Here is a 72,089-nt window from a genome sequence, read left to right as displayed (position 1 = left end):
GTCTCTCTGCCTATTCCCACTTTACCCCAACCCCCCCCTCCTACTACTATCTCTCTGCCTATTCCCACTTTACCCCCACCCCCCCCTCCTCCTCCTTCCTCTGATCCTGATATACCTATGTCCACTCCCCATCGTTCTCCACCAAAACCCCCCCCTTGTGTATCCACTGCCCCTCTCTCCCCACCCTCTCTGACCTCGACCCCCCCCATGTTCCCCACCATACTTATCTCCAAGACAATACCACCAACCATAGTACAGGTCCCCCCTAGAACGGATCTATCGGAAGTAGATTTCCCCTCCCTGACCCTACCACTACAGAAGAGCCCACCACAGAGGCAAACACGAAGTAGTAGAGCCAATCCAAATGGTACGCCAAAACCCCAGAGGACTGACCACAACAGGACGGAACCAACAAAGAAGAAGACTACACAGGACCGGACCCAGGACACAGAAGCAGCCCCAAGGAGGACCAGCACAGACCCAGGAGAGAACCGAGAAAAGGAAACAGATGAACCAGAGATAGACGAGCCAAGGACCCCAGGGGAAGTCTACAAACACATCAACACCGGGAAGAAGAACCTACGTTGGAGACTATACCCAAAGAAAAGCATCCTCATCATAGGAGACTCAAACATGAGCAAACTTCCATCTCTGACACGACCAGATCTGCAAGTGGATTGCTACCCAGGAATGGGCTTCCAACATACGAAGGCCCTACTAGAGAGGACACCGAGAAACACCACTGTAGCCTATTGCATCCTGTCGGTTGGGATAAACGAGAGAGGCCACGCTCCAAAACAAACGCAGAGGGCATTGAGAGAGGCCATCGCAGCAGCACGGAACGCATTCCCAACTGCAAGTATCCATGTCCCTTTAGTCAACTTCTCAACTAGTTTCTCAATAAAGGATAAGGATAACATGAGAGAGTTAAATCGCAATATTGTTACCTATAGTTACCTCCCTAAATTGGATGAAAGGGAGTTTAAAGTGGTTCCTGATAACGTACATTGGACAACAGAGACAGGCAAAGCAATGCTTGTAAATTGGCTTACTAGTTTAAACTTATAGACCCCATAAACCCAGAAAGGAGGGGGGGCAAGTCAAACATAATTAATCTGTCCCATTACTTCCAGCCAGATCAACACCAGACCGAACTGCTGGAAAAGGGACTTTCATTTGTCCCGACACTGGATATCTATAAACAACAAACCAACAGGTTAAAGAAAGACCTTTCGCAGTACCACCGCAGATTGAAACTAGCTACACACTTTGGAATGGACCAGGGAACGGAGATACTGCCTTTTCGACCAAAATCGAGCTGGGAACCGTCTGAGAATTTAATCCCAAGCAGCCTTAAACGACTGATGCAGAAGGACATGAATACGGTAACACGCATACCGGGACACATTAAGGAAAAAGATAATCTCACAATAGAACAAACCAGGGCACTTATGGAACTAATCAACAACAAACAAATCGTTATCAAACCAGCAGACAAAGGCTCCTGCATAGTAATTATGGATAGACACCAATACCTTTTAGAAGGTGAGAGACAGCTCAACAATCAGGACCATTATAGGCAATTAGACCAACCCATTTACATGCAGACAGCTACGAAGGCCATAGCCATCATAAACAGACTTAAGGACAAAAGGCACATAAACGCCAAACAACATCAATACTTAATAGGACAGGATAGCCCACGGGCTAGGATATTTTATCTTTTACCAAAAATACACAAAAGCCCGGATTCATGGACAATACCATATGAAATTCCACCCGGGAGACCAATTGTGTCGGACTGTGGCAGCGAGACGTATCAGACAGCAGAGTTTATTGAATATTTCCTGAACCCACTGTCGATAAAACACCCCAGTTTTATAAAAGACACTTACGATTTTGTGGACAAAATTAAAGCTATTAAAGTAGGAAAGGAGGCCCTTCTATTTTCAATAGATATAGACAGCCTCTACACAAACATTGAAACAGAATCAGGACTACAAGCAGTCAGGGAAGTCTTTAGTAAATACCCAGACACAAGTCGACCAGAGGAGGAATTACTCCAATTACTAGACTTAAATCTAACCCAGAATGATTTTTCCTTTAACAACAAATTCTATTTACAAATCAAAGGCACGGCCATGGGAAAGAGATTTGCACCATCTTATGCAAACATTTACATGAGCATATGGGAACAGACCGCACTAGAAAAATGCAGACTTAAACCGACACATTACTATAGATTTCTAGATGATATATTTGGAATATGGGAACATAGCCAAGAAGAATTCCAGGAATTTATTGATGTTTTAAATAGCCATCATAGATCCATAACGATAAAATATGTGACACACACAGAAAGGATTGACTTTCTTGATGTAACAATCTTCAAGGGCCCAAACTTTAACACAAATGGGAAACTAGACTTAAAAGTATTCTTTAAAGAAACAGACACTCACGCCCTATTACACAAAACGTCATTCCACCCGACACACTCCTACACAGGAATAGTCAAATCACAACTACTAAGATTCCATAGGATTTGCACGCAAAGAAGTGATTTCAAAATAGCTTGTAAAACTCTATTTAATGCTCTCAGACTAAGAGGATACACTAGGACCTTCCTCCGGAAAGCCCAAAAAACCTTCTTAGAAATAAAAGTGCGAGATACAGGCCCCAAATTGGCCCTGATAACCAGCTATTCAACACAGAGCACACTAGCCAACAACAGAATAAAAAGGAATTTTGAGAACCGAACAGACGATCTTCTAAAAGATTATAAAATTATATCGGCCTACAGAAAAAATAAAAACCTTAAAGATTATCTAGTACACAGCAAGCTAAAAGAAATCAACACACCAGCACGCCAGGGACCAGAATACTTCAAACCCAAACAATTAGTAAAAAATAGAACCACAAAACGCGTCTTGGAGATTAAACAACAAATAACAGCCAGAACCAGCAACTGCATTTATTTAATCACATGTGAAAAATGTGGTTTACAATATGTCGGAGAGACAGGTAAAACAATAGGTACTAGGCTGGGACGACACAGATACAATATTAACAATGCCAAAAAGACAACCACAAGATTGGTGCAACATTTCATGGCGCACGGCATTGGAGCTCTAAAATGCGCTGGACTTCAACACAATCCTAACTGGACAGTAGGACAAAGACGTTTTAATGAAAAACAGTGGATTAAGAACCTCAACACGGATTTTCCTCGAGGCTTAAAGTGGCTGTAAAGCAAAATAAAAAGATGATACAATTTGTATTCCCAGTTTGTCACGCCACAGAGTAATGTGTTATTAACCAACACACCAAATTTGAATGATGAAAAAAATCGCTTCGTTTCAGGAATGATGTTTAAAAATGGATGAAATACAATGCAATATTTTCTGGCCTCTCTGGCAAGGACTGTAGGGGCGTGTCCATTGTACAGTTCGCGGGAAATATCTCTCCCCGTTTCGTCCAAACGTTATGTCGACAAGCTTTCCTCACGGACTGTACTCGTTTCAATGAAGTTGCTCGCTGGTCGCTAGTGTGCCACTGCCACGTGTGTGTGTTGACAGTGTGTGAGTGTGTGTGTGTGTGTGTGTGTGTGTGTGAGTGTGCGCGCGCGCGCGTGCGCGTGTCTAAGCCACGCCCATTCGCGGAAGACAACAATCTAAGTATTAGATCGTGTCGCCCGGTCTTTTGTAAAAGAGAAACATGTATGCACCAAATAGTTCCATCGGCAATGTACAGCCATACAGTTTGAGCCAGAGGAACCAGATGAAGAGGAACCAGCTCAAACTCAACCTCAAGGAGAATGGTGGGTTATTTTCCCCCATACTTCTACTCTATTATTCTACCACTGTCTGAACAACGAATTGAACAACAAGCACTGGTCCGGAGTGCATACCATTAGCATACCCTATGCTATTTATAAGTAGCATAGAACAAAAAACATTGTCATTTTACCAGTTCATTCTTTTTGTATAAATCAAACTGGCAGCCAGCCATCATGTTTTTAGTTCTGTTGCCTAGCCTAGCAGAAAATATTGCTACAAAAGATTATGCTCTGAACTGTACTTATTGTAAACTGTATGACTCAATTTAGTTCAATGGTTGACAAAATATATAATCCAATTGAAGGGCAATCCACACCAATGCATGCAACTGCCATTTGGAGATAATGGTAGCAAGTAGTTGCATCATGGAGTTGGACTGGCCTTTGGGTAGCATGATGTCAGCTAGATTTCATTTTTTTCATTGTTTGTAATAGTATACCGACATGATGCTATGGTTATTGATTTACCTGGGATAGTAGTTATTGACACTAGTTATTGAGGCACTAGTGTCTCTCTGCTGTCTATGTACGGTTTAGTGGAGATGATCGAGGGTCTGCTAAATGCATACATTGTAAATTGTACACATCACTGTGAATTGTAATCATACAGGTGCATCTGTGGGAAATGCAGACCAATGACCGATGTGAATCACAATATCTGCTGCAAGAGTATCAATGTGGTATGTAAAGAAACATCTTCAACAATGCAACAATGATCACCACAGAACCAGTAAAGTACTAAAATATATCATACTCCAACAGCTTCAGAATATGTTTAGCGAGCTTCCAGAGGACCTGGAGTGCATGACTCTCCATCCAGGACTAGAACCTGTCTGCCTGAACCCCTGGTCCCTGCAGAATGCCCTCAGACAATATGAGGCAGAGCATGGAAGACTGAGGACGAAGAAGAGAGCTGAGTATGTTAGACCATCAAATATTTATTTGGAATGTATATAGATTACTTTTATCAAATGGCACACAAAAACTGATGTAGGACAAGAAAAATATGTTATATAATCATTATACAAAATAAACTATGGTCACTTAGCTGTATGGTCATAGGCATTCAATGTTATTTCAAGAACCTCCATTTGTATATGCATTAGGCCACAGACCCATTTGATCTCTGGGACACCGATCAAGATGACAATTGTCAAGTGTTTTGTACACAAATGTGCACAGTACTTGTCTGACCAGTAGGTTCAAGGTTATACTTTGTTACATCTTGTGTACCAGGTACATAAGAGTAAAACTTATTTGTTTGGCTTCCTTACAGACTGCAGCAGCATATATATAGCATAACATTCAAACAACAAAACACAGCAAACAAAGGGATAGAATATTGAGTGCAAGAGCATTCAAAGAGCACAAATAAAATAAGTACATGTTTTCCCTGTAGTAGCAAAAGTTAGGTAAACTTTGTGAACAGCTTCACAGTAGGTTATGTAGGTTCCATTATATACTGTATGCAATTCAGAGACATTGCAGTATTTTCTTCCAAACCAATTTGGTGTTATTATAAGCCACTTTGGGGTGATCTGTTTAGCAGGCTGACTACACTGACTAAACTGATCAACGCAATCATTGAAGCAGATTGTGATCCTGTAGTATATATACAGTAGATGACAGAAGACTCATACTCATCAGAGACCAGTAAATGAAGTAAGGTTGGTGATCAAATGGCAGCACAGCAGTGTGCTTGACAACCAAGGAAGCTTTGAGAAGGAAGCCAAGTGGTTACGTGACTGGGCTGCGCCATGACACTTTCATGGACGCCTTCATGGGAGCCAAACTACCCGGAGGTTTGGCAGAATGCACTGGAGTCAATGAGAGCTCAGTGACCAGCTCATGAACAAACATTATTTATGAATGACTGAGACCTGTTGTAAAGTAATCACTTCTGGAAAATAACAAGACATGTAACACATTGTCTGCTGTGTTGCTTTTCGATGTGTATGTACACTGTGTAATTTTTATAGAGGTATGGTATCTAAAGAGCACAAAGTACCTTTCTGAACGTACCAAGTATCACAAGACTTCCCACCGTTTCCTGTCTGTCAGATATCTGCTACTGTTTAGATTCTCAGATAAAATTATATACTATGCACATCGAAAACAACCTGTGATATGTCTTGTTTTATATTCCTGAACCGATTATATGACAAAGGTCTCAATCGTTCATAAATAATGTTTGTTATGAGCTGGTCCAGCCGGCTCCATTCACTGCCATGTATTCCATGCACTGCTGGTGTGAGTTGGGCTCCCATGAAAGTAACATGGCGCAGCCCAGTCACGTGACCACTTCTCTTCCTTCTCAAAGCTTCCTTGTTGACAACCCGGAAGAAGAGAAATGGAACTGGCATTAGCAGGTGTCATTTTGAAGTTGGCGCCATGCAGTTAGTCTCCAGTGCATTCACCACCTGGCTGTAACTCAACTGAGAAACACAAAACAGAGCTAACAGCACCACCCTCAGGCAGGGAAAGAAAACAGCACACAAGTCATTTTATTAATTCTCTCATTACAGGCGTGCTCGCTACCTGGCCTACAGGTCTTTCGTGTCATGGTGCTGGGGATGCCTGGGTGCAGGGAACCGGAGAATTTTGCCATCCTGTATTGTGCACCGGATACACGATGAATACCCAGATGAGGATGGCGAATACACTGGATTTAGGCCTTCCATTTAATTTGCCTGAATACAAGACATTTTTTTCCAATGGAAATATCCTAAAATTATATTTTTGAGAACCACTGTTCTAAATCCTAAGAGGTTTTTGTTTAAAAAAAAAAGTATGTTGCTGTGTGTGTATATAGCTAAAATATAAAATTACAGATTGTTGGAGGCAAAATGCTTTGTTTATTTTGTATTTATTTGACGTCTTAATTTGGCTCTGGGTGGATGAAGCGGGACACATGTGCAGCAACTGCAGCAGTCTTCTCTGGATGCTCGTACTGTGAGCACAGGAATCCAGGGACAGGGACCTCTTCCAGCTCAGCCACAAAATGTGCAGGGTTGGGGAACACCTCGTCAAAGAGGAGGTCTGTAAGCTCTGTCACATATTCTAAAATACACAAGAGCACATAACAGCATGTACAGTAGTTTGAGTAATTCATATGGTCTCAATTGCAACTAGAGCATTTATAATGCAAAGTTTCACTGATGACCATGAGCATGTAACTGACCTGTAGTATAGTTGGTCTTAACCCTGTTGACAACGTGGTCCCCTTTCTTGGCCTTGGGAAACGTTATTTTGTGCTGCGGAACTCCTGACGCAGTTACCGCTTGGAGACGTCCAGCATTTTCGTTGAAATGCAATGCAGCGAGGTAAAGCCTGAAATGAGAAGAATGGGATGATATCATGAACCCAAGTTAGTTTTTAGATGGCTAGAAGATCACATTTTACATTGTTCAAGTGGCTGGCTTTCCCCCCCCCTTTTTTAAACACTGGCAACCAGCACATAGGCAGCAGATGCACAATATTTCCAAATGAAATGGCACTATAATAATAAATAATACATAACACTTGATTACAACATGATTATTATATAATTTACCTGCAAAGCATTCCCAAGTACGAAAAGGCGACATTTTTCGGAGCAAATCTCAAAATGACGCTATGGTAGCTTTCCAAGGCAGATGTCTGGTACAGAGGGCTCAGCTTCTTCACGTCTCCCAGAATGCGCTTATTCGTCAATGCCGTCTCCAGCTTGCGGATGGCCGTTGATCCTAAAGGGGGAAAGAGTATACTATTATAAAATACATTCAGTCAGTGGATTACATCTTGAGCAGTGTTGATTTTGTCGACTAAAGCTATGACAAAAAATGTTTGTCGGCAAACTATTTTCAATGATGAAAACTAAGCTATGATGAATAAAACGAAGATTCACAATTTCGTCGACAAAGACTGAAATGTTAGGATGGGACTAGTGGACAAGAGATCCAGTATTGCATGCTGATAATAGCAGCTCTACAAGCTCATGTGTTGCGCTGCATTGTGAGCTTGTAGATCGGCTATTTTCTTCAGCAAGTGAAAAATGAGGACAGCCCGCCAAAATACATTTTAGTCAACTAAAACAACTGTAGATTTTGTCGATTAAATTCTTATATTTAGTTGACTAAAGCTAAATGGAATTTTATTCGAAAGACTGACTAAAAAAATCAAAATTTTCTGCCAAAATCAACACTGATCTTGAGAGTTTTGTTACAACAGCATTCTAATGACAAAAGGTTGCTATTGAATAGTGGCATACCAGGCTTCAGCCACTTGTTCTTGTCAGTCGAGGGGGGATGGAGGCACTTGGGGAAGTGTGGATTGTCATGGACATGAACATTGGTGATGTGGTTGATCACAGATGACCACTTTGCCACCGTTTCCTCTCCACTGGAAGAACCAGATGCTGACCAGTAGATATGATTTTTGATGCTGTTCTTCCACAGCTTGACCTTAGCGCATTCTTTCAACTTTGCCATGGCAACCAGCTTCTTGGTGAAAGCTGTTTAAAAACATATAAAATATATTTTATTGGATGGTGCAGCGGTGCTACAAATGATCAATAAACACTATTTTCCATAATATCCTACCTTTGCATAAATGCCACACATCGTAATAGTGGGTAATAGTGGGTTTTTCCTCCCTCATATATTTTTGGACCTGGTTGTGTCGGTCTGTCACCAGGAAATCCACCTTCACGCCAGCTTTGGAAAGGTACTTTAGACTCCTGATCAGCCCTTCTTTCTCCATATGGACACTGCTCTTGACTTCATTGCTCTGTGTATCATAAACACACACATGAATACCAGATCTGCCTCATTGGTGAAGTTCTGCACTATTGCTATACTGAACACATTTTCTAGTTTTACAAACAATTTACCTGTACCAGCTGGATATCAACTATCTTGTTGGTGTCGAGGTCCATCATGGAGTAAGAGCCGTACTTTGCACAGTGGCCTGGGCTGTCCGCTCGCATGTCTCCACCAAGAGATACTTTTTGGTTCTGTTTAAGACCCTCCAGCAAACCCGCCTGGTGTAGCCGCCATTTATGCAGCACAGAAGCCTGGATGTACTGGTGAACGTGATTACGGTGTGACATCCTGCTGAACGTTCTGACATTCATTGCATTGAGCACCTGCAATGAAAAACATGAAAGTTCCTCTGTAACAGTGTTCATACCACATCCCTCTGTAGCAGAGTGGGATGCACTGAAAAATTAAAACACAAAGCTGCGGGAGAAGACTCCATTATTTCTTACCAACCTTGTTAGTCTGGATGAAAGAAGAGCCCGTGAAGTAGACAGCAGCCGATAGCTGTAGATTCCCTGCTGGTGTGCTGCGCAACAGTGGCTGACTGTTCCACTTCCGGCTGAATTCACAAAACTCATGGCTGCAGGTCTGTGTCACACTAAGGAAAGTTCCTTTTACAAATGTGCGCACCTTGCAGACACTAGCGCATGTGGGGCAAATACGGAAAAGGTCCAGCAGGCAATCTTCATACACCAAGTACTTCACTGTGTGCTGTGGCTGTGTTGGCTCTCTGTTGACAAATACAAATACTTATTACAAAGTGTATACTTTTCTAGAATAAGGAAGGCACTGGAGCAATAAAGCATTTAATATTTACAATGTGAAGGCAAATAACGTGACAACTTTTCTATGTCAATACATCTTCATCAGGTCAGGATGTATTGACATCGAAGTGTCACATTATTTGCAGAGTTTGTTCCAGTGCCTTCCTTCTACACATACCAGTCCCACTCCTGAGATGCACCGGACTAGCCAGAATTTGGCTTGAGGCGGGGTGGAACAACTTTGTTCTTGTATAATCTCTCATATTGCTATCGAAATGGCTTTCTCTTGTCAGCACAACTGCATGAAATTAAATAATGAGGAATATATTATCATACATATGTACTATGTTGTACATCAGAGAGAAAATAGAAGATCTACAGATCTTTTTCATTTTGGCTAAATGTTCAGCTATGGCATATCCAGAATATGGATGCTATGGATATAACAAGCAATTCTTGTTTTACCGTTCATTGATGTCGTCATCTAATTTAGACGTGCTGGGATGGTAGGTGGGGTCCTCTTCTGAACCGAGGGATGGGACCTCAGACTCCTGAGAAGACAGCAGCTCTAAGAGAGGTTGCTTTGCTGCCGGGCTCTCAGCTGGCACTAAAGCTTTCCTCTTCAGAGATGTGCCTAGAGGCAACTGAAACAGAGTGCCCACACCAACAGTCTTAGTGGCCACCGTAGCTTGAGAACCTGGAACATATAAGAATAAGAGTGTTAAATACAGTTTAGATGCCTCCAAATACACCCACCACAAAAGTAGCGTCTCTCTCTGTACCAAGGAGGAGGGACTGTGATGGCTCGCAAAATGTACAGAGCAATGAAGCAGCTAGCTCAGTTATTGCTGGACTGAGCTTTTTCAGTCACCTTCTGAGGAGGCAGAACACTGTGTAAACACCAGTGTTGTGTTTTAAACTGTGGGTCATACAGATTATGTTTGATAACTCCAACTTCACCCCCTCTCAGTCTCTCAAAAGACTCAACAGGGCAAAGTAACTCTGAAAAATGAATTTATTGTTGCAAAGCCAATGTTGGAATAGTTAGCCAAGGAATAGAATAGTTAGATCAATAGATATATATATATTTATACATGTCATGGCATGCCATGTATAAATATATTGTAACCCCACAATTAATAATTACTGTCTCTAAGCCAATAAGAAGTGGTAATCAACTAAGTCTGACATAATATTTAGTTTAGTGATTTTACCAAGCTTTAGTACATTGTGTCCAATGACCGAATAATAGATTATAGGATATTGTGACAGCAGTAATTAGATTAGATTACATTTATTGTCACTGTGCACATAGTATACAAATACTTTGACAATGAACATCAGTATGCAGCATAATGTACTGTCTGTGTCGAATGACTAATGAATAGGTTCTGTTATATTTTATTCAATAAGTGACAGGAGTGTTTTTAAAAATTATATTGTTCATCAATAGAATCTGTCAGACAATTACAAACTACCATAATAACTTGACCAACCTTCACTCTTGCTGCTAATGAGGGTTCTTCTGGCAAGTTGCGTTGCAACTGTTCTTCTCCCCACAGAGCGGTCAGTCTGAACCCCAATTTCTCGGGTAGTGACTTTGTCACGCTGACCCTGTGTCTCTCTTGTGGATGGAAGGGTCTGCTTTGTGAACAGATAAGATGACAGTATAAATTACTTATTCAGACATAGCCTACTTCTGCTCATGAAAACAATAGTGCAGGCTATGACTTGATCAATAACACCCTCGTAAATCTGTATGTAGAAAATAAAATAATGTGAATGTCCACTTGTAATGGCCTATATATATATATATAACTGTAGCATCAGTCTTGAGACCGCCCCTTATGCCCCTGTACACTTAGGGGGGTAAACCCTTACCTACAATACATGAAATGCACATGGTGTTTTGTGACAGTCAGTGAAGATGCATTGCATCTTTGTGTTCTGTTTATCATCACCAGAAAAATGTTTTGGAGACTTTGGCAAATTATTTCAGTGGACAACACAACACAGGCATAACTTTATCAAAGAGCAGAACGTGATATTTCCAAATTACTCATATCCAGGAAACACTGCAACCAGACTAGGCTACTACCATCACTTTCCGGTACAGTGCAATACTTTCTGTATTTGGTCGATGGTCAAATCATGGACTATGCACTATGTTACAGTGGATGATACGATACACACTACAAACGCTACGTAACATATTGACCATTTTGTCAGAAAATAGAGCCCAAACTACTACACATAAATAAAAAAGTATAATTATAATAACAAGTACTGCTGGAAACTTACATGAGAAGCAACAGGCCTGTTGACGACGGTAGATAGTGATACAGGTGGGGGGAGAGGAGCCCCAGCGGCGACATATATGTTCGGCTCGGCACCACTAACCAACATGAGTGGGTTGTCTGTAAAACCGAGCTGTCTCCGTTGCCAGTTTGAGAAACATTCGGCGGTGAAATGTTGGCTGCATAGGTAGGCAGTGGAGGTGGTGAATTGCACATCTCTCCCGCCGTGGCGCATCACAAACTCCATCCACCTCTGTCTCATTTCCTCTTTTTTGGGGAACGCAAATAAACAAATGGAACCCCCTTGGCGAGCATGGCAGGCAGGTAAAACGCATTTTCGCCAAGGAGCCATGATAACGGCCAAAAAGCTAAAACAACAAACTGGAAAAAGTGCTGTGGTGGTGGTAGAGGGAGCGTGGGGAGTCTGGACGACAACAACAGCAGCAGCACAGCAAGCTAAGCTAGTAGCTAGTAGGCTCTGGTAGTAGCTAGCTAGCCAGGTTGGGGGCGGAGTTTCGGCAGTGGGCTCATTACATATTTAAATATCACCGTGATACGTCACGCGGTGATATGACAATCTCGACCCCCCCCGCAGATATGATAAAAAAACGCGAAATGGTCTTATTCCACAGTGCTGTAAAATAAAGTTCAATTTTTTTTTCCAGGGTTTCATAGATGACCGTGTTACATGTGTAATATGTCTATAAGAAAATAGCATAATTTGCTTTACAGCCACTTTAAACATGCCTAAAATTAGATCTTGAACACTAAAAAACTTAAACTCAGGATTAAACTGGAGAAATCTAAAAGTGATTGGATCAGACTTCCTTCGGATACATGGCGAATGCATTTATTCCTTGCATTGTGCCTACACATGTTGCGACCTGCGGTCGCAACATGTGTAGGCACAGTGCACTGAAATCTTTTAATTCCCCCCCCCTATTAGTCCTCATTCATCTATGGCCTTCATCTATGAGTCATCATGTGTTTTTTTAAATCACTACTTTGTGTACAGCCTTTACCACAGACGTTGCAAGTAAAGGGCTTTTCCCCTGTATGAGTCCTCATGTGTGATTTTAGATTAACACTGTGAGCAAAGACTTTACCACATACATTACAAGTAAAGAGCTTTTCCCCTGTATGAGTCCTCATGTGTGATTTTAGATTAACACTGTGAGCAAAGCCTTTACCACATACATTACAAGTAAAGGGTTTTTCCCCTGTATGAGTCCTCATGTGTGTTTTAAGATCGCCACTCTGTTTACAGCCTTTACCACACACGTTACAAGTAAAGGGCTTTTCCCCTGTATTAGTCCTCATGTGTGTTTTAGTTCACCACTCTTAATAAAGCCTTTACCACACACGTTGCAAGTAAAGGGCTTTTCCCCTGTATGAGTCCTCATGTGTATTTTTTGTTTATCACTCTGAGCAAAGCCTTTACCACAGACGTTACAAGTAAAGGGCTTTTCCCCTGTATGAGTCCTCATGTGTGTTTTTAGTTCACCACTCTGAATAAAGCCTTTACCACAAACTGTACAAGTGAAGGGTTTTTCCCCTGTATGAATCCTCATGTGTGATTTCAGATGATCATTTGAAATAAAACCTTTACCACAGACGTTACAAGCAAAGGGCTTTTCCCCTGTATGAGTCCTCATGTGTGTTTTTAGTTCACCACTCCGAATAAAGCCTTTACCACAAACTGTACAAGTGAAGGATTTTTCCCCTGTATGAGTCCTCGTGTGTGATTTCAGATGATCATTTGAAATAAAACCTGTACCACAAACTGTACAAGTGAAGGGCTTTACCCCTGTATGAATCCTTGTGTGCATCGTCAGACTATACGTCTGATTAAAACTTTTGCCACAGTCTGTACAACTAAAGCGTTTCTTCCCCGTGTGGCTCCTCATGGAGTGAGTTTGTTTTGATGATTTCAGGTCCTTGGACAGCTTGCTGCTCAAAGACAATCTTTGTCCTTCCACATTTGTCTTGTGTGATTTCAGTGTGTTTAAAGTTGACTGATCTTCACTGGGCTCCTGCCACTCATCACTGTCTTCAGTGTCAGATTCTGAACAGTGTGAAGAGAGGAGCTGGTCATCACTAGTTGGTTGTGATGTTCCACAGTCCTCTGGATCAGCTTGTGTTTTCACGTGTTGAGTTGAGGTGCCGGCTACAGGCTCTGTCTCTCTGTTTTCATCATCATGAACATCTTCAGCCTCAGTTGGTCTTTGAAGTATCTCCTCTTGTTCCTCTTTAGTCTGTGGTGGTTGTGGTTCCTCCTGGACCAGACTGGAGCTCCTCTCCTGTTGTTCAGTAAAAACCTCCTCTTTACACACAGGGAGGTGTTCAGTAAAAACCTCCTCTTTACACACAGGGAGGTGTTCAGTAAAAACCTCCTCTTTACACACAGGGAGGTGCGAGACGGCTAGAAAAAAAAGACACAAAGAGAGAAAAACATTTAATGTTTGAACTTTGCATTTTTGGAGGAACATCTTCTCCATTTATTTTTTTTATTTTTTTAATTTTTATACCACGATTTTGTAACCCAGTTTTCTTTTCACCCTGTGCCAATAATCTAATGTAATCCTGGGCGCTACATTTCCTCTGCCAACCTGGGGGGGCAGCGGACTGACCTCATGCCTCCTTCTATGCATGAGGAGTCCAAGCTGCTTCTTTTCACCTGACAGATGGGAATTTCCCCGGCCGGACGTAACGCGTGGAAGGGACACGTTATTCCGACCAGTTCCTTTCCCCTCCATCAGGCGCCCCGGCTGGCCAGGGGGAGGTAGTTTTAGAGACCAGGATTACTGCATGTTTTTGTGAGGGTATCTACCCTAGGGGACACGGGGAGAACATGCAAACTCCACAAAGAAAGGCCCTTTCGCCAACCCCCACCTCGGGTATGGGCACTGATGACGCGGAGGAGGGAACACGCCGCCAGTGCCCACAGCGTCCCCAGTGGGAATCGAACCCAGGACCTTCTAGCTGTGACATTACATTTTTGAGACACAAGAACATTTACTTACTTGTCCAAGTAAAGCTTTTACTAGACATATTGTGTTTGTATTGATTATAATGTTGCCTTTGAATAATGTTCAACAGAAGGTTATGACAAAATGACACTACAAGAAAAACTGAGTGTTGCAATCCCCCCCCCCCCCCCCCCCCCTCTCTCTCATTAGCAGGCAACAGAGCAGCCACTACCACTCTCTGTTTCTGGCGCCCCCTACTGGTACTAATAAGTAATATATTCGTGCTCACACATGAGACATAGGTAGACACATAGGTAGACACGGACATTGCTGGTTGTAGGAGTGGTTGCACCACTCAAAAAAGAAAAGAAAAACTGTAAACAATTGACACAAACTCAAACTGGTTGTTGGAAGTTTCAACAAACATGTTCCAATAATACGATGATGTTTGAGTGTGTCATTGCGAACGCAGTGATTGCGAACGCAGTGATTGCGAATCAGTGAGCACTTACTTTGAGACCTAGCAGATCATGTCTGTCTGTCTGTCTGTCTGTCTGTCTGTGTGTCTGTCTGTCTGTCTGTCTGTCTGTCTGTCTGTCCCGCTTTTGTGCCCATATATGGAGCTGAGTGATTTGTGTCACCATGACTCAGCCATAACCATATAAGGAGTCCCCAAAGCAGCTATACGTCCAAAACCCAAATATGTATGAGCTGCGTTCGCTTCCCGCGTTTGCGCGTCTTACTGGTACATATAGTGTGTAGTGGTGACTCCAGGTCTTAATCTTTAGTTGATGCATGATTTGTATAAATGCAATAATATCAAACAATTACAATTTCTAAAAGAAAATACCATTTTTATTAGGACTCCCACCCGTGGGTCTTGGGACCCACTGCAGACCTAACAACATCACTGTTGTACATTCCATTTCCTAGACGGCCTCGAGTCTCTACCCATTCAGTGTCAGCCCCCCTCCCCCTGCTACACCTGTGTTGTCAAACGAGGACTGTAACAGCTTCCTTCAGTTTTTTATTTCCAAGGTTGCCAACAACCTGTCAGACATCACTCCCTCCCCTTCCCCCCCTCCCCCTCTCCAGCGCACCATCCAAGCTTCTCTGAGCAGTTTCTCACCGGTCTCTCTGGAGGATCTCACCACTTTAGTGAGCTCCATGAAGTCCTCCTCAAGCCCACTAGACATCTTGCCCACTTCCATGCTAAAATAAGTTTTTAGCTCCGTTGGCCCCAGCTTAGTGTCCATCATTAATACCTCATTGGCCTCTGGCTCTGTCCCAGCCTATTTTAAGGAGGCGGTCGTACAGCCCCTCCTCAAAAAACCAAACCTGGACCCCACCATCCAACAACTATAGGCCCATCTCTAAGCTGCCGTTCACCTCTAAATTACTGGAGAAGGTTGTTGCCGAACAGCTTACCTCCCACATGACACAACACAACATTTCTGACAAATCAAATCAATCTGGTTTCCGTAAACATCATTCCACGGAATCTGCACTGCTCAGAGTGTCTAATGACATTATGATGTCCAGTGACTCTGGTGAGTGCTCGGTGCTGGTCCTATTGGACCTGAGTGCGGCATTTGACACGGTCTGCCACAGCATTCTATTGGAGAGGCTCAGCGAGTGGGTGGGCATCTCCGGGAGCGCCCTTGATTGGTTCGCCTCGTATCTGAGAGATAGATGTTTCTCAGTTGCCGTGGGCCCTTTTAGATCTGACCCTGCACCCCTCTCGTGTGGCGTTCCACAGGGGTCTGTATTAGGGGCACTTCTCTTTGCCATTTACATGTTACCTCTAGGCCCCCTCATAAATACATTCTCTGGCATCAAATACCACTGTTACGCGGACGGTATTCAGCTCCACTGCTCTTTCAAACCGGACAAACTGGACATTTTAACCACCCTCCAGGAGTGTTTGCTCGCTATTGACAACTGGCTGGGGAGCAGCCTCCTGCAGCTGAACGCAACAAAAACGGAGGTGCTGATTGTTGCTTCGGACAAGACTGTCACTAAAGTGGCTTCCTTTATGGGGTCACTCAAGGGAAACATCCGCCCACACCTCAGAAACTTGGGTGTGGTTTTTGACCAGTCCATGCACCTAGACAACCACGTCAAATCACTCACTCGCACCTGTTTCTTTCACCTCAGAAATATTGCAAAACTCCGGTCCATCATCTCCCACTCTGAGCTAGAACTGTCCTGCATTTATATCTTCCAGGTTAGACTACTGTAATTCACTCTTCACCTGTCTCAACAAAACATCCATTGACAAACTACAACTGGTTCATAATGCAGCTGCCAGATTACTCACCAGGTCAAAAAAGTCACATCACACCCATTCTAGCCTCACTGCATTGGCTCCCAGTACAATACAGAATACATTTCAAAATCCTCACTTTCACCCACAAAGCACTCCACGGCCAAGCCCCTGCCTACATCACCGAACTGATTCAACCCTACACAAACACACGTTCACTCCGATCAGCCGATCAGCACCTCCTCGTGGTCCCCAGGACCAGATTAAAAACTAAGGGTGACCGTGCCTTTGTAGTGACAGCCCCTAGACTGTGGAACGCCCTCCCCCTGGACCTAAGAACTGTCCTTCCTGAGGCCTCTTTTAAAAAACAACTGAAAACATTCATGTTCAGACAGGCATTTGGTCACCTACAGTATAACACTGTTTTTATACTGTTTGTTTTTATCTGTGTGTTTTTATTGTCCTTTTTGTTGCTATGTTTTTTCACTGTTGACCCTGTGATAATGGCTGCCTGCTCTTGTTACAGTTTTATTGTTGTACTATTGTAAAGCACCCTGTGACCAGGTGGGGGACTGGGCTCTGTGGGTTGACTCCAGTCCAGGCCCAACCTACGTCTCACCAGGTCCACTCCTGCTCTCACCACGAGTACAGCCAGGACCTGTGCGTTGGACCAGACTCCCAGCACCAGACACTTCATTCAGGAGTAGTGGATTCTGAGAATAATACTAATACAAATATACATTCGTTTCACCTGAGAGAGTATCGCACCACATCTTCCTACATAGTAATGTTAAAGTTGACTCACCAGTCTCCTCTTCCTGTTCCTCGTTAATCTGTGGAGGTTGTGGTTCCTCCAGGACCAGACTGGATCTCCTCTCCTCATATTCAGATGAAACCTCTTTACACACAGACAGGAGGAGAGAGAAGGTAGCATCAGCAGAGCAACTCAAAGATGACCTTTATTCTCCTATTTGTTTTGTCAGGATAACCCTTGTTTCAAAAAATAAGTGTCTCTGTGAGAGCAAGGCGTTTCGAATAGAGCCTGACATCGCTCTCACCGATGTATCCATCATTTTAGGCGCCGATGCCCGATATCGGACATTATTTCACTGATGTGGCCGAAGTCTTTTTTTTAAATATATATATATTTTTTATCCCACGATTTTGTAACCCATCTTTCACCCCTGTGTCAATCATCTAATGTGATCCTGGGCTCTACACACCCTCCACCAACCTAGTCCCCATATATGGGGGACAAGGGGAGAGCAACGGACTTGAACTCATGCTTAAATATGCTCCGCGCTCCGTTTGTACTCAATAAATCTTTTCAATACATTTCAATATATGTTATTGAAATGTATTGAAAAGATTTCCTGCACAGGATGAAATCCTCTACGCCAGACTCATAAACAGACATAATATATATCAATTGATATAAATCAAACAGCTGATCCTTCCTTAATTTCGTTCCGACGTTAATATATGTGACGGCTGAAATCTATCTGGCTATGAAATCAAGCCTCGCCCTCATTTTTGCGACATGAACAACTGCAATCCGACCTGGAAACCATGGTTACTGCCTGCCTCAACCCTCTCTCATACACACACAGGCACGCACGCACACGCAACTTGCAAGCCCAACTTTGTACATTAAATAAATAAAGAACGAACACCTGCATGAATTAAATAAAGCTGTAGGCCTACCCTGTCTGTTTCCCTCTCACCTCGCTTGCCTTGCTGTCATGTCCACACACCTCAAGGCTACATGACACATCGCATCGCCATGAATGGAATACGTTTGTAGGCTAGGCCTATATTCATTTTACCCATTCGTGCGCAGTGCACGGCAAAGGCGATCAGTGAGACTGCGCACTGCTGTGATAAGTGTTGTGGGTGAGTGATGCCTGCATGAGAGATAGGCTACTACAATGTCGTCAAGGCAGTCATAATCAACGTTTATGGAGTGATTTGATCATTGATGAACGAATCATAAACATATGGATGAAGGCTTGCATGTGTGCTGGTATGTGCTGGCGACGCACGCCACGGTCCCGACCTCCCGACTCCCGCTTTTATCTGAACTGTCAAAGAAAGCACTTATTTAAATGGTGAATGATTAAGCCCTTAGTTTACACCTATAGCTTACAATTGCAAATAGGCAAGCTGTATGCTTGCCATTGTCACTTGGAAAGAAAAAGGCGTGCAGTCCATTTATGCCTAAATATTTTTTTTATAATATCAGTGATTATATAGGCATCTGATGTCACACTCATGTGCTCCCAAATCATCTCACCAGTGCGCTCGCATAACAAGGCCAGTAAAGCACTGTTTGATTAAGCACAAACTAATACATTGTAAACATGTTTAATTATTGATGTATCCGTCACTTTAGGTGCCAAGGCCCGATATCGGACATTATTCCACTGATGTAGCCGAAGTCTTTTTTTATCATCATTAATGTAACCTACACTTGTCTTTTAGAATGTAATACGCCCTTATGAAACACGCTCTTCTACATCCTGACGGTTTTCTGAAAAAGCTGGTTCTATGTCAGTCGTTCTTTGATTTTTCAAAAATAGCATATCTACAAGCTCGCCACTCGGTGGCGTGCTACGAGCTTGTAGATCTGCTATTTTTCAATAGCTAAAGCATAACATAATGCTAACACCAAAAAGGGTACGCGCCCAAAATGGGTTAAGCACAAACTAATACATTGTAAACATGTTATATTGTTTTTAATTATTGCGTGATTTTAATTGCTTGTAAAGTTGGAAATCTACCTTTTTCTTTTACATGCATATACATACAATTTTATTTTAACATTTTAGGAGTGAATACATATGCTTAGATGCCTGTGACAGCATGTCAGCAGTTCAGACAATGCTGCTCCGCTTGTGTACGACAGAAAAACAGGTGAGGACAAAGCGTACGACAGCTCCCGACCCAACATGATTTTTGTCCAGGCACACGTTCAAGTTAAAGGTTTTGCGGAAATGGTAAATGCCTGAGAGAGTATTGCACCACATCTTCCTACGTAGTAATGTCAAAGTTGACTCACCAGTCTCCTCTTCCTGTTCCTCTTTAATCTGTGGAGGGTGTGGTTCCTCCAGAACCAGACTGGATCTCCTCTCCTCATATTCAGATGAAACCTCTTTACACAGACAGGAGGACGGGAGAGAAGGTAGCATCAGCAGAGCAACTCAGAGTGCTTTTGTCAACTCAAAGATGACATTTATTCTCATATTCGTTTTGTCAGCATAACCATTGTTTAAAAGATGTCTCGAGTCTCTTCACACCGCCTGACAGAGCAAGGTGTTGAACTTGTGAGTAGAGCCCGACATTGGTCTCACAGATGGGCACAGATTCAGACATTATTTCACCGATGTGTTTTTCATTAATAATGTAACCTACACTTTTAGAATGTAATACGATCTTATGAAATGCGCTCTTTCGGTTTGATATTAATTAATGTATTACAGCTGCAGAGAATGGATTTAAAAAGGCACTCTGCGCACCGTGCCTGTGACTCTGGAGCCTAGGCTGCAGCAGAAAACCCTGCCCTGCGAGTGACTGTCATAAATGGAAGTCCAGCTGTCATTACGGACCACTCGCCCTGAGAACTTTTACATGGATGTGATCATGTGAAACTAGAGGACAATATCTCACTCCACGTCTTTGGAATTATTTATTGGGCGAGTACAAACGGAGCACGGAGCACATTTATGCCGCCCATGTCTCCTTGCTCACTGGGAGCGGAGGCATCCGATCTATGGCTGTGTATAGAGGCCTTGCACCGACGTCACAAAGTGGGCGGTACCGCGACCCGCGGCCATGTTGGAGATACTCTTTTTGTAAACAAACCGTGGAGTCAATAGCCGCTACTGCAGTCATTCAGTTTTTAATCACTGAAATGCATCAGCGATGTCAAAACAAAACAAAAAGTCTGCAAAGCGCGTCGGAAATGACAGGGAATACATGGAGGGACTTAATTGGTCCGCCCGAAATGGCACGGTATTTAGATAAATTAACCTTAATAGGCGGCCAAGATCCATACCAGCTGGATCCTTCCTCTTGGACCACCGATGACCCAAAGCTTCTGCCTTCTGTTAAGTACCCAGACATCGTGAACTATCAGATTTTTTCGCCAAGTCCATATACATCCGAAGACCTAAAAGCATACAAAGGCTTGGAAGCCTACAACCAGATGGTGTGTGGATGGGTGAGAGAGATGCAGTACCAGCTCTTCAATGACCGATGCATTGTGAAAGCTAAGGTAACATTATTAGATCGACCTATCTATTGCATTTATAAATTGTATAATCTATAATTACACATCTTTTGAATCAAAAGGCTTATATCCGTTTTAAAATATATAGGTCTTGTGGCATCCAGATAAATAAAAACACAAGCATATGATATCCACAAGATAATATATCAAATTAACTGAAAAGGAAATCTCTAAACTGTAGCCTACAATATAATTCCATTCATAGTCATACCCACGGTGTAGTGATTCTTTATTTTATTATATTTATTAGAATACTTTGATACACAAACCCTAATCTACCCCTACAGATTACAATCATTTTAACATGTAGTACACATGGAATCAAATAGATATGTATTCTGTAACGGTCCATTAGGTTTCATTTGTACACTCAGTTACAGGTCTGTAAAGGTCCATTTGGTTCCATTTGTACACTATCAGTTAATACAGGGCAGGCCTGTAACTCCTCAAAGACCCCATGGGAAGAGGAGGACAACCAGAATTATACGGAATGGAAAAGGAGTGACAGGATCGCAACCCGAGTACAGAGCCAGAGACACAGGCTGAGTAGAAACCCCGAACTACCAATATCTCGCTGCCAGTGGATACTACTGAGCGAAGGACACTGTGCATATATTGTATTGCCGTCTGCAGAAGGAAAGACCCTGTTCAATATATTATAACGCTATTTGAAACTCCCCTCTCTGCCGCAGAGTCCAGAGACAAGGTCCCGAGACTAACGGACCAACCACCCCACCTAGGGGTAGCGAGATGGAACTGTTCAATACAAGAGACTATACTATACAGGAGAAGAAACCTAACCACTGTCCCTCTTCCTTTTCTAAATAAACAGCCTTGATATAGGCCAATTGTTGTCCGGACTCCTGAGTTCTCTGTGACAGTCACCACAAATGGTGGAGAATGCGGGCATGACTGGTTCACGTTAAAAAAGAGAAGAAAAAAAAACCCACGCATTATGGATCTGAATACCGCTATTGCCGCCCTGATGCAGAACCAGGCTGACTTACAGGCAGCCGTACACCAGATGGCACAGAGCCTACGACGAGATAATGCCGCCGGCCGACCCCCGGGGGATGTGCTCTCGAAACTGACGACCCAAGATGATATCTCGGCCTACCTCGAGCCCTTTGAGCGAATAGCTGCCCGAGAGCGATGGCCGGTTGCAGACTGGGGGTCCATAGTATCCGGCTTCCTGACAGGAGAACCGCAACAAGTATGCAGTGACCTGACACTCGCAGAGGCCCGGGATTATCAGAGACTGAAAACCGCCGTGCTCGCCAGCCAGGGTAATAGCCTCCCCGCCCGAGCACAAAAGTTTCACAATTGGACATGTTCTATTCACCAACCACCTCGCGCCCAGGTCGCCGTGCTCACGCGCCTCACCGGCAAATGACTGATCGCAGACGGTGACATACCATGAATGGAGAGGGTGGTCGTCGACAAATGCATACGAGCACTGCCAACAGAGGCCCGACAGCATGTCGCACAAGTGAGCCCCGGCTCCACCGAGAGGTTGGTAGAAATATTAGAAAATTGGCAAGTCACTCGCGACATGATGAAACACACGCGCACCGAGGCAACCAAGCCCGCCACCGACGAGCGCTCTGGCCGAGACCGCCGCCAGTCCAGAGGGCCACAACCACCGAACCGTGGTGGCGGCTCCGACCGGTCCCCAAGAGCAGACAAGCCCCGGAAATGCTACGTATGTGGGAGGTTAGACCACATCGCTTGGGCCTGCCCCGAACGAGACCGCGATGTGTCCATGGCCGCCCCTCGCTACACACCCAGAGCAAGCAGGGCCAACAGTTCACTATCCCGGTGAAAAAACAATACGTGAGCCGGGTGCTATATTTAGCGCATTCTCACCAGCTGGTCGCTCATTTGGGAGTCCAGAAAACACGATGGTAGACATTTTTTTATCACACGATCGTGTGATAGACTAGTTAACCGCTCCACACCCCTCTCAGCGCAACCCCCTTATCCCCCTACCCATTATCGGGGAACAGAGCGGCATTCCGACGCATCGCCGTTCCGACTCCCCCCCATTTCGACACACCCCCATTCCGACGCACCCCCATTCCGACGCACCCCCATTCCGACCCAACACACAACCCCGCCTCCCCCAGCCCCCACCAAGCACCCCACCCTCCGAAACGGCGTCCGAAACGTAGGCTACACAATCACCCCCCCCCCCCCCCCCCCTCCGGAATTTAAACACCGCCAACGCACAGGGAAAGGCGCACGTGTGTGTGTGTGCGCGCGCGCGCGTGCCAATTCTCACCTTTGTCGAAGCATAGGCCTATTAATCCGACCATTTTATTACATTAAATAAAGATCTGTCTCTGTTCATCTGTCCATGAAAGCAAACGGCACGGTCAGGATGACATGTGACATGACAGCGCACGAGAGAGAAAATAATAATAATTGACTGCATACGTATAGGCTATAATGAGTCCAGGCATCCCTGCAGGACACCCGCACCCTCCGGGCGTTCACTCCATTTGCTCGTGCGTACATGTGTGCGTGTCGTGTGTGTGTCAAAGTCAAAAGTTTTTTTATTTAAATACAGGTCATATTTCTATCCTTTTATTAAATACAAATAAACTTATACATGATGTACATCTGTCTCGCCTGTTATTACTTATTCTTGCTTTGTCTGCCATCTGGAATAGAGAGATTCCGTTTTTTTCCGGAACCGGTGGGGAATGTAATTATGTAAAGGGAGGCTGCCTTGCGCACAGCGAGAGAGCGAGAAGCTGAATAATTCCGGGAAAGTGCCTTCTTCTATGATTGATACTTTGATAGGACAGCCCACTTAATTTCATATATTCCCACTGTAGGCTGCATGTCAATTTTTGAACAGTGTAGGCTCTATCGTTTAATGTTGTCTCATACACATATAAAAAATCTGAACTGGCTGTAATTCTTTGCTTCTTAGCAAAACTGAACTTGTATGCATAATTACATGCTGGACATATCTGTTGCGTGTGTGACTGTGTGTGTGTCTTCAATTATGTGCCCACATCACCACGTCATTGCAACATAGGTAGGCCTATAGTAAATTTGACTTGCGCACCAGAAGGGAAACAAAGAAAAAGATGACCAAAGACGGTGAAAAGTGGAAGCGCTCTGAAAAGCGCTCTGAAAATCTAAAAAAAAGAAAAAAAAATCTGGAAAATGAAATAAAAATAAATAAATCTGAATGAAGTTATCTTTAATTACATTATTATAAGTAATACTATTAGAGTTGTACTATTACTCGAACGAAAATAAAAGCTTCGGGGGGGGGAGGGGGAGATGCAATGCAAATGAAAGACATATACTGTGTATCCCTATTCCCTGACATAATTTTATAGCTAAACGGACAGAATTCTATTTTATTTGAATGATGAAACCCAGCTGCCATTAATAGTTGGAAATGGAAATGGAAATTGTGGAAATTGCGGAAATGGAAATTGCGGAAATTGTAATTGCGGAAATTGCGGAAATGGTGGAAATGGAAATTGTGGAAATTGCGGAAATTGCGGAAATGTGGAAATGCGGAAATGGAAATTGCGGAAATTGCGGAAATGGTAATTGCGGAAATGGTGTAAATGGAAATTGCGGAAATGGAAATTGAGGAAATTGCGGAAATGGAAATTGCGGAAATGGTAATTGCGGAAATTGCGGAAGTTGCTCTTCACTTATAGCCAGGTAGATTGTTTTATTTTACTCAGTCAGCCATATCACTACTCATTTTTTTTCATGAAAAAGTTCATAGCTGGGTAATCTATTTTCAGGCAAATTGTGTTTATTGTATTTTATTTTACTCAGCCATAATAATTTATTTTCTGTTAACCAACTTGCTGGCTGGCAGGCAGGCAGACAGCTACTCATAGACAGGCAGACAGACAGACAGCTACTCATGGAGAATTGGACAGGCAGGCAGTCAGACAGACAGCTACTCATAGACAGGCAGACAGACAGCTACTCATGGACAATTGGACAGGCAGGCAGACAGCTACTCATGGACAATTGGACAGGCAGGAAGGCAGACAGCTACTCATAGACAGACAGACAGCTACTCATGGACAATTGGACAGGCAGGAAGGCAGACAGCTACTCATAGACAGACAGACAGCTACTCATAGGCAATTGGGCAGGCAGGCAGACAGCTACTCATAGACAGACAGACAGCTACTCATGGACAATTGGACAGGCAGGAAGGCAGACAGCTACTCATAGACAGGCAGGCAGACAGCTACTCATAGACAGGCAGACAGTAAGACAGCTACTCATTGACAGACAGACAAATAACTACTCATGGACAGACAGACAGACAGACAGACAGACAGACAGACAGACAGACAGACAGACAGACAGACAGACAGGCAGGCAGGCAGGCAGGCAGCCAGGCAGCTACTCATGGACAATTAGGCAGGCAGGCAGACAGCTACTCATAGACAGGCAGACAGACAGCTACTCATGGACAATTAGGCAGGCAGGCAGACAGCTACTCAGACAGGCAGACAGACAGCTACTCATGGACAATTGGACAGGCAGGCAGGCAGACAGACAGCTACTCATAGACAGGCAGGCAGACAGCTACTCATAGACAGGCAGACAGTAAGACAGCTACTCATTGACAGACAGACAAATAACTACTCATGGACAGACAGACAGGCAGGCAGGCAAAGAGTTAATGTCGTAATTTTATCTACTGGCCCCTGGCCCCTTGCCATTTTTGTAATGTGGCCCACAGGTAAATCTATTTGAGTATCCCTGCCTTAGAGGCTATACGTTGCAACAGGCATAAGCCCGCGCGGCCCTCAACACAGGGCACGTTCGGAAATAGCGCACAGTGCGCACTGTGCAATGCAAACTAATAGGCGAGTGATTGGCTTTTGAGTCCAATCTGTAAATTAATTTGGTGTCTGACAAACTGTATTTCTTGAAGTGGTTCTGAAGGTATATCTAGGTTAAGGTTAATGGTGTCCGCTATCATCAATGTGTACTGCACTGTACAGTCCATATATTTGATCTTTATTAACCTATAGCCTACTGAATGTCAGTCTCCAGGTTTTCTTCAGATTGTGTACACTGATTTACTAATTATTATGACACATGTAGGCCTATACTGCACATTATGAAATCCACTTATGTTGAGATTCCTCTCTGAGCAGCTTTAAGCTGCATGGCTGTTGGTTTGTTCGATCCTACTAAGTAACGAATTTTGCTTATTCATACAGTACCCTCTACAAGCCAGCACATTTCAATGTTTTAAGTTAACATGCTGGAAAAAATAACAGATTTACAAGCTATCGACACATAGGCCTATATATGTACTGTACAGATTCGAATGTTAGCTTTTTTTTTTTAGTATGCGCCGCCGCGCAAAGTTATGCCGTATAATGCATTGCAGAATGCAGCTACATTCACGTCTTGTGGTCTGCACCATGGGTGGATATATAAGCGTTGTTCAAAAACGTTTGTATGGTTGTCGACAAGTCCTGCAAAGGAGCGATGCACTTCACTATTCTACCACAGTGGGCTATGCAATAAGTCTCTCTCTAGTCATGGGCTTTAAAGCGAGCTGGGCAGTGCGTGTCTGTGATCTGTTAGAGTGAGAGAGAGTTCAAATCGTGTCCTCCTTTTTTCCATTAGAATCAGTCCTAAAAGAGAGACCGGGTTCGCACTCTGTGTGTGTGTGTGTGTGTGTGTGTGTGTGTAGCATATATATATATATAGCAAATAGCATATTCTGTCAGTATCGATCAATTTGTTCACATATATTTGGTTCAAAGTCCTGTGTGAACTAAACGGACCAAAATGCAACATATTTAAACATTTTGGTCTCTGATCCGGACCTTCTAAGCGAACTTTTGGGTGTGGAAGATAGGCTTAAGGCTGCGCATTAGATACTACTCACAAGTAAGATAACATGAAAATATTGGATTAGTAGCCTATTCACAAGGAAGATTGAAAATAACAACAATAACAAGAATCATAGCCTAGGCCTATATAACAACAACAACAACTAATAATACAAATAATAATAAGATGATGACAACAATGATGATGATGATGATGACAATGTTTATAATACAATATATGTGACAAGCATTATATTATTGCGTTTTAATATTCCCACTGCAGGGCAACACGTAGGCCTACGTGACTGCTTTGAGGTTACGCAGCATGCAGGCTATATAATATCTTATCGATCATTGAAGAAGACTCGCTGTCCGGCAATCATACTCTGTCATCAGTATAATAATAATAATAATAATAATAATAATAATAATAATAATAATATAATAATAATAATAATAATAATAATAATAATAGAGATAGAGTCTGTCCGTCAGACAGACATCTCGACCGTACGGAAAAAAGGCCGCCTCCCCACGCACATGCACGGAGTGGGGTGGTGAGGGGGCTGGATTGATGTACGTATCGGAGGCGGGGGGGGGGGTCGGAGTGGCGGGGTCTTTCCCAAAGTGGAGAAACCCCGCCATTCCGATCAATAGGGTTCGGAATAGCGATGTGTTTAATCGTCGGAGTGGCGGGGTCTTAACCAAAGGGGAGAAACCCCGCCATTCCGATCAATAGAAGTCAATGATCGGAATGGCGATGCGTCGGAATGCCGGTGTGTAACCCCATTATCGAGATGCCATTCTCTCGCATTGCCATGGACATTGTTGGGCCGTTGCCCAAGACGAACCGGGGCCACCGATAATAATAATAATCTTTATTGACCCGAAGGATATTTGTCTTCACAATCTGTTCAACAGTTCAACACCCACATCAAAACAACACAGAGCACATAACACCAAGACAGTACAAAAAAAACAAAACATGAGGTCCCCACAAGCTGTGTACAGAACCATCCTATCGGCGGGGCAGTTTGTTTAATCCCGCGATGGCTGAGGGGACAAAACTCCTACTAAAACGGACCTTTTTCCATGACAAGGTTCTGTATCTTTGTCCAGATGGCATGAGGTTAAAGAAACGATACAGAGGATGGTCAGTGTCATTTGATATCGAGAGTGCTAGTCGTGTGATGGCGTTATTGTTCATATCAGAAAGTGTGGGTGTAGGAAGTCCGATGATTTTGGAAGCAATACGGGTGATACTGAAAAGTTTGTTCCTGGTAGGCATGGACAGTATGGTGTAGAAACATGCAGAACAGTACAACAGAACAGGTTGAATAATGCTTTTGTACAATAATAGCAGAAGATGAGGAGCAACAGATAATGATCTTAGTTTACGGATTACATGGAGTCTTTGCTAAAAGCGTGACTGGATAGATGTAATGTATTGATCAAACCTGAGTCTATTGTCCAGTGTGAGTCCAAGATATGTGAAGCTGTCTACCTGTTCTATTGTTTTACCATTAATGAGGAGTGGGTTAAGTCCAGTGTGGGTTGCTGTTTCAATGACCAGTTCTTTTGTTTTGACCACATTCAACTCTAGATAGTTGTCAGTGCACCACTGTGTGAACTGAGAAATGGTATTCTGATAGACCGTTATAGAGTTATTGTCATGGAGCAGTCCGAGAATGGCAGTGTCATCAGATTATTTAAAGTATGTGATGTTAGTGGGTGAGGGGCTAATACAGTCATTTGTGTACAGAGTGTAGAGGAAGGGGCTGAGGACACAGCCTTGAGGGGCCCCTGTGTTGGTGATGGCAGTTGATGAAAATGATGTACCAACTTTAACTGTTTGTGGTCTATTGCTCAGGAAGCTGTGAGTCCAGTGTATGAGAAGTGGCGGGGATGTTGAGCTGATGCAGTTTCTTGATCATATGATGGCGTTGAATTGTATTAAAGGCAGAACTAAAGTCAACAAAAAGAATAGTGGCAAAATTGTCCGAAGATGAATCCAGGTATTGGAGAAGGGAGTGAAGGAGGCATGCCACAGCGTCCTCTGTCCCCCTCTTGGCCCGATAGGCAAACTGGAAAGGGTCCAGCTGTGACCTGACAGCTGGCAGAATGATGTTCAGAATCAGTTTTTCCAGGCATTTCATCATTATTGAGGTTAGTGCAACGGGTCTATAATGGTTGGGTTCTGAGGGGCGGGGTTTCTTGGGTACTGGTATGATGGTGGATGTTTTCCAGAGGGTGGGTACGGCTGCTGTCCTGTAGGACTCCCAAAATATGGAGTGAAGGATGGGGGAGAGCTCCATGGCGCAGAGCTTAAGCACCTTTGCAGAGATGCCATCCGGCCCTGGCGCCTTGCCAGGCTTACACCTGGCCAGCAGCTGTCGGACATCCTCCTCGTTGAAGGGGGGATGTGGCGGCTCCTGAAAGGGGAGGGCTCCCAACAGTTCCTCACAGGCAGCAGAGTAGTCTTGACTGTCAAACCGTTTGTAGAAAGTGTTCAGGGTGTTTGCAAAGGTGGTAGGATCCGGAGTTGTACAGTTCTTTTGTTTTGTCTCACCACCAGTAAGGATTTTGACTTTATTGAAGGCTTGTTTTGTGTTCATGCTCCTAAACTCCTCCTCCATATTATTTTTGTATTTTAGCTTGGCTTTAAGAATTTCATTCTTAATTTGCCCATCGATAGTCTTGAGGGCGGCCCAATCTTGGCGTTGAAATGCCTTCTGCTTTTCACTGAGACTATGTTTAATATGGGGGGTGATCCATGGTTTGGAGTTTGGATATTTTTTTATTGTCTTTGTGGGTATAGTGGTGGTGATGCAAAACTTGATGTAGTCTGTGATCACGGAAACCCTTTCATCTAGGTCGCCTTCAAAGACGTCCCAGTCCGTGCATGCCAGTGAGCCCTGCAGCTGTGCAGTTGCGTCCTCCGTCCATTGAGGGGCGCAGTAGGTCTGTGGTTTGGACCGCTTCAGCTCTGGTTTGTAGTGCGGGAGAAGAAGCACTGTGTTATGATCCGAGCCTCCCAGTGGAGGATGCGCTCGGACGCTAAAAGCATTCTCGATAGTTCCATAACACAGATCCAGGATCCGTTCCTTCCTCGTGGGAACGTCCACATATTGATGGAGAGAGGGCAGGACCCCCTCGAGTCTACAGTTGTTGTCCAAGGAAAAACAAGGAAAAACAACGGGGCTTCGGGGTACCTAGCCATTAGAGAATTAGCTGCATCGGCTACTAGCTCTGCTGCTATTCTGTAGTTAGCTTTAGGCTGGATGTAAACACACCCGACAACCACAGTTGGGAATTCTCTTGGGAGATAGAAGGGGCGGAGTGACAGGGTTAGCATCTCTATGTTAGGTGTACAGACTGTGTTGTGTACCTTGATGTTATTACACCACCTGTTGTTGACATAGATGCAGACCCCTCCGCCACTGTCCTTGTCTGACTGACCTGTCCTGTCCGCCTGTATGATGGTGAATCCATCCAAACTGACATCGGAGTCCGGTATGGTCTCGTCGAGCCAAGTTTCAGTCAGAGCGATGATACAGGCTTCCTTGTAGGCTCTCTCCAGTCGGCACTTGGCGTGTAGTATGTCCATCTTGTACCTGAGAGAGCGAACGTTAGCCAGTATGATGGAGGGGAGATGGGGTCTGAAGCGACGTCTCCTCAGTCTGGTCCGTACACCCCCTCGTCTCCCCCTCTTTCTGGGACGCATCTCCGGAGGAAGGTAGTCCATCGGTCTAACGTTGCACAAAATAGAGGACCGTAGTTGAAGGAGATCATCCCGGCTGTAGGTGTGGATGAGTGTCCCGTAGTCACCGCTGGCATCCGGCGTTAACGCTGGGCTAACCACCGGAGCCACAGCGGAGCTGTCATTTATTATCCAAAGGATAATAAATACAATCCAGGTTGTTCTGTACATGTCTAGCATGATGGTCGTTTAGCCAGACGGGGGAAACTCATGGGCAGACAAAAATAAAAAGTAAACAAAAATGACGAAAATAGACGAGAAAGACGAAAACACCCAGCACCAAACAAATGAACAGACCGTGCCGTCGCAGCAGAGCATGCGCCGATCTTGCCTACCGATATATCCTGGTGATCCTAGATTATGCTACTCGATACCCAGAGGCGATACCATTATGCGCCGCAACGGCCAAGGCCGTGGCACATGAACTCCTCATGTTAATCAGCCGGGTGGGGATTCCGGATTCCGTCCTCTCGGATAAGGGTATGTGCTTCATGGCTCAAGTGATCACGCAGCTATATAAATGGCTCAAAATAAAACAAATTAAAACGTCTCTTTGGGCTCGTCGAGCGATTTAATCAGACGCTTAAAAAAATGCTGAGGAAACTACCTGATGTCGATGGCAAGGACTGGGACAGGCTACTTCCATATGTCATGTTTGCTATACGTGAAGTTCCCCAGGCCTCCACAGGATTATCCCCCTTCGAGCTGCTCTACGGACGACAACCGCGCGGACTGCTGGACCTGGCACGAGAAGCCTGGGAGAGCGAGCCGTCCCCGCACCGGAGCGTGATCGATCACGTAGAGCAAATGCAGGTGTGAGCCAAGAGGATTTGGCCGCTTGTTAGAGAGCACATGAAGCAGGCACAGCAGGCCCAGTGCCGAGTCTATAACCACGGGGCCACCCAGAGAGAATTCCAGGTGGGTGATAAAGTGCTGGTATTAATCCCCACGTCTCTCCTCAGAATGTCACAGATGTCCCCATCGGCGTGGACTTGTCCCCCAGTCAGACCCAGGACGAGAAAGAGCTCCTCGGCCGGTACCGAGACCGCTTCTCCGAGATCCCCGGCCGCACTAATGTCATACGCCATGACATCATCACAGAGCCAGGGAAAATAGTGAGACAACGACCGTATTGCATCCCGGAGGCGCGCCGGCTCGCGATACAAGACGAGGTCACAAAGATGCTGGAGCTAGGAGTAATTGAGGAGTCTTTTAGCCCCTGGTCCAGTCCAATTGTTATCGTGCCCAAGCCGGACGGCTCCCTCCGGTTCTGTAACGACTTCAGGAAGCTGAACGAGGTGTCACTCTTCGACGCCTACCCCATGCCGAGGTCCGACGAATTGGTGGACCGGCTGGGACCGGCCAGATTCGTCTCGACGTTGGACCTCACTAAAGGCTACTGGCAGGTGGCCCTCACTGACCGAGCCAAGGCAAAGACAGCATTCGCCACCCCCGACGGGCTGTTTCACTACACAGTACTCGGAGACCTGGAGCCAGCATCTGGAACATCTGGCGGCTGTCCTAGGCGACCTGCGCAAAGCCGAGCTAACCGCCAACGCCAAGAAATGGAAAAAGAGTGCCTGGCCACAAAGTGGGCCGTGCAGCACTTGCGTCTGGGGCCGGTCATTCACACTCATCACGGACCACGCCCCCCTCCAGTGGATGTCCACCAACAAGGACAAGAATGCTCGCGTCACGCACTGGTTCCTGGAGCTACAGGACTACAGGATCAAAGTGGAGCACAGGCCGGGACGAAGCATCCCCCACGCAGACGCTCTATCCAGGCGATACGAAGACGAGGAGGAAAGTCCACCTACGCCGGGCAAACGCTTAGGGGGAGGGATATGTGGTGTCTCGATGGTTATTCACCGCCCAGGTAAGCATACCCCCGGAGGCCAGCAGAGGCAGAGAGACAGGAGAACACATAAACCACTGGGAGTTAGGGCTGCACGATTAATCAAATTTTAATCTAAATCGCGATTTCTTAATTTGGACGATTAAAAAAAAAAGTTAATCGAAAATCGTGTTTCCCTTTTACTAGCGCATTTACGGTAAATGTCTCTCACACTCGCACGCAGGCTACCGTAGTTCCTCCTCCCTCTTCCTGCCGCCCAGAGAGAAAAAGTGAAAGAAATAAAAAGAAGTGAAACAACATGGATGCATCTGGGAGCGGTAACGAGGAGTTGGTTGCTAAAAAAGGAAAGACAAAGTCTGTCGTCTGGAAATGGTTCGGCTTTGCTGTTTCAGATGAGGAGCAAACTAGTCCCTGGTGTAAACTTTGTAAAAATATGGTGCCTGTGAGAGACGGTAACACTACTAAGTGCAAAGCATTGCAGGCGGCTGCTGCTGCATCACAGCCCACGGCTCCAAAGCCAAAGCAGGTATCATTAGGTGATTAATTTTCACGTGGCGTCCCATACACCACTTCAGAAGCCCGGTGGAGAAACATAACTGACGCGGTGGCGTTTCACATTGCAAAGGACCAGGTCCCGATCCTTACAGTTGAAAAGCCTGGTTTCAAAAGGATGCTGCAAGTGATAAACCCCCGCTACCAGCTACCAAGCCGACGCTATATAAGTAAACACATCTACAAGACCATGTACCCAGCCACACGTGGTAATGTGACAACGAAGCTATATGATGTGAAATACTTTTCCGCTACGACCGACCTGTGGTCCAGTCGAACGATGGAACCTTACATGAGTTTGACTGTGCACTTTATCTCGGACAAATGGAGACTGGAAAACCTCTGCCTACAAACCTCGTTCTTCCCAAATGACCACACAGGCATTGAGATTGCCCACGGGTTGAACGATTTAGCTGAAGTGTAGTGCTTTAAAATAAGTTACTCCTTGCTAGATTTTCAAGATGAATGAAGCAATAATAATAATAGCACCTTTCATGACATGAAATGCAGCTCAAAGTGCTAAAACATAAATATACGAGGCCATTAGGCCTAATGCAATACACTACAGTGACTGTGAGGACATGATCAACATAATTACTTAAAAGTGGTTTAGTATGGAAAAGGTGATTTTAATTATATGTCCTTAATTGCTCGAGTCAAAATATACAACACACTTTTTTAACTCTAACTACAAAGCACCTTGTCCTTTAAGAAAATGTGCCTGTGTGTGACACACACACACACACACACACACACACGTCCTTAACCCATTTTGACCTGCGATCAGATTCTAAAAATGTCTTCTACATCCTGAAATATCCTGAAAATAGCAGACCTACAAGCTCGTAGCGCGCCACACACAAACAACACTTGCACTACACAACCAGACACACTGGTGATTAGGAAGATGGGAAAAGAGCCCTCAAGATAGTCCTCCCCCACAGTACAACTGTCCGCTCTTCTCTGAGTACACCAGAAATAACAAGTCAATTAGTAACAATTAACAGCTAATTGGCAGTTGGGTTATCAAAAAGTAAAATACAATACAAAAAAATATCTAATAATTCAAAATAATCTAGAAGCACAGCAAGGAGCTAAGCCTCAACAGTCAAGGTCTGGTACATTGGTACTCAAGACTCATTGAAAGAGTAGGCCTACACACACTGAACATTACATGACAGTACACCAGCCTTCAGTTAAGTGCGGTTTTGGCCCTTTAAATGGCTTACAAACAAACTGGTGCTGAACACTGAGGCCTATGGGGAGGGCACCTTGTTCCCACAGAAGTCAGTGCATAGCAATAGATAGCCAAACAGGAATGACTGACTGGCACCTGGCTTAAGGGGAGGCAGTAATCAGTAAATGGTGAATTTTACATTGATTGTTTATTAAATTCACAATTTCACACACACATTCACTACATTCACTACGATGACAGGCAAGGAGCCAGGAGCCAATCCACGCTCAGAGGGCCAGCCTGGGAAGAGTACTTAGCAGCAGCTGTGACGTGCGATCGTTGGCAATAGGTGAATCCCAATTCAGGGGGTTCACCCTACAAGGTGCGGTACTAGGTAGGATAGGGTAGGTCACTGCACTGGCACTACCGGGGCACTACCCTGTGTAGGTGGCATAGGGCACACGCAGAGGGCATGTCTGTGGAATGGGACAGCGTTCACTGGGCTGAGCTGGGCGGAGCCGAGTGGAGCTGGGCGGAGCCAAGCGGAGCCAAGCGGAGCCCAGCATTCTCGAATGGCAGCCATTACTGTTTACACCCGACTGACCGCAGTGTTTTTAAAAGGTCTAGAAACTACTTTTTTAGCCCACGGAATTTACTTTCAAGTTATTTTTGGGGAGTATTTAGTTGTTTAAACTTCATATATGTGGTCAATTAATCATAAAAGGGCCTATTTAAAAATATCCCACAACGACGTCGGAGAATTCAGAGAACCGTAGGTCTCGCTTTGGGGGCTGCCAGCAGAGAGATGTACCCGTTTTTAACTCTCCTTTGTCGGCATAGGCCGAAGCAATTTCCCCTGTTTCTCCTACGGAACGAAATGATGCCCGTGTATGATATTAATCTATTGTGGATATTTACAGCCTCCATGCAATTTGTTTCCAATTGTTTTATTTCCCCAAATGTCAAGTGCAATATAAATAAAAGCTATTCTATAAAATTTCTATTATTGTTATTATTACTACGTCGAATCTGATTTAACTTGAGTCCCGACTCGTTGCAAAGAGTTGCTGAAAGGAAGGATATTCACTTCATAATGATAAATGTTTTTACATTTGGACAGAATACAGACCATCGTCGCATCTGCTGTTTGATTTGTATTTAAACTGATTTTGCTGCTCATAAACAATATAGCATGGATTATTAGCTAGTATATAAACGGGTGGCTCTTTAAAGAGCCGTTTTGGGAGTTTTTATAAAACCCGAGAGGGCACAATTGGTATTCACGGCTGTCATCCATACAACAGTTTTGACAGCGAGAGATTAATATGAAAACTAGATCATAGTTGCTCAATTTGTGTTTCATTTGGGGTGTTTTTGTAAATAAAACACCCCATCATTAGAAAGAAGAAAAGAAAGTCAGGAGACAACACTATTTGTTTTGTTTTTCGTCTTATAAATTATTTGATCGGCCCAAAATATTGTGTTCATTGTCATGATTCGTCACGATCCAAATTGGCTTTGTCCGCGGCGTAGCCGTCTTTAAATAAATTATATTAAAAGTGCCGATGGGAGAATGCATGGGGCTTCCACTTCCTGGGCCACTCGCTTTTCTGAAAGGGGGCGGGACTGCGGCGCTCTATTTGGAGGCTGGGGAGAAATAAATAAATAAAATCACATCTGCACCCCCCCCCCCTGGTGGATAAATAACGATCAGTCCCTTAGAGGCTTAGACAGCACAGCAGGCACCATCAATAACTGATCTACAAGCTCATAGCTATGAGCTTGTAGATCTTCTTGATTCTTCTTCTGTATATTATATATATACTGGCATAAATTCCCGCTTCTATATTCCCGCGTCAGTGACGTCAGTCTCCTATAGACCTAGTTGTCCCTCTTTTTGCTTGTGCTCGGATTTGCTTAATTTGCTTGCCAACATGGATTTAGAAATAGTTATATTATATTTTTTTCTTTATTTGATGTTGGAAGAGTTGGAGATTCAACAGTGCCCTCGTCGGCGCTTGTTTTATCTCAGGCTGGGAAGGAATGATGATCAAGTAAGTGACATGGATATGCCTATACCTTTACAGACAGCTAACAGCTAGTTGGTTTTCATATAGGCTAAGTGTAGTTCGTTTTCATATAGGCTAAGTGTATTGCTATAATGTCATTTAACTTTGACAATATAGGTCTACTTTTACATTTAAAACAAATAGGCCTATATAGCCTACTGTAAAGTGAGTATAAACTGTTAATTCAACTGAGAGAAATTAATTCATCAGAATGCTACTCTTAGTTAATCACATTTGCATTTACATGAATGAAAAGGTTAAACCAGGCCAACTGGATAGCCTACATTTATCACAATATTATTTTACTGTGTAATCTAACACAAATCTTACAAATGTTGTCAATTCTTCTCATTCTTTCCTTAACTCAGCCAAGAGGCCCCAGAGGCCCATACTGCAGGGTCAACCTGCATGTCCCTGTCCTGGTCAGGTTCTTCAATGGTGTGGACACACGGCCTGATCTTCGGCTGAGCAGATAGTCTCTGGCAGTGTTGTTGGATCTCCTTGACCTAGACCGGCGCCATGGATGTGGTGCCACATTTGAGACCCTGGTGTTTCTCTACTGGCTGGCAAGTGGAGCATCATACACGGTGACACTGTCCACTGCATTGGGTCACAGGGTCACAAGGGAGGTGGTGGCCAACCGCCACAGGGTCATCCACTTCCCAAGTACCCCTGAAGCCCTGGAGGAAGTGACCCGTGGGTTTGCAAGGCTGGCTAGACACGCTGCTTTCAGAAGAGCAGCTGGAGCGATCGACGGCTGCCATGTCCGAATCACTGCACCAAACGGCCCCGATCACCAGTGCTACCAGAATAGGAAGCTTTTTGCCTCCATTATTCTGCAGGCAGTCTGTGACCATCGGGGCCGTTTCCTTGACATGTACGTGGGCTGGCCTGGGTCGGTGCACGACGCCAGAGTGCTGGCCCACTGTACCGTCAGGGAAACTACCCTCCTCCAGACCACTTCATCCTCGCAGATGGAGGGTACCCGTGCCTCCAACTCCCACTCCCTCTGTGGTGGAAATTTAGAATGCCATAGTTGAGACATTTATACAATTAAATATACACATGATTGGTGACTGCCTTATCATCTCATCCAATCTATCCTTCACTATTGCCTCATTTTCAAGTGACTGACAGCTGTCAATCTGACAGCTGCCACCATGTTTTGTATAGATCACTGCAGCCATGTACCTATTCTGGAAATAGGAACAAGCACGTATCTAGTTATTTAGAATAGAGTCATTCCCTCTCTCTAGGGGGGAGTCTCCTTCAGCTCGCCCTCCAACCGGTGACGCCTCGCCCTGCATCGGCCGTGCGGTGTGTGTGTGTGTGTGTGTGTGTGTGTGTGGAAGAACAAAACAGCAAGTCCCGTTTTAAAGTACTGCCTAGCGTCACCTTTTAATCCGATACAATGGCCGTGCCTCCCTCGTATGGTGATCTGGGCAAGTCTGCAAAAGACATCTTCAACAAAGGCTATGTGTCTATGTTACTATTACGAATGTGTTTGGGAAGGAATAAAGGAAGAGGGATTCATTATTTGGGAGGAGGGATGATGCAAGGATGTTGTTGCTCTGCGGTTGCTCTGCTGTAAATTGACCGGAAAGATGCGAATAAAGAAAGATGCAATGAACTATTGGACGAGTCTTGTGTCCTGATATACTTCTTCTGCCTGAGATCTTGACCCCATTTTATTCACTCACACCTCTCATCACTCCCTACAGACGGCCAATACCTGGCGATGCCGCCCAGCGGTTCAACCACCACCATACCAGGGCACGCGGCATTATTGAGCGTGCCTTTGGTATGATGAAGACCAGGTGGCGTTCCATCTTCCTGCATGCACAGGAGGTGCACCACACCTTTGTACCCTATGTAAGTAATCACTGAACAGCCTATAGAGTTCCTACACCAGTCAACTAAATATAGGCTTAATGTGGTTAAGAAGACTTTTTCAGTAAGTGTAATTTACCCCCCGCCATATGATTTCAGGTCATAACAGCATGCTGCGTCCTTCACAACATCTGCCTGGATGCAGGGGATGTTGTGGCCCCAGAGGACGAGCAGGTGGAGGATGAGGGAGAGGATGAGGGGGAGAGAGAGTTGGAGGCAGTCAGCGGGGATCTGTGGCGCGCCCAGCTGACTGCGGAGGTGTCTGGTCTGGAGGAGGTCAATGATGAGCACGACTATTAATAGGCAAGTCGAACAGATGTACCGTATATCTACTGATTCCCATTTACTTAAAAAGGTTTTGAATATTTACCGTAGGAAACATTTGTAATGTTTTCTATTCTTGCCTCTTTCTAAAAAAAAAAATCCAGTGACATGGCAGCCAGCCTTGCAAACCCACCTGAACAATGCGGTGGACAGTGGAATACACACCCCAGATGCCCCACTTGCTAGCCAGAGGACAAACACCAGGGTCTCAAATGTGGCATCCCATGAAGCCGGTCTAGGTCAACATCACTGCCAGATAGACTCCCAGGCCGGCCGTGTGTCCACATCATTAGGAAAAACCTGTCCAGGACCCTCTATTTTAGTTTTAGTCTTCTCTTGTAACATTTTCATTTAGTTTTAGTCACATTTTAGTCTATTTTATTTGTTCTGATCTGAAAGACAAAAAAACTGATAAACTCGTGCGTTGTGTGTCATTTCTCAATGTTGGACAGTTCCAGAAGCCTACAGCTGTACTACTCAATACAGACGAGGGGAAACTTTTTTTCCTCTGTTTTCGTTTTCGAAGGGAAAAAAATATTTTAAAGAAAAATGTCGCCAGGATTATTTCCAATATGTAAATATGTCGAATATGTAAACTTGTATTTGTTCTGAAATATTGTTTTGTTTGTTTCTTTCCAGGCAGTTTTGTACACTTACTAATTCCAAGAAGATATTTTAATATGATTTCATTTATGAATCTGACCATTTATATATATATTTATTTCTTCAACGTGTTTAGAGCTTTTTTGTTTGGCTCTGTTATAATTGGTTCTGTTGCAGTTTTCAATATGTTTTTATTTTTTGTTCTACTACATTGGTTGTGTATGTTGATTGCTAAATGTAGACTGCAAAGTCACATTTATATTTATGTTATAGTAATATTTTATTACTTACATAAAACATATATACAAGAAAAAAAAGGTCTTCTTTTTGTCTTCATTAAAGTTCCAGACCCCCACCGTTCCTTTTAGTTTGCTGACCAGGCCAATAATAGACGAGACAAACATGAAAGATGATATACAGACACAATTCACTGAACTTATAACCCAGCCGTACTGCTGTGTCCCGCGTTGTTATATTATTATATAGCCGACCTACAACAAGCTCACTGCTGTATGTATGCCTTGTTGTGAAGCCATGTTCTGTTATACTCCATTAGTTGCGTGGCCGGTTTTGTTGCTCACTAAATAGCAGATCTACAAGCCTACGACTCGTCACGTCGTGAGCTTGTATGTCTGCTATTTATATGACAGACACATTTGACACATATTTGCACTTGCCATGGAGGTGCTTTTTTGTCTTGTTTTACACTTGCCATGGAGGTGCTTTTTTGTCTTGTTTTACAAACACAATATGAATAGAAACCCCTATAAAGAGTGGATTTGTTTCTGAATACTAATTTGTTCCACTGTTGTCAACAGCCAATACAAGTCAGCCACATACACTATGCTTATTCAATAATAATAATAAGCATCATTATCATCATCATCATCATCATCGTCATGAGTCTATATTGTCTCATGTGCCTTATCATCTTCTATCATAACCAGTGTTGTTCATAATGGTCACTCCTTGTGGCCATTCCAACCATTATTTTTCTAACATTTACTGTAAGCCCCTGGTGATGCTGGAACACATCTCCCATATTTCTGCATGTTATCTAGTGACAGCTGCTACCGCTCAGGCTTGTGCTTTCCAAAAAATTACATGACCTGATTTTGTGAATGACTGGCTCTGGTTCAAGATGTGAACATTTAACTAATCGTTATTTTATAGATTGGCCTGTGAAGTTCATAGTTCAGTAGACGAGCCTTGGCGAAAACATGCCTCGTTGTGTTCATTCAGGTATAACTCAAGAATATCTAATATATATATAATATATATATATTGTGGGAGGTCGGGTGGGAAATACAACTCAGAGTGCAGTTTCAGGGGTTAGACACACGATGGCGCCCCTTGCTTTATTTCTCCAACAGGTTCAAACAAAGTCAGTTTTCACAAACAGAACTCAGACAGTAATATTCTTTGCATGAGGTCCCGGTTCCGAGGCGGGAGTCGTCACTGCAGAGGATGAGAGGGGATGTTAGCATACGGTCAGAGCACAAGGTAAGTACAAAGTTGGGGCCTGAGACACCCGGTCTAGGCAGTCGACCAACTAGACCTTTGTATAACTCTTTCTCTTCTTCTTTTCCAGGTTCCAGAGGAGGCCAGGAGGCTCCCCCGGAGGTAGGTAAGGGGGTGCGTATCTTTCTCTATCCACAAGGCACAGAAGAGTACTTTAGAGTAGAAGTACTCGGATACGGGGTGGTGAGTAATTAGAGTAAACGTACTTGGTATGGTACCGGGCGGGGATGGTACGGAGGGCCCCTTAGGCTCGGCCAACAGGAAGATACACAAGCATTTATATTCTTATTTCTCTCTATCTACTGGGTGGCCGTGTCGGTACGACAACGGCAGTCAGGGGGTTAACACAAAGTAAGCGCTCTAGTTTCTAACGGTCTTCTTTCACCGGGCCTGGCGGCGCAAGCCAACTTAAAGTCTCTTCAAAGGGTGAAATAAACATAACACGGGCCTGTCTTCTTTCACAGGGTGGACGTGACACTTTATCTAGAGCCTGCTAGCTTCCATTCGTCTCTACGGGGTTATCTTCATTCAACAATCTTCAGTGTACAACACCACGGTGACACTCTTCATTCACAGTCTTCATTTAGCCTCGACAGGGTGACTTCCTTCATTCACAATCTTCGTTATTATCTTTAGCTGCTCATTTGCCACTATGAGTGCCTCTTCTTAATAACACGGGTGATAGATAGTGAACGGTTTGTCTTACTGCGACCTTATGGAGCTGTTGAGCTGCCGTTTCCATACGAGGGTCCCGTCTCCGCACTCGTCCCCGATACGAGCCAGGTGGGTCTCCAGCATGTATGCGGCTCTCCGTGTATATTTGTCTATGGGGGGCACACGCTCCTGCGTGTGCTTCCAGCCCCACTCCTACAAGCCTGGTGATGTGAGGATATAAGAGAGCAATTGAGTGGTGATACAAACGATCAAACAATAAACATAGTCCATACGTGAGAGTCCATAAGTGAGAGGAGTGTGGACTTACCATCCAACGCCGAGTGGACGGCATATGCTGCGCGAGCGTCTGTGTGTAGCAGGGATCTGATACTGCTAGGTGCGCAGGTTGTTTATAAAGGGCGCGGCTGACCGGCTGCGGCTGTCCTTAATTGCTAACCAGGGCGGCGGCCGGAATGAGGCGCAGCTGATTTAGAATTGCTCTGGGATAGTACACTGAGTCTATGACACGGCCGTGGGCGTGCCTGGTTGTCATGGTAACGCGCCCCTCCCCCTGAGGTGAGACCTGACACACTCCACAATATATATATAATAATATATAACTCTGTATTTGATTGGCAGGCTTGTAAAGTGGACCAATCATTTCTAACTTCCCCGTTTCACTGACTGTGAAACTGCAGTGGGTGTTTACATTCACTCATATGCACCATTTGTAAATGCACCATTTACCAAAGAAAATACTTTTCAGGGTATTCTGCCTTATTAACCCTTTGACTGGACACTCTTAATAACATCTTATTGTGCATTGGGCCAGATTTCGCAACTTTTTGAATGACAATAGAAATATGTGCGATATGACCACAATGTCACGAAATGTCTCATTTTCAAGCTGCATGTCTGTACTTTACAATGAATAATAATGATAATTATAATAATTATGATTCTAGCATGTTCCATCGTTTACTTATAAGCATTTTAGTACACCTTGGTTTCACTGTTCACTCATAGTCATAGGAACTTAAATAAATAAGTGTAAAAGTCTACACTTAATTCAGGAGAACACAAGTATGCAATCATGGTGCACCATGTCATGTTTTTTTCTGGCCAGCCTGGACATTGGGCCCTGGTGTCCCTGACCCTTCTCCAGCTGTACCAGACAGTGCAGACACAGTAGTGTCTGGTATGACCTCTGCAGCGTCCACAGCAGACAGCGGAGGCAAGCAGGACAGGGGGGTTGATGGAGTGCCTCTGCCCCAAAACCTCGTCTATCATGGCGAAATAAGCCCATGAGGCAGCTGTGGCTTTTCCATCCACCCCCTCACCAGTCTTAGGATACTTGCACTCCTAAGGCAGTGGAAAATGAAGATTTCAGAACCACTGGCTTAACAGGTTATTTGTATGGCAGTGCTTGGCAGTGCTTGTGGTTGGTTGTTGTTTGTGCTTGGGTAATATGTTCTGTGTAAATGTTTTTACAGCTCTAGCAGTGATTTACAAACAGTTTAATTTCAAGGGACCCCAAGTTTGACCTGAATTAGGCTATGAACCCCCATTTAATGGCATTTCTATCTCTGGGACCCCAATGTATATTGTAAAATCAAAGTTAATTTAACTCTGAGTGTACAAATGGAACCAGGTTCAACTAAGAGATTGTACCATTTGTACAATCTATCTCTGAGTTACAGACACATAAGGGTCCATCATTTAACTATCATTTAGCTGGGGACCCCCTGGAACTCCCTCAAGGCCTGGGGGACCCCACTTTGGCAACCACTGCTCTACAGTAATTTATAATCATCATGTCTAGTCATCTATAGCAGTAGTTCTCAAACATTTGACTGAGTGTATATCCCCCCCCCCCCCCCCCCCTACACACACACACACACACACACACACACACACACACACACACACACACACACACACACACACACACAACTTACATTTATAGTTGAACTGAACTGGGCAAAAGTGGTAAAAGTAAGATCAAAGACCTGGTGTTCACGAGACTGGTGGAGATGGGTGTCCTGGTCATTCCTGTTATCGCTGAGTTACTGTCCGCGGCAGGCAAAGTAACTGAGTTACTGAGTAGTTTGTCTCAGTTGCCTGCGGAGGAAGTAGTGGCAGACAGGCTTACAGCTGTATTTGTAGGGGGGACCGAGGGGGCCATGGGAGGTAGTGGGGTAAAGGTGGAAGACGAGGGCGCGGCACGCCCGGTGGTACAACCTCCGGTGGTGAGGAATCTACTGACCCCCCACGATCGCGCCTGGGTTCGGGATCCTCCTCGGGTTCAGTTGGGTCTGACAGTAAGTCTGTCCTACAGGTGTGTGCATAGCGCACATTAAAAAGAAAGAGCGAGAACGAGAGGGAACAGGAAAGAGAGTTCCAGTTGGAGATCACCAGAATGCAACTGCAGGCAAATACGGATAAGGAGATCCGCATACGGCAGATGGATTTGGACTGGGAGGAGAAAAAGGCAAGATTAACAGCGGTATCTACAGGGCAACAGGCACCCCAGCCACGGTCCGGTCCCAGTCTCGGTGACACACCAGGTACGTCATTTTTCGTGAGTCTGAGGTGGATTCGTACTTTAATGCATTTGAGCGTGTGGCTACTGCTCTCGCTTGGCCCAAGGACGTTTGGTCCATTTTGCTCCAGTGTAAGTTACTGGGTAACTTAAGTGTAAGTTACAGGAGGCGATGGCCGCACTCTCTGTTCAGGATAGTATGAATTATGAGATTGTAAAAGCAACCATTCTACGTGCATATTAAAAAGTCCCTGAAGCTTATCGTCAGAAGTTTAGGCAGCTTTCTAAAAATGCTAGCCAAACTTTTCTCGAGTTCGCTCGGGAGAAAGAGTTTGGATCAGTGTTCAGTGTTTTGTTTGTTTTGTCAGTCTAGTGAAGTTTAGTTAGTGTACTGTTTGTCTCTGTCTCCCGATCCCCCTTTCCCCGCGTCTTGTCGTCAGTCGCCATTTTGCGACATGCCCCGTAGGCTCCCCCCCCGCTCCCCTGCCCGGTCAAGCCTCGATCGCGTCCTGGCTTCTGGGGAACAAGGTCGAGGACGAGTCCGACTCTGAACCAGAGGCCTCTGGTTTTGAGGAGAACCCTGCCCAGGCTAGGCTCAGCCTGCAGCAGGCTTCCGTGTGTACTGGGACCAGTACAGATGTGGCGGCGGCACCTCCACCACCGCGGCGTTCTTCACGCGTTGCAGCGGCTGCTGTTGCGGCTCGTCCGCCGTCTCCCGTCACTCTCTCCCCAGGAGGAAGAGGAGCCCCTTGACTTCGAGGACGAGTGGAATCCAACCAGAGAGGACCTCGACGAGTATGACGATGAAGGCGGTAAGAACCTCCATTTTGCAATTTTACTGTGGACCTTATGCCACGTTAGTTTACTGTGCTACTACTAAGCTAAATACTGAATCGCGTTGTTACTGTGCTTTCTAATCTACTGTGAGTGAATCCCACTGGGAGAGGAGACCCTGTTGCATCTGAATCAATTTTATAAGACGAAAATATCTAATGTATTGTTAGCGTGCGTTATACTGTAGCAGTGTAGCTGCATCATGTCCCATAATGATGAAAGAACGTGTGTAGTCTAGAAGATGAATCAATTATATATATTATGAATACATTGTAATATTGATTATGTTTTCAGGCAGGTCAGATTACGAGTCAGACTCAGACAAGTGGGTTTCAGAGTCAGACGAGGACATGAATGAGTCTGCCCAGGCACCCCATGGAGGTATGAGAACAAAATGTTCTACATTTTCAAACACTATATGATACTATATGATATGCATGCGTGTTCCTGCTCATTCTGTCCTTATTGACTTAGTGTTATATATTGGCCTCAGCTGCCTGACTCAGTGACAACATTTCTGCATTTCTGCATTTTAATCTAAGAACAGTCGTTCTTAGATTTTAATCTAAGAACGACTGACCTAGAAACACAGCTTTTTCAGAAAACTGTCAGGATGTAGAAGACATTTTTAGAATACAATAGATTTCATGTACACATTTTGATAATATTACTGTGATTTAATTTCAGCCCTGTCTGATGATGACCACCACCAGCCTTCAACCAGTGCTGCTGCCGTTTCACACGGATGGGGTGAGTTTAGAATGTGATCCTAGTTTACTACACACTACATCCAGTACAATGTAAATTCAATTTCACAATGCAAGCACATGTACTATTGTACTGACATTATATTCAGGCTAACAATATCTGCATTTGATATCTGTGCTTATTGTGAGTCTCTTCAATATAATTGATATGATGTACATATTTTGATATTTTACTGTGATTTTTATTTCAGCCGTATCTGATTCTGATGACCCGTTATCACAGCCATTGTCCAGGGCTGCTGCTGCCGTTTCACACGGACAGGGTGAGTTTAGCATGTGATACCAGTTTACTACACACCACATTCAATTACAATGTCAATTCAATTTCACAATGCAAACACATGTACTCTTGTACTGACATTCTATGCAGGCTAACATGCTAACAATATCTGCATTTTATATCTGTGCTTATTGTAAGTCACTTAGATAAAATTGATTTGATGTACATATTTTGATATGGGATTTCATTTCAGCAGATGACATTGACCGGCCATCACCCATTGACGATGCTGCTGCTGGTTTGGGTGAGTTTTGCATGTGATCCTAGTTTACTATGCACCACATTTGATTATAAATGTAAATTTACTATGACAGTACTTTTACTTTATGACAGTACAGTAAATGAAGGCTAACTACATGTGCTTGGACCTAAATGCCTGAATTGATCTACATTTCAGACATGCTGCTTCTGGATGGTGAACGGCCCACAACCAGTTCTGCAGAGCCTGTTGCCAGCGAGCTGGGTGAGACTTATTTTGAGAATCAGATTTATTGTCACATCACAGGTTTACAGAGTAAAAAAAGTGTGAGCATAGCAGCAAATGTATACAGTACCACACAAATAAAAATGTATTTTATGGTAATTTTGTATATATGTATGTATTTATAATGTAGATGGTGACAGTCCAGCTGAGGCAGCCGCTGAATGGTCCGATGTTGGCTGGAAAACCCACCACATCCCCTTCACCGGCTCCCCGGGTGTCCATTACGAACCGCTGACGGCAGACAGTGACCCCGTTGAGTTCTTCCAGCTCTTCCTGACTGATGAGATGCTGGCGGACATCGTGGTGCAAACCAACCTGTATGCTGGGATGTGTATAGCTAAGGTAAAATTATGTAATTTAGATGGCATATTATGTAAACATGGCATTCTATAGTGTATACTTACAGTACTAGAAAACCGAGCACCCCTTTTTTTAGCAACACTTTTTTTTTGAGTGGTGCAGTGATTCAACCACTCCTATAGGCAGCTATGTGTGTCCCTGGGTTTGTCTGTGCCACACGGTAACTCTGTCATTTCTCAACCATTTCGGACACGGGGCGGCTCGCCGGAACCGGGCCGCCCCCCTGGCCGCATTCCGGCACCACTCACTTCACAAGGGTGTGATTTATTTATTTATTTTTCTTCTGATTTTTATCTATATACTATTTTTTTTCCCCTTCCTTATACAGTATCTATATACTAAATGTCAATTTTAAATTGTAGGTCCCTGCCGAGTTGGTCCACTCGAGAGTGTGGCGGTGGAGAGAGGTCACCATCGGGGAGAACCTCCTGCAATTAGAGACATCACCATCAGCCAGCTGGCACCTGGAGAGTTAGTCATGCGGCATAACAATAATGTCATGATTATTGCATGGAGGGACAAGAAAATTGTCAAGGTTGTGACAACGCTTCATGAAAACAAAATGGTCACAGTGCTGGAGAGGGAAAAGGGGAGGGCGGTCAGACGAGAGCTGATAAAGCCTGCATCCATTGCAGCGTACAACAAGTACATGAATGGGGTCGACCGTTTAGACCAGATGATTTCATATTATCCCTTTACCCGCATTGTGAAATGGTGTTCTGAGAGGTCAATGCCAGTTGCATATTGATTTTCAGGGGTGGGCAACTTTGACGATGGAGCGGGCCACTATATTATCAGCTATTTTGCTATATTTGAATTTAAATCCTGAATTATGTTTTTGCTATTTAATTGGAATCCTGAAAAGTAACTTATTTTATTTCAAATGCATTTAGTTATACTTAACTTTATGAACTTAAATGAAAATATATTGAACATATACTGTCAATTACCCCACCTGGTGTTTTTGTACTATAGGTGAGTCCAGAAGAAGTGGAGGGCCTCATGATGAGAGAGGAGGTCTCGGAGGGGCTGAAAAAGCAACCTGCCATTTATGAGGCTGTGCAGGGCAATGTCCAAGTGCAACAGGACAAGGTCAGGAAGAGGAAGCTCGCGCAGGGCTGGGATGACGTCATGGCAGTTGGGGATAGGGTCCTCAAAAAGAATATTCGGGAGGATCAGAGGAAGGGTGGGAATCTCTGGGGCCATACACCATCGCTGAGATAAAGGGGAAAGCGGTGTACTTGGTTGGGAACAAAGGAGAGAAGCAATTTGCTAATTTGGACCAGCTTTCACGCTACATGGAGCCAGAGGAGAGGATTCCAGCAAAGCTTCTAAAGCCAGCTGGAACCTTTCCTCTGGCTCGCCCCCCTCCACCACTTTGTCCTTTATCTCCTCCTCCTGGTCCTCACCCTCCCCAACTTTCACCCAGTCCCTCGAGCCCTCTTCCTGACCTGGGCCCTGCACAGCCTTCATTCAGCCCCTCTGGGCCTCCTCCTGCCCTCCACCACCCACCATCCGTAGGACCCTCCACTGAACCCCCACCTGCCCTCCACCACCCACCATCCGCAGGCCCCTCCACTGACCCCCCTCCTTCAACATTGGATGGTAAATCCCATTTAATAATGCAACATCAAGAATAATGATGCCCAATGTACAACTTTGAATGACTGAAATGTTCTATATTTCCAGTTCTCACAGCGATATGGACAGGGAGGACAAAGGGCCAGATCCTGACCTTGGATCTCCACAGCCTGGCACCAGGGGAGAGATTACAAAGTGAAGTAAGTCTTGTTTTGCACAGTGCTCTCTTTGATATGAAAGTAATATTAAAGTGATTGTTTGTTTTTTTTAGATTGTGAACGCCTATCTGGTGTGGGTGGCCAGAATGGCCAACAGGCCAATAAAGGAGGAATAAAGGAGGAAGAACCCCACATGTCCTCGTTACCACTGTGGTGGTAACGACCTGGCGAAGGTGAAGAGCATTGATCTCTTGAATGAGATGAAGAAGGACCTGCAGCACCTCCACACACACCACCTTCCCACAGATGAAGATCATCTTCTCGGAGCTCACCCAGAGATGCCAGTGGCGAGGTGCTGCAAGTCCTGGGAGGATAAACAAGGCTAGAAAATGGGTGAACAGTAAGATGGCTACTTTTGTTAGGGAATTAGGTCTTTCTTCTTATCGTGTCCACAATACAGTTAGTTACAATACACGCTAGATGTGGTTCAGCCACAGCTGAACACATTGCTGTCCCTTTTCGTTGAACTCTGCCAAGTCCGTTGCTGTGCAGGGATGTTCCAGCAGGGGGCATGTGAGGAGGTGTTGCATGGTCTGCGGCTCAGTGCCACAGTCACACACAATGTCCTCGTCATCAGAAAAACCCCATTTTACGAGAGTGGCTTTTGCTCGCCCAACACCAGATCTTAATCTATTAAGACATTTCCACACTGCGTATGTTGAGTCTGCTCCAGGGGGTAGTGCCTCGCTAGCCTTTAGCTCCATCGTTGTAGCTGGTGGGAGATTGCCAGTCCTTTCTTCCCACTGAGTGACTCTCTCACTACTTATGCTCGGTGTTCCGAGCAGAGGGATGCTATTCAGGACGTTTTTCCTGGATTTAAGACGGCTTTTGGCTGGCACATGGCCGAAGAGAGGGTGTCTTTCGTCAGTAGACTGTTGTAGCCGCTCTTTTCTGCTTGCTGCATTCCGTCGTATCTCTGGTGGGGCTATGCCTGCCAGGATGTACAAACGGTCTGTGGGTGTAGGTTTCAGGCGGCAGCCTAAGGGAATTAGGTGGGAGCATTGTTGCTCATCCTCACATAAGGTTTGACTGCCCTGGCCAATTTCTGCGTGATGGAGTTCATTTTACCACTTTGGGAAATAGATAGATATTTTTAGATAGTATAGTTCAATCACCTAAAGCTACAATCTAGAGTGAGTCAGACTACCTCTTGTACTTACTCTAGATCATAGCTTTACGGAGGTTTTATTTAAATAAATAATAAAAAGACCACAAACTGGCCAGGGCAAATTTATTTATGTGAAGATAAAAAAAAAAAAAATGTAGTCATCACACTGTTCACTCATTTTCTTCCCTTCCTTCCTATCGCCTACCTACCCCTTACCATTCATCTTCACCTCTTTCCTCTCCACTCTTCCCCATCCATACCAAAGACATGTCTTCTTTGTTGCCTGTCTTCCTCATGTCGGATGTAGCTGCTCCTCCAATGCCCAGTGTAGTACATTTAATTTAATTTAATTTTATCCTTATGTTCACTGTGCATTATATTGCATTGAATGCACTGGCACATGTTGGCCTCATATTGCCTGGAGTTTAATAAACAGAAGATGTTTTCATTTAGTCTGTAATTTATGAATTCATACACAGTAAATGTCTTATAGTGTTAATCTAATTCAAGTGAGTGTACAATGGAACCACATGGACCCATCATGTCATGTGTACAGTACACTGTAACATTGCCCAGATGGAACTGTTTTTATTATATTGATACATTTTAGGGGTAAAATAGACCACCTAGTTGCTAAGTCTTTACTAACATTTCGATATAAATCCCTAGATAATGTCAGAATTCTCAAGTTTCTGGTTCAGCGCCTGTGCGCTATGTAAACAGACAGAAATCTATGTATGTATTTTTTATTTTTTGTCTTTGCTCGACACGGAGCGCGTTCATGAATGGATTCAGGCGCGTTCACAGCGTTTGCACTTCCGCATTTGGGCACCAAAATGTGGTGCCCAAATGCTGAATCAGCGAAAAAATGCGGAAATAGACGGTACTTCCGGCAGTCTTCCGGGTGCTTCAAAACGCCACTGAGCAACTTCCACTGACATGAATCGCGGAGGGAGCGGAGCGGAGTGCCAGTTCAGTCTCTATCCTTAGACCAAGCCCTCTTTTACTCCACATGAGGATGAGCAGGACAGCAGGTGAGAGAGGGAGGGATGGAAGATTGGATTAGACAATTATGAAGATTTGCCAATGTGAACAATATATGAATAAATTAAAGTTTCAAATCACAACAGTTGACTCAAGACACTTTAGATTAGATGTAGAGCAGACACCCTGACAGTCCCACCCTGAAAGAGAGAGACAGAGTGACAGATGGGGAGACAAGCAAATACAAGTAGCAGCAACAACAATAACTCTTATAATATAACAAATTATTAGTATTAGTGTGTAATATTTGTTTTTATTGTTATTGGAATAACGTTTAGCACTCTGAGCTGGAGTGGAACCCCCATCTCCACCCGAGAACAACGCATTTGGTGAAACAGGTTAAATGAAGTGCACACTTCACCTTGAGGGAAGAAGGGACTTCACTGTGGCTTTTGGGATGTCTTCCTGGCGACAAACAAGAATGTATAAACACATAGCAAAATAGACTGGTTTGATCACAATGACACACAAGTCAATTCACTACAAGATATTCCAAATACTCCAGATATCATGTTCATCAATTAAATTAGAAAAAACTTAGAAATAGGCTGCCAATTGTATTTGTATAGTCTAGTATATATTTGTAAAAGTCTAGTAGTGTCAAGTAATAGTATGTCATCAAATCTTAGCTGGTTGGACCATATAATGTCACCTAATTCTGATCAGTGTGCTGGTCTATTGTATTGCGCCTCTTGTGCAGAGAGAGAGAGTGTGAGTGAGTTATCTGCATGCACTGTATATTGACTGTATAATTGCCACGTAGGCTACACAATTCTGAAATAAATACCATTAATTATAACACAGAGATTGTATCTTTATCTTTAACTATCCATGTCAACACGTATTGGCCCAATGATTCTCAATAAGGGAAAGTTGTTTAATCTAGTTGATTTGATCATGGCAAAATAAATAAAAAATATTCGTTTTTGGCTTTTCTACATAGATAGATAGATAGATATGTAGCCAGGCTGACTTGAGCCTCAGGGGCCACCATGCAATGCATGCACTGTCACTTCCTCATTGGCAATCAAAGTGAGTATTTAAAGGCCCTGTAGCCAGTCTACCAAACATAGGCTGTTGTTGTTTTTTTGGTCTGTCTTTCCCTGACAAGGTGAGCAACATTGATGCATGGTTGTTTTTGATAATTGTATTAAGTAGTATTTTAATCATTATTTTGTTACTCCCAGGTCAACCTGTCAAACATCAGGTCGGTCAACCATCAGGTGACTTCAGGACAGGTCAACCATTCAACCATTCAATGTATAATGCTGTTTATCCCCGGGAAGTCCCTAATGGGCTGAGGGACGCGTCAATAATAAGCTTAACATGAAGCGCATAATGCAAAACATATGTAGGTAGACTACTATACTATATTAACACATTCATGACGGGAAATCCTTTTGGTGATTAATGGATTAGGTTATACTTTTGCTATGTACAAGCTCATAGCACGGCTGAGGGACACGGAGGTGCAACGTCCAGATGACGTCCCAGCTGGCGAGACCCCCTCACCTGACTCGTCGGCACCACAAAGGTCTTCCCGGGAGACAGCAGGAACCCATTCCAACCCACACCACCTACCAGTGGCAGTGACTATGGTGCGTGGGACTGGGACCAGTGGGAATCGACAGGTGGCTGGTAGCACCTCCACCACTGCAGTGATCTTTAGGCCTTGGCTGTAATAATTTATTGTTTATTTATTCTTTGTTTTCTACTGCATGCTTTGTTTTAGTGAGTGTTTAGTGTTTTATTGTTTTTATATGGCATGCTTTGTTTCTTAAATGTAAGTCACTCTGGATCAAGAGCATTTGATGCATGCCTAAATTGTATTGTGAATATATTGTTATATTAGGAGGTTTTTACATTCAATTAACTTGTACATTGTGGCTTTTGTAATGTTATATTGCACAAGCTTTTAATTAGGAAATAGAATAAATATCCAATTCCTTCTCTGTATCGTTCCAATTTCTTCTCTGTATCGTTCCAATTTCACTCATGAGCACGTAGGAGTGGTTGCACCACCGCGTTCACGCATGGCACTACACACACCAATTTCTTCTCTGTGTCGTTCCAATTTCATGCATGTGCACACCACTCGTGCTCATGACTACACACAGGTACACGGACATTAACACACAGGAACACAGGTACACGGACATTGCTGGTTGTACCACTCAAAAAACAACTTTTTGGAACACGGCAAGTCTTCATCAACAGATTCTTGTTTTCTCTTTTTTTTTTTACACTGACGCAGTTTCTCCAATTTTGAGAAGGAAAATTGCAGGTTGCATGACTTTATTTTTCTTCAAAAGGTTGAACTGTACAACAACCTTTACAGGCATCCCAACCAATTCCCTAAATTATTCAACTTAAGGAAATTGTTGTACACCTCTGCACTGTTTTTTTTGCAGAGAATCTGCTTGACACCTCATGTCCCCACTTCCCTCTGAACAAATAACACACACACACACACACACTCTGTAATATTCTGGGACTCTAAATAACCACACTTGGAGAGCATTCAAACACAGGTCTTTACTTGGTGACTCTCAAAGTAGAACTGAACACACACAGCACACTCAGAGGCTACAACAGGCTGCAGGGGATCTGGCTAATCAGCACAGGTGGAGATAATGTTCTCAATCAGTGGCATGCTCTTTCACCTAGAAGACACCATTACACACTCCAGTCGATGTTTTCTTAGGCGCCTGTCACACCTATCAGACAAGCGTGTAATCAATGTTTTATGGTTTCATCTGTCTTGTCGTTTGTCGCATCAATTGACCACAATGCTTTGCGGAATCTGGGCGGTGCGTGGGCGGTGCGAGGACATGCGGAAACAGATCCACGTGTTGCCCCTGTTGTTGTCCTTACGCTGTTAGCTGCGGGACACAGTAGCTAGTAGCTTGTTGGTTGTGTCAACGTGTTGCGTCTCCACTTTATCAGTACCACTACCACAGTAGGTGCCAAGTCTGGCACTGATTCCGTGTGTATGTATATAGCCTCCAGGTACGCAGACTAAGCATGGCATCATTGTGGAAAATTAATATTTTCTGTTATCAACGACTCCATTATTTTTAATAAAGCGCATCCATTTTACCACAACACACGACTTGCTGCATTTCAGGCTGTTAGCCATGGGGCGCCTGGGCGCACGGCTCTCTCCTATCTGCAGTCAGACCGTTCAGCGTTACTTCAGGAGAGGAGACGACAGATTGCAGTGGACACCTCGATGTTAATGTTATTTAAAAAAAATGAGAGAAAAAAAAGGGGGGGAATCATAACATTTCATGCCCAAAATGATTGTTTGGGAGCAGTAGCATTTTCAGAAATATAAGTCATGGCTACGACTCTTTCATAATCTCCAGTCCAATGCGCACTGCCCATGCGAACTGAAAACATGTTCATTCATATTAACAGTTTTATTTTATTTTAACAACCAAATCATATGATTTTGAATCATATGAATCAAAATTTCTGCTGAGACAGTATTTGAAATTTTAATATAGTCGCGTAGTTTCAGCGATGAACGATGCACACCGAACGTTAAGCAGCTCAACCCTGAAACACAGCAGCAGCTCAATGACGAAGCTCCGTCTTTTTAAGCTCTTTTTAAGCCCTGTTTTTTAACCACTGCAGACAGCATATGGATTTTAAGGTTCGGATACACAGTTTTACTGATGTGCTTTTTAACTGGATTGCCGACATTCGGACTGTCAGCCCTGGCCTGTTGCTAGTTTGACAGCTAGCCTGTTGCTAGCTGTCACAGCCGTGGCACGTTAAACAAGCGACTTTTTCAGTTTATAAGTAGCTCCGGTCCATTCTGTCAATGCAGGGTGTGCGTGTGTACACGATAAATATCTAGTACATTTGTATATTCACGTACAGTCGTACAAGTAGGCTACACAGCATAGGCACTCAGATCATAACACAGGGCAGAATCATATAAGCATTAGGAGTGAAAATGCATGCACCTTGAATTATAACGTTTGTTTTAATTTTCTGTTCGGCCACGACGGGCAGGGATTATATTTTCCTGTTGAATTGCTTACTGGAACAGACCAAACTACTACTATTTACTTAACAATAAAATCATTTTCGTTAATACGAAAGTGCATAGGCTTTCCTCTTCCGTGTCTGCACTATGCAGAAAAAAAACAACAGACTCAGAGTGTGAAAAGACCGCCCAGTGCAGCGTAACAAACGGACCTTCTCTCCTATTGGTTGGCGGGTAAACCCAACCCTTTTTGTCTTGTCTGAGGTGCCGCCTTGTTCTTCAGGTTGTGGCCTACAAAATGTTTTGTGTCGTGTGTCTCGCCCCCCCCCCCCCCCCCCCCCATGAAACACGTTTGTCTGATGAGACCACGTGACTCCCATTAGAAATGCATTGGGAGCTGTCTTGTCTGATGCTTTTCATCAGACAACCATGAGACGCTTGTCTGATTGGTGTGACTGCGGCCTTACCCTATTAAACTGGAACTAAACTGACCCTAAATAAAAATGATAGAAAGGAAAGTAAAATCAAATTAAAATGTGTCTGATAATTGACAGAAATTAAATGTATTGTTTTGGAAGCCTTTAAAAAAGGCTGTTTTTGTTAACTAAATATAGTAGTCTACTGCTGCTCAAGTTAGGTCTTTACTCCAAGTAAGTGTAATGACAAATGAACAGAAAATGAGAAGCAGAGAAAATCTTTGTTTTTTATTTTCTTAATTTTTTTTTGAATAGAACCATCATTAAAAACGATTAATGATGCTGTTCCACAACGTTGGTCTTGACATCCATGAAAATGACCCAAAATGTGTGATTTTCCCAGACCTTTGGACACTCCCGTAACTTGTTTTTATATTTAAGAAGACATTCAATATGGTATTTTGCTTCCATTGCAATTAGACCCCCCCCCCCCCCCTGAAACAGATCTGTGGACTGCATTTTAGTGCCATGGTTCGTAAACTGTCATCAAACAATGACAAAGTTTACCTGTCTTTAGAGAGCAAAACAGGCACTCATCATTTGACATGGATTGACGCTTGGAACGCCGCTAGTCTTCATCAACAGATTCTAGTTCTCTTATTTTTTTACGCTGACGCAGTTTCTCCAATTTTGAGAAGGAAAATTGCAGGTGGCATGACTTGTGCCATTTGGTTTTATTTTCTTCAAAAGCTTGAACTGTACCACAACCTTTACAGGCATCCCATCCAATTCCTTTAATTATTCAACTAACTTAAGGAAATTGTTTGTGCAACTGTACAACAACTGTTTTTCTGCAGATAATCTGCTGGACACCTCATGTCCCCACTCCCCTCTGAACAAATAACACACACACACTGTAATATTCTGGGACTCTAAATAACCACAATTGGAGAGCATTCAAACACAGGTCTTTACTTGGCGACTCTCAAAGCAGAACTGAACACACACAGCACACTCAGAGGCTACAACAGGCTGCAGGGGATCTTGCTAATCAGCACAGGTGGAAATAATGTTCTCAATCAGTGGCATGCTCTTTCACCTAGAAGACACTATTACACACAAGTCCATGTTTTCTTACTCTATTAAACTGGAACTAAACTGACTAAGGCGTGGGCTACACAACTCTGGGTGTTTTTTCAAAAGCACAAAACGGAGGTTTTTGGCAACGGATAAATAAGTGGAGATTTTCGAAAAGATCCGGATGGTGGAGCTGTGTAGTCATTAGGCATGTGGAAAATAATTGATACGTATCGATACATCGATTATGACGTGCGCGATGCGAGTGAATCGGTTCATTCACTGTGTATCGGTAAAATTGACGGGTGAAATCTCGATGGATCGTTCGCGGAGTGCTTTCATCGGTAAAATCCGTGGTTGCACTGTTTTTTCATGGTAAATTTCACCCTATCCTGTGTTTCCGAGGCGCATTGAACGTACCATCAGAAAAGGAAGGAAAAAAAAGGTCTCTCGCAGCCAGCTCCGCACAGTGTGCGGCTGTGCGCTGCGAGCACGCAGTCAATGAACAGAGTTACAGAAGCTACCGTACGACGGTGCAGAGTAGACACGTTGAGTTGACTATAAAGAGCACCCGCGACGAACAGAAGTGAGCCCCACGCACAAAGGAAGCACAACCTTTAGCTTTATAAAATAGCTGTCCGTCGATCAGTTGACTTTTCACTGTAGCGCTGCGTGCTGCTAATGATCCACACTCCACAGCTGTTCTAGCTGATTCTCCGACGCGAATCTGCGTCGCGACTCGCGATCATCAATTTGTAATTAAAGAAAGCTTCTGCAGTCTGCACACACGTGTACAACAACAACAACGCCACAGCTGGGTGTACTGCTTGCGTTTAAAGTCGTTTACAACCGTTCCACAACTTTCCACTGTCCAGCTTTCCCCTGCTATTCTCTGAGATAGAAGCCTTATTTATATTCTGCAGCAAGACGGTGTCGCACGCCTAAAATTGCAGATCCACAAGCTCACAGCGGGGCGTGGATGAGACGCGTTGTGAGCTTGTACATCTGCTATGTATTTATAACGTTAATAATACATGCAGGCCAGGGTCTTCAATGTTTTTTAGGTCAAGCCAAGGACCACTTAGCTGAGAGTGAGAGATCAAGCAGGGACCCCCACTATACAAAGGCAATTATATTATAAAACTGTGTTGCAGATTAAACTACTTGTTTGACAGCACTACGAGTGTGACCTGTCATTTTTGTTTTGTTTATTTGTTTCTTTTCTATTTATTTGTTGGTAACATTAATTGAGCTATTACATTTTAATCTCTTGAACCCTCTATACTCAACCTCAAATTGACCTTTGATATATAATTATTATACTATAGCCTATGATTATTAGTAATCTAACAATTCCACAATAACCAGCAGAGAGCAGACCGTTTGTTTACTTACATAATTCTATAAGTTGGGTTGTTTGAGATGCAGAGCTATAATACTAACCTACAGTAAAACAATAAATTGCTTTGAATTTAAATGTAATGCATTTTTACATGTTTTGGGAAATTAATAGAGCTTTAATATAAATCCTTTCTATTGTGATGAATCGCCATCAAATCGCATCGTATCGGTAGAGGGGTGAATCGCATCGTATCGCATTGATTTGAACTAAATGGTTATCGCATCACATCGCATCGGGAAGAGGGAGAATCGTATCGCATCGTATCGCCAGGGGATTCCATGTATCTCTAATGTATCGTATCGCTGGCAGTGCATCGAGATGCGTATCGAATCGTGAGATGAGACGAGATTCACATGCCTAGTAGTCATGCGAAACGGAGTTTTTGAGGAAGGATGCCGTCACCTCCCTAGTCGTGCATGTTCGTTGTTGCTTTTAACACTGAGCATGCGCATCAGTTCATGGATTGAAAAACGAACAACTTCCGGGGTGAACTTGAGGTTACCATAGAAACGACAACAAACACGATGACAGCTAGCGCCACCGCGGTCGGATCCTCACCAATCTAATATAAACACAAACCCCATTCTGCCAGCTGCCTCGCTAGCCTAGTGGACTACTATGCAGACTTGAAATATATGCTTTGCTTTGCTTTGCTGATTCGCGCCCCACTGCCGCAGTTGTTTTAACAACCGCAGACTTTTCAATAGTTTTTGGATTAAGGTTGGTGAAGGATGCGTTGCTCCCCTGCAAGCAGGGGAGCAACACATCCTTCACCAATCTTAATCCAGTCTTTTTAATGCAACCTTAATCCAAAACTATTAAAAAGTCTGCGGTTGTAAAAACAGTGGCGGCAGTGGGCCGCGAACCAGCGAAGCAAAGCATATAATACAAGTGTGCGTAGTAGTCCACTAGGCTAGCGAGGCAGCGGGCAAAACGGGGTTTGTGTTTATATTAGAAGGTGAGTTCTAAAGTTGCTCACTAGACAGAGCCCTGTCTGCACGTACTACCGGGTTACGTGGGGGGATTTATTGGGAAACCAGCTCATCGCACATGCTCAGAACATTTTTCTATTGCGTTACATATTTCTTATCGCCACCTACTGGCATGGCATGCTTGTTGGAGTGAAAAATGATCGTTTTGGGTTGTATGTGTGGACACATATCTTTGTCGTATGGGCCCCTGCCCATACGACAAAGATATGTGTAACGGAGTACGAAAATATCAGTTTTATTAAAGATTGAGTATGTGTAGCCTGGGCCTAAATAAAATGATAGAAAAGAAAAGTAAATCAAATCAAATTAAAATATGTGTCTGATAATTGACAGAAATTAAATGCAATGTATTGTTTTGGAAGTCTTTAAAAAAGGCTGTTTTTGTTAACTAAAGATAGTAGGCTACTGTAACCTGACGCTGCCAGATCCAAGAAGCTTGCTACACATGTTTGTTACACAGCTTATTGGGATCTGGGATCGCGGAAGCAAATTCGATGACGTTCCTTTTTTTCAAGATACATGGTAGATGATTGGATGGGACCGTCTGTCTATCACCGTCTGGGTGTGCAAACACAACCAATCATATTGACGTGTCTGTATAGCTTCACATCCGGTTTCGCACATATCCCGCCCTTAGCTCACGCTGATTGGTTCGGTACGGAGCGGTTCGGCGTTAGCTCAACTCCCTGCGAGATTCCAGATGGATGTGGTTTTGGGGAACATGGTTACCCAATACCGCCCCCAGCTGGCAAAGTCAGGTTAAGGCTACTGCTGCTCAAGTTAGGTCTTTACTCCAAGTAAGTGTAATGACAAATTAACAGAAAATGAGAAGCAGAGAAAATCTTAGTATTATTAAATAGTTTCTTATTATTATTCTTTTTTTAAATCTTTTTAAGAAGAAGACACACACCCCCTTCCACTCAGTGTCCTCACCTCACCCCCTAAGGCGCCGGTCAGACCTTTGAAACAATGAGACAATCAGTGTCTTGTCATTTTAATTGTCTTGTCGTTTGCCACATCAATTTACCACAATGCTTTGCGGAATCTGGGCGGTGCGTGGGCGGTGCGAGGACATGCGGAAACAGATCCACGTGTTGCCTGTTGTCCTTACGCTGTTGTGTGTGGTGACAAAATGTTTTTTTGGAGGAGAAAGAGGGCTCTTGTCCTGGCGATGTTGGTGGCGAGGAGAAAGAGGGAAAGGGAGACAGGCCAGAGAGAGCTTGTGGCCAGGAGATTGAGGCAGGAGGAGGAGGAGGAGAGAATGCGAGCAAGAGAGATTCAAATGGCCCCTCTGGTCCGTAGAAGGAGGCGAGTGTGGGTCGATCCGATCTTCCAGGTTCGGAAAAAACTCGGGCCGATCACCAGCTTTATTGGGAGCTACGGAGGAATGAAACCCGTTTCCACCAGGAATTCCGGATGTCTATCCAACAGTTCTATTTCCTGCTGGCGAGGGTGACTCCAGAAATCCAGAAGCAGGACACTTTCTACAGGGAAGCTATTCCTCCCGCTGAACACGCTGATATGTGTTTCCAAGCACACAGACTTACGGTTCTCATGATTGGCTAACCCTAGGGTTAGTTTTCAACGTGCGATAGCTCGATAACGATAAGTCCGTCAGCCAAGTAATTGACATGGGCGCGTTCAGTTGCCCGAGATCTACGCTCCGATAGGTCCGCCTATCGTGCGACCCCCGTAGCAAGAGTTATCCAACTCTGACCTGTAATCCGGAAGCCTTATAGGCATAATGAACCTTACAGTGTATTGACTGGTGAAATGCTAACCCTACATTTGAGAACCATACATCCGTGCACGGGGAGACTTATCGATAGCTATGCGTGGATGCAAAGAACTTCCATTTTCGACCTTTGTGGGAGGAGCTATCGCGCGTCAAAGTGTAACCCTAAGCTTCTAAACCACAGGACCGTGTGTGGCGAACCACATATCAGATTGTTCATCCTGACAAGCTATATAACATACTAAAAGATGGGCCCGTAATATCTAAAGTTTTTTTACTTAGAAGCCTTAAAGAGGTTAGACAAATAGCGGAAAAAACATTCTCAACGGGACCAATTCCATTGCAATCAACGTGAAAAAACATTCTCAACGGGACCAATTCCATTGAAATCAACGTGAAAAAGTGAGTCAGAAAAAGTGGTGTTTGAAAAATAAATAATTTAATTGAGCTTTTGGGGCTGAAAAAACGTGTCTCTTTTGATTTGGTGGCAAGTTAGAAGTGCCGTAGAGCTACGAGACCGCTACCATTGGATTCGGCATGCTTCAAACATTTAGAAACAGTCTTGTCTTGCTAAAATAACCCTAACACATTGTATTTCAAAAAATCATATCTCTGCCGCGAAGGATATGAAGACCTATATAAGTTTGGACCCTCCTCTGTCACATCCAACCTATGGTTGGATGTGACAGAGGAGGGTCTGAACTTAATATCTGATCTGTCTTTGATTTTGTTCAAGACCTCTACGTATTTTTTTAATCGAAAATAAGATAGCCCAAAAAGGCCAAAAGAAATGTTGGAGGTTTTCTGGGGGTTAGTGCCCTAACCTTCCAGATAACCGGAGTTAGGGTTTTCCACACCCACTTAACCAGAACCTGTCCCTAATTAGGGTTAGGTACACCTTCAGTTAATTGGGCGTTTAACAATGGAGTTGATAGGAAAACTAACCCTAACTAACCCTAACTGCGGGGGCACTGTCTGGGGAGGAACTGGGGGCCAGTGGCACTTGGGGGATCACAGTGGTGACAACCTCAATATCTAATCCCAATGAACTTTTGTTTTAGGACAACGCAAAGCGCAGGGAACCTGCTTCAAAGGCGGAATGCCCGCTATGTTTTGGGGTGTTTTTCCTAAAATCCCACCTACAGAACAAACACCGCCTGCAGGACGAGGAGAGGCTCCTGGTGCAGGACTACGCCAACGGCAGGTAAAGTCGACTCCAGGAGCATCATTGTTAAATGAAAATATGATTATTGTTTAATGGTGTAATAAGCAGACACTTTCTACACTAACGTGGCCTACCTTGTCTTCGTTTGTTAGAAATCGCAAAGCCGACAAGCACCAGTGTCCGGTGTGCGATGCCAAGCAGGTGTCCAGGCTGGACAAACATCTATATGATGTCCATCAGCTGACGGTAAGTTAATGGTTTTTTGCTTAATACTTAACAACTAGAACCACCCAAACAAAGATTTATATTCAGATCACTTTGGCAAGATGTTCGCCCCCTTGGCTTCTTACGGTCCCCATGACATGTTGAAGTCAAATCCTGCCAGGGAACACATATTGGGTCAATAAAAAATGTACGACACAATAACCAGTGATTGATAAGGCTGTACTTTTCAACAGGGACCAGAGATGAAGGCCTACTTCATCATTGCCAAAAGGATGGTGTGCATAGAGAAACTCAGGGCGCTACGGGCCACGGGCTACGCCATGATCTCGTGCCTGGACCAGCCCGGAGCTGGTGGTAGGTTCAATGACCATTACAATTATAATAATACTTGTGTGTTGTGTTTTTAGTGGTATTGGAAACCAAAATTTCCCTATCAAATCTATTGTGGAGTGTGTCAGGTCTCGCCTCAGGGGGAGGGGCGCGTTCCCATGACAACCAGACAAGCGCCAACGCGGCACGCCCACGGCCGTGTCATAGACGCAGTATACTATCCCAGAGCAATCCTAAATCAGCTGCGTCTAATTCAGCCGCCACCCGTGTTAGCAATCAACGGCAGCTGCAACCTGTCAGCCGCGCCCTTTATAAACGACAAGATGCGCAGGCAGCATACGCCGTCCACTTGGCGTTGGATGGTAAGTCCACACTTCTCTCGCTTATGGACCCAACCGTATGAACTATGCACATTGTTTGATCGCTTGTACCACCACTCAATGCACTCTTGTATTCCCACATCATCAGGCTTGTAGGAGTGGGGATGGAAGCACACACGGGAGCGTGTGCCACCCCATAGACAAGTATCAACTGGAGAGCCGCACACATACTTGGAGACCCACCTGGCTCGTATCGGGGACGAGTAGCAGAAGACGGGACCCTCGTATGAAACGGCCGCTCACCTCTCCATAAGGTCGCAGTAAGACAACCGTTCTATATCTATCACCCGTGTTATTAAGAAGAGGCACTCATAGTGGCATGAGCAGCTAAGGATAATAACGAAGATTGTGAATGAAGGAAGTCACCCTGTTGATGCTTATGAAGACTGTGAATGAAGAAAGTTACCATGTTGATGCACACTGAAGACTGTGAAGGAAGATAACCCCCTAGATGTTGATGGAAGCTAGCATGCTCTATATAAAGTGTCACGTTAAACCTGTGAACGAAGACAGGCCCATGTTATGTTTAGTTCACCTTTTGAAGAGACTTTAAGTTGGCGAGAGCCCGCCATACACCGGTGAAAGAAGACCGTTAGAAAATAGAGTGCTCAGATTCTGAACCCCCTGACTGCCGTTGTCGGATCGAGACGGTCCCCATATAGATAGAGAGAAATCAGAGTATAAATGCTTGTGTACCTACCCGTTGGCCGAGCCTAAGGGGCCCTAGCTACCATACTCACATGGTCTCCTACCAAGTACTTTTACTCTGATTACTCACCACCCTGTATCCAAGTACTCCTACTCAAAAGTACTCTTCTGTGCCCTGTGGATAGAGAAAGCTACGTACCACCTTACCTACCTCTGGGGGACTCTGCGAAAGGCCAAGCGGCGGGAACAGCTGAAACGCTGGGTCGGCTCGTGCACCGACAAAGCGCCGGCGGTGCCCAAGCGGAGATGGCGGGGCGATGATGAGACGGAGGCCGTAAACAGCGACCAGCAGCCCGGGGACCAGTCTGCCGCTGGAAACGGAGACGCCACTGGGCCAAGTGGGCATCTCTCCAAGAGACGGAGAAAAGTGAGGTTCGACAGAGCTGCCGAGTTCCTTGCAGCCTGTGCCAGTGGTGACACGGAGGAGGCCCAGGAGATGCTGAAAGAAGCCAGAGAGACGAAGAAGAACAACACTGGCGAGGGTGCTATCGAGATCATCAACTGTGCCAATGCTGATGGAATCACTGCTCTCCATCAGGCTTGTATAGATGGCAGTATGGAGATGGTGTCGTTTATTTTGGGGCAAGGTGCCAACGTGAACCAGGTGGACAGTGAGGGATGGACGCCGCTGCACATTGCAGCCTCCTGCGGAAACCTGGACATTACAGATTTCCTTTTGCTGCAGGGTGCATCTCTCTCTGCTGTGAACTGTGATGGTGACGTCCCCCTTGATATAGCTGAGGACGAGGCCACCGAATCTCTCCTTCAGGACTATACACTTAGACAGGGTGTGGATTTGGAGGCAGCAAAGCGATTGGAAGACGAACAAATCATGAGAGATGCACGGTCCTGGCTGACAGAGGGCCTACCTAAGGAGTTAAGGCACCCCAAAACAGGGGTGCCAGTGTGGGCTGGATGCTTCCGCCATAGACTGCGATGGTTGGACGCCTCACTGGGGCCAAGGGGAGGCCTGTTGTATACTGGCTGAACAACTGTGCAACATGGAAGCCCGCAGTAATGCGGGTCAGACGCCATTCGACGTGGCTGATGAAAGTGTTGAGACACTGCTGGAGGAGCTGTCACAAAAACAAGCCAGCTGGCGAAAAGAGCAGTCCATCATTGATAGACAAGCTCCCCCAGGGGGGGAATGCTGCAAATGCACAAAATAAACGGCGGAGGAGCTTAGTGTGTAGGATGAGTAGCAAGGACAAGATGACCGTGCAAGACCAATCTAAAGAGAGGGGCGTTTCAGGAGGTCTGGAGCTAAACGAGGAGCGAGAGAGCAGCCCTGAAAATTCAGCTGTGTCCAGTCCAGATAGCGAAAGCATCTGCACAGGCGCAGACGCTGTCAGTCCTCCTAATAAGCCCCCTGCAGAGAAAGAAGAGGAGGAAGAGGAGGAGAAGGAGCAGGACAAAAACACTCCCACAGCCCGAGTCCAGCCCACTCCTCAGAGGAGGGATCCCACGGTCGAGAGCTCCCAGTCCCCCTCCTGATCGGAACGGACTGTCCCCTCTTCGAGAAGTATTGGAACCCTGGCCGACGAGGGCCCCCCAGGACACGACGCCGTCGAAACAACCCTGGACTCATCGCCTGCCCCGCCTTCGGAGACGGGGCCGCATTTTCGAGTAGCGGAGGAGGAAGCCCCCAGCCAGGACCCTGGCCCGAAGAGACTGAGGCCCCTGACGTCGAGGAGACGCCGGCCCTCGGTGAAGACCCCTTCCTGGAGTTCCCCCGAGTTGACGCACCCCCTCCCCGCCGACAGGGCTCGTTCGCCACAGCGCAGTGGGCCGACCCCAATCTGGCCGACGCTAGGAGGAATGTGGTGGCCATCGACGGGAAGCAGAACCCTGGGGTGAGTGAGAAGCCTTTCCCGCACTTTTTTGTCCGCCAGGAGTTACTGTATCGCGCCTGCAAAGGTGCGGTCATAGAACAGAGGTCATAGAACAGTTACTCGTCCCAAAAAGTTATGTGTCCCAAGTAATGTATCTCGCGCACTCCCACCAGTTAGGACCCCACCTGGCCGTACAAAAAACCTACGACCAGGTCACCGCGCGCTTCTACTGGCCGGGCGTTAAAAAGGCCATTGAGGAGTTTTGCCGCTCCTGTGCCGAGTGTCAGTTAACAGCACCCCGGGGAGTTCCCCACAGCCCCGCTAATCCCGATGCCTATCATTGACGTACCGTTTTCCCGTATCGCCATGGACATTGTCGGGCCCCTCCCTAAGTCCGCCCGGGGCCACCGGTATATCTTAGTCATCATGGATTATGCGACGCGGTATCCGGAGGCCATCCCCCTCCGCACCGCCAACGCCAGGGCCATCACACACGAACTACTCATGTTATTCAGCGACGTCGGCATTGCGGACCACCCTGAGATCGATGGCCTGGTCGAACGTTAACCAGACCCTAAAGAAAATGTTAAAAAGCGTCACTGAAGAGGACGCCAAAGATTGGGACCGCCTCATTCCCTTTGTACTGTTCGCCATCCGTGAGGTTCCCCAGGCGTCTACCGAGTTCTCACCCTTTGAGCTCCTGTATGGGAGAAAACCGCGGGGACTCCTAGACCTGGCTAAAGAGGCCTGGGAGAACCAACCGTCCCCCCTCCGAAATGTCATCGAGCATGTGGACGCGCTCCAAGAGCGAGCCAAACGTATCTGGCCCATCGTGAGGGAGCACATGGCCGCGGCCCAGGCAGCCCAGGCCCGCACCTACAATAAAGGCGCCCAGATACGAGAGTTCGCCCCTGGCGATAAAGTATTAGTGTTGGTCCCCACCAACGAGTGCAAATTCCTGGCCCGGTGGAAGGGGCCCTACGAGATCGTGGAGAAGAAGGGACCCGTGAACTACCGAGTGAGCCAGCCGGGCAGAAGAAGGGGACATCGAATATATCACGTGAATATATTGAAACAGTGGCACTCGCCGGAAATTGTCCCACTACCGGCTCTACTGACTTTTGTCTCCCCGCAGCCCCCCCCCCCCCCCCCCCCCCCTCCGTGGCCCTCGGAGAGGGCCTGACGCCCCAACAGACGCAAGAGTTGCGTGAGATGCTCGATCGGAACCGCGACGTGTTCTCAGAACTCCCGGGACACACCACCGTGTTAAATCACGATATCGACACGCCGACTGGCCAGGTAGTGAGACTACGGCCATACCGAATCCCGGAGGCCCGACGAGAAGCCATCCGAGACGAGGTTAAGAAGAGTCCCACAGTGCCTGGTCGAGCCCGATCGTGATAGTTCCCAAACCTGACGGCACCCTTCGCTTCTGCAACGACTTCCGGAAACTGAACGAGATCTCCGTCTTCGATGCATATCCCATGGCGCGTGTCGATGAGCTGATCGACCGGCTGGGGCCCGCCAGGTTCATCAGCACCCTCGACCTCACGAAAGGCTACTGGCAGGTCCCCCTCACAGAGAGAGCCAAACAGAAGACCGCCTTCATCACCCCCGACGCCCTCTTCCAGTACAAGGTGATGCCCTTCGGAGTGCACGGGGCCCCCGCCACGTTCCAACGGTTGATGGATCGGATATTGCGCCCCATCAGGCTTTACATCATCATCCACAGCGCCACCTGGGGCCAACACCTGGAACGGGTCGAGACCGTCCTAGCCGCCCTCCGCTCAGCCAGATTGACGGCCAATGCAAATAAGTGCCGCATTGGCTGGACAGAGACCGACTACCTCGGGTATACCATTGGCCGTGGTTGCATCCGGCCGCAGACGAGGAAGGTGGAGAAGATCCAAACCTGGCCCCGGCCCGTGACGAAGAAGCAGGTCAAGTCCTTCCTAGGATTGATCGCATACTACCAGAAGTTCGTCAAGGACTTCGCCACCATTGCGGCCCCCCTTCACGATTTAACAAGGAAGAGCCTTCCCCACCACGTCCAGTGGACCGACGAGGCGAACGGAGGCTTCCTCACGTTGAAAACCGCCCTTTGCAGCGAGCCAGTACTCGTCGCGCCAAACTTTACGAGGCCCTTCATCCTCTCCACAGACGCTTCCAACACCGGTATCGGCGCCGTCCTGTCGCAGCCCGTAGACGGGGACGAGCACCCGGTGTTGTACATCAGCAGGAAGCTGCTGAAGCACGAGCGCAACTATTCTACCGTCGAGAAAGAGTGCCTGGCCGTGAAGTGGGCCATCCATCACCTCAGGTACTACTTGTGGGGTAGACAGTTCACCCTCGTGACTGACCACGCGCCACTCAAGTGGATGGCCGTGAACAAAGACCGCAATGACCGCGTCACCCGCTGGTTCGTGGAGCTACAAAGCTACAAGTTCAAGATAGAGCACAGGCCCGGTACCCACATGAAACACGCTGACGCCCTCTCAAGACGCTACGAAGACGAGGAAAGTAGTCAAGCTCCTTGCCGTAGCAAGAAACTTAGGGGGGGAGTGTGTGGAGTGTGTCAGGTCTCGCCTCAGGGGGAGGGGCGCGTTCCCATGACAACCAGGCAAGCGCTGACGCGGCACGCCCACGGCCGTGTTATAGACGCAGTATACTATCCCAGAGCAATCCTAAATCAGCTGCGTCTAATTCAGCCGCCGCCCGTGTTAGCAATCAACGGCAGCCGCAACCTGTCAGCCGCGCCCTTTATAAACGACCCGCACACCTAGCAGTATCACTCACTGCTATACACAACAAGACGCGCAGGCAGCATACGCCGTCCACTTGGCGTTGGATGGTAAGTCCACACTTCTCTCGCTTATGGACCCAACCGTATGATCTATGCACATTGTTTGATCGATCGCTTGTACCTCCACTCAATGCACTCTTGTATTCCCACATCATCAGGCTGGTAGGAGTGGGGCTGGAAGCACACACGGGAGCGTGTGCCCCCCCCATAGACAAGCATCAACTGGACGAGTAGCAGAAGATGGGACCCTCGTATGAAACGGCCGCTCACCTCTCCATAAGGACGACTCCCGCCTAGGAGCCTGGACTTCATGCAAAGAATAGTATCTGTTTGAGTTCTGATGTGACATTGACTTTTGTTTGACCCTGTTTGAGAAATAAAGCAAGGGGCGCCATCGTGTGTCTAACCCCTGATACTGCACTCTGAGTCCTATTTCCCACCTGACCTCGCACACTATGTTAAAACGCCCAATTAACATAGGTTAATAATGTGTGTTTCAGAAGATCCTGCTGGTTTACCTCCACCACCACAGGCTCCCACCACCTCTGCCGCACCTGTCGGCCCCGCCACCCCCACCAACTCTGCCGCCCCTGTCGGCCTGGCTAGCCCTGCCGCCCCTGTTTTCCCGGACAGCCCTGACGGCCCCGCCACCCCCCCCTGCCGCCTCTGTTCGGCCAGTGCGGCTGAGGTTTAGAGGTTGACCGTCATGGTCCAACTGCTGAAGATGGAGAACCAGGTCTTGAAGGACTACAAACTGTGCAGCACCACACCCAAAAAGGGTGTGGCCACCGCCACAACCAAAAAGGGTGTGGTCGCCGCCACCGCCACCTCCTCCCAGGCGGTGAAGCAACCCCCCACAGACCTGTATTGTAAGTATCCTTCATTCTTGGCATTTGATAGTTACTTTTAGGATTTAGGATATTGGTTTCCTTTTGATAGAAGAAATCAGTTGAATCTTGTATCCAATCACATGTATTTTTTTAAATCTTTACAGCACTGGTCGTTGATGACTTTTAAACTGTCCTACTCGGAACGAGGGACACGGGGAAGGCCAGGGAGAACGCCATACAACGGGACAACCATGCCGCCGTGCTTACCTCCTGGACCTGTTAAAATGTATCGAACACCTGGAGGTCTCTGAGTTCATGGCCCAGTCCAGGCTCACAAAACCGGACCTAACCAGGATTCGTTACAGGGTGAAGAACTTCAGTAGTGGAAGTAGTGAAAAGACACAGTAGTCCAGTCATTATAGGCCAGAATTAGGCTAAACCTAGGACAAATTGCAACAGTAGCAAACTCAACTGATTTTGTATCCTCAATATGTCTTTAGTGAGAGAAAAAAAAGTCCCAAGAAATCCCATCATGGGAAATGTGTTTTTTTCAATGTTTTGTTACCCCTATGACACCTACTTGATTGCTGGCAGGATCACTGACGACACTGTCTTTCAGAGATTGTGACGCATTCAAATGTTGAGGTAGCTCAAAAGTAAAGATACCATTTGATTCTAGACAACCTCGGGTTTCCAATGAGACCAACCATGTCATGTATGGCATGTCATGTATGGTATGATATGGTATGATTATCATACCATACCATACCATACCATACCATACCATATCATACCATACCATACCATACCATACCATACCATACCATACCATACCATACCATATCATATACCATATCATACGACCATATCATAGTATGATATGGTATATGATATGGTATGGTATGGTATGATATGGTATGGTATGGTATGGTATGGTATGGTATGATATGGTATGGTATGGTATGGTATGGTATGGTATGGTATGGTATGGTATGATAATCATACCATATCATACCATACCATACCATACCATACCATATCATATCCCATACCATACCATACCACACCATATCATATATCATATACCATATACCATATACCATACACCATACCATACCATACCATACCATACCATATCATATATCATATACCATACCATACCATATCATATACCATACCATACCATACCATACCATACCATACCATACCATACCATATCATATACCATATACCATATACCATATCATACCATATCATACCATACCATACCATACCATACCATACCATACCATACCATATACCATATCATATACCATATACCATATACCATACCATACCATACCATACCATACCATACCATACCATATACCATACCATACCATACCATACCATACCATATCATACCATATCATACCATACCATATCATATACCATATCATATACCATATACCATATACCATATACCATACCACACCACACCATACCATACCATACCATACCATACCATACCATACCCTATCATACCATACCATACCATACCATACCATACCATACCATACCATACCATATACCATACCATACCATACCATACCATACCATATCAATCATATACCATACCACACCATACCATACCATACCATACCATATCATATACGGTACCATATACCATACCATACCATACCAATTCTAGCCCATTTCTGGGCTAATCAAATGTTTTGATTAGTTCTGGCGTGTATGCTAATTGGTGCATATCAAATAAGATAATGTGTGATTTGCATGAGTAAACAGAATAATTCAATGAAGTTGTGATTTACTTTTTTTCTTGTCTTTGTGTGTGTAATCAGCTTGTGAGTTTTTATAGTGATATCTAAAAGTAAAATTTTGAACCCCATTCACCACTATGTTATAACAGGCATTTTTCGATATGAATATATATAGGTCGTTTTCAAAACTTTCCCATGATGGGATTCCTTGGGACTTTTTTTCCCTCACTAAGGACATAATGAGGATACAAAATCAGTTGAGTTTTCTACTGTTGCAATTTGTCCTAGGTTTTTTCATATAATGACTGGACTACAGGTTCGAGGCTCTAAGAACAAAAACGAGTGAGTATACTTTCTGACCCATAAGCTAGAATATATTGTCTTGGAAAACAAATATATCAAAAACAATGCCGCAGCACACACTAAGACTTCTATCTCAATCTAATTGTATGTATATCTGGCTAAAGGTAAGGAACTGGACCCTAAGAGCGAAGTAAGATTCCTAGAGCTGGCCCGGGAGAGGATCCCGGGTCTATTGAGTAAGTGAACTTGTCATGTGTTTATGTACAAGAAGGGACATTCAACAGCCTTTCATACTTTTAAAAACAAAAGTTTAAGCTTGTCTCCTGTCTTTTTAGCTCAGCTTGACCAACTCTTCGAACGTGCAACGCTGAAGATGGTACAGGGCCTGCTGGTCGGATATTTCTCCATAATGAGCGGGCACAGGTCCGGCGTGTTCAGGAACCTAAGGCAGGAGGAGCTGCAGAAGGCAAACAGGATTGATGCGGGACACCATATGGTCTATGTAAGTCAATACTTTAATTCTCAATGCTATTGTCTAAGTCTCTTCCTATGAAATCTTGGTAGACATTTTGGGGTTCCTTGAGACACTCCTAAGAGGTTTCTGCTTTTTTGGTGAGAGTCTTCACACAATTTGTTCCATCTGTTGTAGGTGACCGAACACAAGACTTTTGCTGCCAGCGGGGCGGTGGGACTGATCCTATCAAATCAGGAGCTGGAGTGGCTTCAGGCCCTCATCCATTGCCTGGCGAAGGCGGGGGTCCAAAGCGACTTTGTGTTCTGCTCCAAGAATGGCCATAAGTGCAGAGACCTCCAGAAAAGCCTACAAAGGGAATGGCGGCGGGCCGGCCTTTTAGGCGACATAACATTTGTGCTGGTGCGCTCCTCCGCGGTAACCAAGGTAAATCTTTCAAACCAAACACTTTTAGTTATCCCAATGTCATATCGGATCCATTCACTTTTACCCTGGATTTTCTCCTATCAACTCCCATGTTAAAAGACCAATTAACCGAACCTGTCCCTAACCCTAACCCTTAAATAAAATGAATAGACCTGATGGGACCCCTAACCCTAACCCTAAAGTTAAAAAGTATTACATAGTTATTCTTTCTTCCTTTCACAGGTGAGACGGAACATGGATCCGACACAGCAGCAGGCGGTTGCTGAAGCGATGCACCACCACCCAGAAACTGCAAAAAAGTTCTACGCCAGCCTCCCTGACCCTAAAAGGCTGTTGGAGATCCGTGGCCTGCTTGAATCAAGGTCCGTTGCAGGGCCGTCAGGCACCGCAAAGGCCTCAAGACACAAGGCCACACTGGAACCTCCAGTGGAGGAGACTGGAGACTCCAGTGATGACGGCGAACTGCAGCCAATGCCAGGGAGCGACTCGGACTCCAACTCATCCGTCAAAATTAAATATGATGACAAACCCGGTGAGTTC

The 72,089-nt window shown here is 45.0% G+C and overlaps 2 protein-coding genes, 1 long non-coding RNA gene and 1 pseudogene across 4 annotated transcripts; 3 read left to right on the top strand and 1 right to left on the bottom strand.

Annotated features, from left to right (window-relative positions):
• Window positions 1-6,713: 6,713 nt before the first annotated feature.
• LOC308335350 (uncharacterized protein) lies at window positions 6,714-15,860 on the bottom strand (the record flags this gene model as incomplete). Its single annotated transcript, XM_080792369.1, has 10 exons — window positions 6,714-6,895; window positions 7,017-7,165; window positions 7,389-7,560; window positions 8,085-8,327; window positions 8,416-8,602; window positions 8,706-8,960; window positions 9,088-9,364; window positions 9,864-10,095; window positions 10,895-11,039; window positions 15,765-15,860. The coding sequence occupies 10 exons, from the start codon at window positions 15,858-15,860 to the stop codon at window positions 6,714-6,716; spliced, it is 1,938 nt and encodes a 645-aa protein (XP_080648495.1).
• Window positions 15,861-44,746: 28,886 nt separating this feature from the next.
• LOC308335190 lies at window positions 44,747-45,881 on the top strand. Its single transcript, XR_013965998.1, has 4 exons — window positions 44,747-44,829; window positions 45,146-45,232; window positions 45,539-45,601; window positions 45,810-45,881. It is a non-coding gene; the product is annotated as an uncharacterized lncRNA (long non-coding RNA).
• A 416-nt stretch (window positions 45,882-46,297) lies between these two features.
• On the top strand, window positions 46,298-47,218 carry LOC308335349 (uncharacterized protein; the record flags this gene model as incomplete). The annotated part of the gene is made up of 3 exons (XM_080792368.1): window positions 46,298-46,361; window positions 46,513-46,724; window positions 47,105-47,218. The coding sequence occupies 3 exons, from the start codon at window positions 46,298-46,300 to the stop codon at window positions 47,216-47,218; spliced, it is 390 nt and encodes a 129-aa protein (XP_080648494.1).
• An 86-nt stretch (window positions 47,219-47,304) lies between these two features.
• Window positions 47,305-65,296, top strand: LOC308335348 (annotated as a pseudogene). The gene is made up of 8 exons: window positions 47,305-47,340; window positions 47,718-47,834; window positions 61,374-61,516; window positions 61,630-61,723; window positions 61,936-62,056; window positions 63,246-64,587; window positions 64,644-64,973; window positions 65,126-65,296. The product of its transcript is annotated as an uncharacterized misc_RNA (transcript).
• The last annotated feature ends 6,793 nt before the right edge of the window (window positions 65,297-72,089 follow it).

This window comes from Protomyctophum bolini (assembly GCF_963924005.1).
Source record: "Protomyctophum bolini genome assembly, chromosome: 20".
Taxonomy (NCBI): domain Eukaryota; kingdom Metazoa; phylum Chordata; class Actinopteri; order Myctophiformes; family Myctophidae; genus Protomyctophum; species Protomyctophum bolini.
This window is presented reverse-complemented; position numbering and strand designations above follow the sequence as displayed.